Raw genomic sequence first — 72089 nt, 5'->3', positions numbered from 1 at the left:
AACATAAAGCATTTTCATTAATACTAATAGTTTTGATACATGAAAATTTTCCAGAAGGCATACAGTACAATGAAGTAACATAAAATCCGGCAACATGACGACCCTATAAGTAGTGTGATCACTTAAAGATAGAGTCGATAGTACATTGCATAGATCACATAGACATAATACTAACGATAGATATGGCTGGTCCTAGTCATGGTGGGATGTGACAGGGGGTGGTGCTGAGGAAGTGGATGCTCCCTAAAGGCGAGAAACCTATCGCTCCGTGTCTCAAAGTCGAGCCTCCCACCTCACCTGCCTCATTTGGAATTCCCGGATAACCTCTCGCATATCCTGCTCTGCCCGTGCAACTCTTGCTCGCATCTGGTGCATCTGGTCGGCGGTGCTCTGAGCCAGATCGCCAGTATCCCTCAATCGTCTCACCACGACTGTAAGTGCTCAATTAGCCGGTCCTTCCTCCCTCAAGTCATAGAACTCACGTGCCATGCCAAACGGGGGCTGTTGTCCCTATTTCCTGCTCCACCTCCAAATGTCGATGCCCCAAGGAGGTGTAGGGCCACTCGGGTCCATTCGGTGAGCCGACACCCTCACTGGGTATGGTGGGTTGATGACTACGGACTCTACGTCCGAATCATCACCGCTGTCGTTGCCAGACTCTTCTTCTCCATCTTCTGCCACGGGTTCCGCAGGTCCCTCTTCAATTTCTTCTTCCTCAGGGTCCTTTTCAGGTTCCTTTTCGGATTCCTCTAGCCATCCGTTATTTCCCTGATTGGGAAAGTAGGGATCCCCAGGGTGGTGGAAACCAACCATTACTGATTGCACGAGAGTGAATAAATAAATCACATTTTGGTTATCCCTATAGTACGTTTTTAGTTATTTCAGTTTTGGGTTTGCTAGGGTTATTGGAGAATGAGGTAGGATTTTGGATTCATTTCCCACTATGATTACTCCCAAAACACAAGTTGGTCATATTCTGAATAAATATAGTTGATCCGGCTATACTTATCCCTAATATGACTACATAACTGCCCAGGTTTAATCATAGTGTTCAATTTCCTCCCGAAGCTTTTAATAAATATTGTTAGGTTATTATCCTATTATACGCACCTAAGTGTGAAAATTTTATTTTATTTAGAGTTATTTAGTCCCATTGTGTTTATAGTTTCATATCATGTATGGTTAGATATGCTAGTTGACTATAAACATTGCTCTGATACCAACCTATCAAACCCCCGAACCAAACGGCAGAAACGTCCGAGGGCTCGTGCGACTAACAATTCAATAATCATCACATTGAATATACATGAAACATAACACATTCATCACCAACATTACATATAACAACCAACATTGTTCACATCAAGTACATTGTTAAAAATACATAAGTTCAGATTATTAAAAGTACGATAAGTGATGTTACATAAAACAAAACCATACACACTTGCAAATCTTCCAGCTTAATGATTACATGAGAATACAAGTTATTTTGAAAATGGTCAACATATATAATGTTGGTGAGTTCATAAGTTAGTTTGAGTAAAAGTCATTGTATCTTTCGTATAAACCCAGAAAATCCGATATTTTCTGTAAAAGGTCTGAAAATGATGTGAAAATCATGTATAAATGCTTGTGTGAATTTCATAGTTGTGATATATATATATATATATATATATATATATATATATATATATATATATATATATATATATATATATATATATATATATATATATATATATATATATATATATATATATATATATATATATATATATATATGGATGTAGTTTAGATTTCATGTATTGTAAGGAAGTGATAATTGTATATGAATATTTCCCCCAGAAAATCCAATATTTTCTGATTTATAATAATGTCGAGGTTCTTGTATCGTTAAATAAGTTATTTTGTAATGACACAACCGAAGGGTTAGTCTCCACAATGTTAAATTTGGTACTGAATCTCTATATGAGCCGTTATAATCATACATGATAATGACTAGGTTGCATGTCTTGATATTTTTCCAAATGCCGGTATTTGCTCAAGGTTTTGTCGCCCTAGACTGGCTAGTCTACCTGTAGCGAACAACTAAGGCGTGGGGGGTCATCCCGTATAGATCTATACACAAACTCTCGCTCTCCCTCCAGGAGACTCTGATTATAACTACAAGCTACGACTGTACACTCAAGGTTCCAACCGACACGTCTCACTAGATTCTCAACCTTTTGCAATATGTTTAATGTTTACATGTATGTTATGCGTTATCCATCCAAGGTATATTTATAAGTATACAAAGTTCAATAGTTATGTGAAGGTATAATTACAATTTACTAAGCATGTGAATCTCAGTCCAAGCCCAATTAGAATGTAAATGGGTCACAAAGGCCCAAAAACATGTAAGTGGGAAATTTGGGCCTAATAGGCACGTAAATGGACCACAAAGGCCCAATAAACATGTGACCCATAACTCAGGCCCAAATTAACATGTAAATGGGTCGCAAGGCCCAATAAACGTGTCATGGAAGATATTGAGATCAACATACACCTGAATGGGCCCTTATGGCCCATTTGCCACGTAAGATGAATATAGGCCCAATAAAATTGTTAATAGTGTATTCCGTCCATTCATATTGTTTCGTTGTTTATTTTAGCTCGTGGTTTACCAAACTTATTATAAAAGGTCTCATTTTTCATAAAACAACATTTTTGGTCAAAAGCCTCAATTTTTCAATTAAGGCCCAAAGTTTTGTAAAAACGACACTTTAGTCCATAATTTGTAAAAATTTGAATTTTTGTCCCAATTGTCTAGAAAATCACGGCTTTAGTCCAAAAATATATATTTTGACATTTAAGACCTAGTTTGCATGAAAGTGCATTTTCATCCCTTTGTTTGTAAAAAATTACACTTTCGGCCCAATTTTGGTTAAGGTTACAATTTTTATCCAATTTGAAAATAAATGTTATTTTCACCCCTAAATTTGGTTTATTTACATTTATGACTTAAATTTTGCTCAAATAACATTTTTAATTCCAAAAACTTCATTTTTTTCGCAAATTTGGGCCAAAAACCGTGAGGCCCAAATGTTTGGCCCATTAAGCTCAAATTTGCAATTTTTGCCTTCTTTAAAGTATGTTTAACATAAAAATCCCTTTGTATACATGTAGGACCTGCTTGGTCCCTATAAAAACATAAATATCGCTTTTTACCCTTATCTTTTGTTTTCTTGACAATTTTGACCCTTAACCAAGTTTTGCATTAAATTTTTGTATCTTAAATATATAACACTTTTTAACTAGATAGTTTGATGTATAAGGTGTCTTAGTCATGGATATTAACTCTATTTTACTTAAGAAGTCGTGATTTGCCAAGATGTAACATATTTTTACAACATAGAATAAGAAATCACACAAGACATGCATATAACACATAGATCTACACATTTTACATGCATTCTCCTCCAAAAATCATGTAAAAACCAAAAACAAGGGGTTACGAACTCACCTTTGCTTGATGTTTCGGTTTTGAAGATAGTATGGAAAGGATTTTTGGTACGAGCAACACCTTGAAGTGGATCTCGAACTTATGAAGCGTCTAAGGTGTGATCATGGAATAAAACTATGTAAGAAAGAGTTTTTCATGTTAAGATGAAAGAAGATACTTGTGTTTGACAAAAACTTACCAAAGATTGGAATGACTTGATGAAGATCCTTAGAACTGTAGCTAATTTTCGAGATCTTGGGGAAAGGAGAAGATTCTTTGAGAGTGTTTGAGAGAGTTTGATGTAGTGTGAGTATGTGTGGTTACCTTCGGCCATGAGTAGAAGAAGAGAGGGGAGAGAAGGATGAGGTGACTTTGCACGGAAATATAAGATAGCTTGCCTTGTTACATGGTGAGTAATATCTTGGTGGCACCTCCAAAGTCAACTCCCCTTCCATTTCATCATTCATTTTTTATGGTGTTGGGCCGAGGGTTTTTGGGCTTGGAGAAAGGGTGGAGTAGTTTGGGCCTTGACTTGCCTTTACTCAAAATCATGAGGCCCAATGATTACTTTTCAGCCCTATGGGCTCATTAGATAGCTCATGTCCCATTTTGAAAGAAAACGCAGTTTATGGCCCATTAGGGAAAATTAATTCATTAATGGCCCAATAAGGCCCATTAAGGGTAAACTAATTTATTTTGGACCCAAAATACTAAGTTTTATGGAAGTGGGTCCAATTAGAATCCAAATAGGGTTTCCAAGCCCAAAATGGTTGAATTGGATGCTTAATCGCCCATTAGGCCCAATAAGGAAATCCTAGTCCAATATGGACTTAATCCATGGTTTTTAGGGCTTCAGACTCTTTGATGAACATGAATGGTGAATCTAAATGACCATTGAGTGAGATTTACTTAGAGTATATGTTTTACAATAGTTGAATGGTTACAAAGGAATATAATTTCGTAGCTAAAATGCTAGTTTTGACATGGTCTCCTTGGACTATTGTTTTTTCCATGGTCCAATGTCTACCCAAACCATTTCGGAACTGCAGATTTGTCTCGTGATTTCTTTGAAATGTATCATCATTTTATAGCTTTGTGATGAATAGGTTGAACCTTTTGAACGAATGTTCAAGACTATCACCATGGAGAGTTTTAATGTTGTTGAACTCATTAAGTGTAGTGGTGAGTTTCTTGTCTCTAGCTTGTTCAAACCCTTGATAAAGATTTTTTAGTGCATCTCAGATCTCCTTGGCAGATTTGCAGTTGATGATGACGTCAAATTTGTCTGGAGCAACACTACATGAGATTTCAAAGAAGGCTATTGCATCCTTATCCATTTTGTCAAGATCATCATTGGTTGGTCGATTCATAGCTGCCTGAGCTCCACCAAGACATGCCTGAGTACCATCTGCTTGAGCAGGAGTGAGAACAGGAACATGGGGTCCTTCTTCCATAGATCTCCATACGTCTCTACCAAGCCTCTTAAGATACCTTTCCATTGTTTGAGACCAATGGTGATATTCACTTGCAACAAGTATTGGAGCTCTGTTCGAGCCTCCAATACTGTTAGAAATGTTTAATGATAAAGCTTGTGCCATATTTCCTTTGTTTTTTTTAAGAATGAGCTTCAGTGGTAAAGAAGGCTATCTAAAATCAGAGTTTTGCATATAAATCAACCACTATGGCTCTGATACCAATTGCTAAGAGAAAAACTTTGAAGAGCACTTGAACAAACGTTAGTACAAGATAATAAGTTTCGGAATAAGTTAATCTCAATGATCTTGTTAGCTCAACAATAATAAGTTAGAAATGTTAGATTGCAGAAATGTAAAGGAAATATGAACGATAGTAAATTATATCAAGTAGACACCAAGTTGATTCATAACTAGGATTGCATGCAAACACGAGTTAAAAAATGTGATCAACTTAAAGTGAAGATGGACTTTGGAATATCAGTTAAGATAGAATGTAGATGAATGATCTTTGTATTTTGATAATAGTTTAGAAAGATCGTGAAAGGTGTGTTGTTCATCAAGTGGGATCCTCTATTTATAGAGTCTGGAAAAGTTACATTTGAAATAAACAAATGCTATTCTACTGACTTCAGTGACCTTGCAAGGTTCACTGGACAAAACTAATCAAACACTCTAAGTCAGTAAAGTAACTTGAAGGTCTTTATCATTAATCTCTGCGGTAGTTGGTGTGGTTGCGGTTGAGGTTCACAAAAAGGCTTTCTCAAACTTCGGTGTTCAACTTCTTCTTCGGTAGCAGCTACAATCCAGACTACGGTTCCTTAGCTAATCAGCCTCACATTTTGTAATAACAATTAAGCTGGTCAAAATTCAACAATCAACGTTCAACAAAAGTCAATAGACAATCAAGTCAATGCTCTCCATGATGTGGAGACATCTTGTCCACGTCGTGGGGATGCCATGACAAGATGGTCGCGATGCTGAGTGTCATCATGTTATAGCCACTGGCAGATTGCTATATTCTCATTGAGAGGTTAATCCTTTAAGCCACTCTTTCATACTTTCCTAGATTCCTTCTAACAACCATTTACATCATAAAAATCATATCATTATGGACATGGATATCCAATGCATTTCCTTTCCAAACTAGGTCACTAATGAAAGAAATGAGTTCCAAAACTCTTGCTTGAGACCGAGGACTAAATAGATCATTAGATCTGGAACATATAAACATAAAGGGACATCAAGGATCCATAAAGTTTCCAACTTTATGGAATCCATTCACTCAAACCACCTAGAATCATTAAGAACAATCTTATAAGTCTATTTCTATAATACTAGCACATAAAGATAGAAACTTAGGGACTTACAAAAGTCTGTAAGATGTGCAAGAAGGTGGTGACGAGGTTTGCTTGTTGGATCTTTGCTCAAAGGGAACCTTCTTCATCTTTAAGTTGAAATTCAATGCTTAACATTTAAGAACACCATAACCACAAAATAGTCAAATGGGGCTAGGCTTTTCAAGATAAAAGGGTAGAGGTTGAAGAGAATGACCTAACCCTAAATTTAACGTCCTTAAATATGAAGAAAACCCTAAAAATCATGGGCTTGGGCTGTACCAGCAACCACATCATGGCATCCCTCTTGCCACGTTGTGGCGGCCATCAAATAATGTGTTTCCTGAAATTGCAATGCTATGTCGTCGAATATCATTCACCACAATGTGGCACATGGTTTTTCCCAAAAATCTTACTTTGATCCCTTCTTGTCCACAATGATTCTGTTCTAGAAAATATGTGTATAATTCTACCTCACTTAAATTAAATTTATCATTGGAATTGCTTCATACAACTACCTCTTATATCCATCATGATCCTCTCATGGGTCCTTGCGATCCCACTATAATTGCATTGGTCGACAATACTCCCTTACTATGGTTTTCAGTTTCTACCTCAAGGACCTGTAGAATAAAGAAAAGTCTATATTAGACTAGACACCTAATAGTCGATACCTCAACTACCATAACACTAGATCGATGCCCTAACCAGACGACCATTTTCTAAACTATTGCCAGTAAATCTTCTAATGAAAACATGTGCCCAACGGAGAAATGACCATTAACTTCATTGCTAGAAAGTAACTCCCTAACCATAATTCGAAGACACAAAGGTCTTGCCCGAGACTATGGTGAACAATTCCATCCTATAATTAACCATGCTAACTAAAAATCCACAAATTGGATCTAACCAAAATCTTCCCAGCCTTGCGCTGTCCTACATATAAACCAAATTACGGAACCCACAGCCGACCACCGTCATTGATGACCTCACATACAAATGCACTAGAAAAAACTTGAATGGAAACCAATCAAACATAAACTAAACTAGGCTATATACCCACTTGGCTTTAGCAGCCATGTTCCGCCAACTACTAACAACTCCCAAGCCTACCCCGAATCTGCCAACCATTAATAACTCATGGAAATACACCCAATCCGTCACCCATTAACCAATCTCGAGGTCATTCAGGATTCGTCACCCACTAAGGACGCTTGTATTACCTCTGATTTGTCACCCACTAACGACTCTAAGGCTTACTCCCAATCCGTTACCCACTAACGACTTATGAGCTTACTCATTATCTATTGACCACTAACGACCCCACTCAGCCTAACATAGGCCAATAGACCAAACATGCGATATCTAACCATCCCTATCAGGCCTTTAGATTGCGACTCGGACCCCCAAGTCCCAATCATAGAAGAAAAGATAATGAAATCCTCATTTCTACACTCGGCCTAAGCTTTTAACACCCTAGGACCCATAAGCACGATGACATCCGATAGGAATTTCTCTAATTGGAAATGACCCCTAGGTAGAACCTTGAAGATTAAGCAGTTGCGCGAAAGTCTTGAACTTGAGCACTTTGGCCAAAAACTACACCATGGTACGAAATTCTCTTGCTACGAAAACTCCACTCTTCCCCGCTTAGGATATACAAATCATCCAAACACGGCCAACCCAAAACCAAAGCTCCAACCTGTCACACCCCCAAACCAGACGGCGGAAACATCCGGGGGTGGAGGACTTCATTTGTAGTATCACAACACATGCATCATAGTAATCAAATTACAAACAACCATTATATTTAAAAGTATAAGTATTTACATGTGTTCAATCATTATATATTGAAAACAAAATAGTTATACAAAATAAGAAGATATGACTTATAATAGCTCCATATTCTCAAAAATCTCGGTGAGTACCTGTTATTATTTCCCTAAGAATACAAGTAATTTGAAAAGAGAGTATCAACAAAAAGTTGAGTGAGTACATAAGTCTTTATGTTTGAAAGGGTGTCTTTGTATCTTAAATATGAAAACTATTCCAGAAAATCCTGTATTTTCTGTTGTATATGAAAAGTAGTTTTATTCCCATAAACTGTTCTGTTTTGTAAACCAATGTTCTGTATTTGTAAAGCTTGTAACTGAGAGTGTTCCTGACTTCACCAGCTGTTATCGAAAATTGTAATATACCATTATACTTTGTATTTTGTATACTGGTACTTTGAAGATGTACTTACGTTTAGTTTTTTCTACACTAACGTGTTGTTAATATCTTTTTAATGAGTTATTATAACCATACTAAGACATGATCGCCTGAAAAAAACGCTTTGTGGGCGTTTAAAATGTTGATAACAATTGCAACTCATTGGCATGTATGCCTGATTGTAGCTAGCAGCCTGAGTGTGGGGTTATCAATCCCGATATATATCTACACTCAACTTGTTTCGATCCCAGGGCTGGAGATTCTGGTTATAATGTTAGGGCTTTACCTTGGTTGTCTAAAATGAATTAAACAACCTAAATTGAATGTCTCATAAAAAGCATATAAACGTTACATGTATATTAGTTATGAAAACCCAATCATTCTGAAATAAATGATTGATAGTATGTTCTTGAATTAGTATTACGAACATGTATTTGACAAGTGTAAACCCTTGATTTGTTCTGAATCAAAACCCTTGTTTCTTGTAAAACAGTGTATTCTAGTATACTTGAATCATGAATTATGTTATATGTATCATAAATTATACCTATTTTAATTTATATGTACTTTATGAATTGGTAATTAACTATTTTTGCATGTAATCCTTTGCTCAACATGTTAAAAAGGGTAATTAAACTGATGAAATAACTTTTATATTTACATACATATACAATTATATATATATATATATATATATATATATATATATATATATATATATATATATATATATATATATATATAAGTAAAATTTAAACGGCCTTCGGACAAATAACCGGTACGATAAGTCCACATCCAAACAAGGGAAAGGTCCTAGAATGAGTTATTAGTCCTAAACCTTTTTAATATTATATATATATATATATATATATATATATATATATATATATATATATATATATATATATATATACAAATATGAATTTTTGGGAAAAATATAAGTTTATATAAGAGTTCAATATTTGGAGTACTTTTGATGCTTTAAAATTGTTTTATCGTGATTTGAAATCATTTATTTATAACACAAAGTTCTTGTGTTATACTTGTATTTCCCCCCTTAAAACAGTAGAAATTATAAATATACGGGGGTATGAACTCACTTGATGAGTGGTGATTTTGACAGCGTTTCGTTTCCCGAAAAGGAGTTTATTTAACGAAAATCGGCTCAAATCGGGCAGAGTTTCGACTGGAAAGAGGTTAACTTCTCAGGAATCTCGAGGCTTCGAGACTTGCTTAGGGTTTGAAATAGGATACCAGGGCTTTGGGGATTGTTAATATGCTTGTGGGGGTAGAAAGTGTGAAGAAAGATGAATTTTGAGGTGAAATATGTGTGAGATCCGAGAAGTCTCGCACCCTTTATATAGGGGTGTAAGGCTGCGGTCAGCAGCCACGCGTCGTCTGCAGCGAGGTCCACGAGTACGAAGTATGGAAGCGAGACAGCGAGGCGAGGGGTGTCGGATCGCTACTAGGCCGAACTTCGGTCCAATTAGAAGCTGCCACGAGGGTCCGAGGGGTGTCTCCTGCAAAGGTTGTCGGCAGCCTATTGGACCTCGGTCTCGGTCCAATCAAATGGTGACACGGCGAACTTCGGTCCATTCTGATGGTGACATGTGGAAGCTCGCATGCGAGGGTGACGTGGTCGGGTACTTTTCATGCGAAATTGTCCGGTTTTCAACATTTTCTCGGTTTTTGAAATAAAAACTTGTAAAATTCATAACATTGGATACGAACTCCGTTTTTGACGTTCTTTATATGCACGCGTATGTCAAATTATACTCTACGACTTTCGTTTAGACTTCGTCAACTAGTTTCGACTTTATTTTTAATATTATAATTTTTAATAGACTGGGACAGGAAAATCCGTTAAAAATTCATAACTTCTTCATCCGACGTCTGTTTTTGTCTATCTTTTTACCGTTGTACTACTAATGATGAGACCTTCAACTCTCGTTTAGGTTGTGTCGACTAAAAATTACTCGATCTTTATTTCAAGTTTTTAGTTGTACACTGCTATACTGAAACTTAGAAAAATCATAACTTCTTCATACGAAGTCAGATTTTGGTGTTCTTTTTATGAAAATTCTGGGTTTAACATAAACTACAACTTTTATTTAGATTCTTAAGGCTAAAAATCCTTTTATTGAAAACTCAGTTTTTATACTGAATAGTGTTTTGCCGGTTTTGTCGCGGATCCTCGATTCGTCATAACTTCTTCGTTATAACTCGGATTTTAATGTTCTTTGTGTTTTTGGAAACCTTGTTACAATCCCTATCACTTGGTTCTTCCCAATCAATATTGTTTAGTAATTTATTTTTGAGGATCAATTATGTAAATATACACAATATGCTAAAATTTCTCTTTATTATTTTAAAAAGAAGTACAAATTGACCTACAATATTACATAGGTTTGAAATAACGGTTTGTTACACAACCCGAACTAACTGGAGCACTACCTATACCTGACGTTAAGGAATAAATCGAAATGGAGTAAGATAGTCCTTCGAACCATTCAATTCAACCCTAAAACCTTCATCTAACAAGAACATGTAGAGGGATCAATTTGAAAGGTCTAAGTATATGTCACCCCAACATTGTGGTCTACTAAGAACATAGTATTGCCTCAATGAAAATGCATAAACAAAACCGTGATGATCCCAAAGAAAATCTTCCAAAAACAAAAATTAATACATAATTGCAAAATAAAATAATTTGGAAACTTACTTGCAGACAAAATAGTCGCCACCCATGGATGCTCTGCAACAATATGATGATCTCTTCCTTCAGCCCTCAGTACATCAGCCCTCCCCTAACGTCCATCTAGTGAAACATCCCAAAAATCATCACAAAAAATTTCATTTTTTATTTATTAAAATAACCATAGCTATCAAAATCATTTCATCCAAAAACATAAGTCATAGTATCAAATCAGAGTATCACATCAAAACATATATCAAACATAACAGAGTAAAAACATTCCAGGCTAAAATCATGGTGTGTGCACTGAAGTCATCCCGAGCTCTTCCTTTGCTACCGGAAGTACTTGAAACCAAAACTAAAACTGTAAGCACAAATCTTAATGAGTATCCCCAAACTACCACATACCATACACATAATCACATAATCACATAATAACAGAACATGGGCCTTGCGTGCTACATCGGGCCTCGCCCGGCATTGAGCAAAGCTCAATATACATCTAAACATATCAACAAGTACACATAAATAATTACATAGAATAAACATACAAACATTCCTCGGGCCCCGCCCTGCATCGGACCAAAATCCGGAAACATATAAACATTCATCAGGCATTGCCCGACATCGGATCGGGGTCATGTAGCATACAAAGCAGAAAAATGCAAGAATCACGAAAACATCAAGCATACAAAAATTCCTCGAGCCCCGCCCGTCATCGTATCAGAATCTGGAAACATATAAACCTACATCGGGCCTTGCCTGACATCGGACCTAAGCCCGAAACATACTAGACCACATATACGGGCTGACATTGGTACCTACAACCCATTCATACAAGAGCAAACTCACCTCACCATCGGTTGATAGCTGAAATGTCTCTGCCCAGAATAACCTCACCATCGGTTGATAGCTAAAGGCTCGACTCTGCTCAAGTCAAAGTTAAAGTCAAGTCAAAGTCAACGCCCTGAGTTGACTCAACTCGTCGAGTTCTCATGAATCACAGAATCATGAAATGACAATTTAACTTGTCGAGTTTTCCTCCAACTCGCCGAGTTCTTCATACTCAACAGAAACGGGACTCCAGAGTATAGCTCATCGATTTCCCTTGTGGACTCGCCGAGTTCCATGAATAGAATCGGGAATGTTCGACCAAAATCATCGAGTTCCTCTATGAACTCGTCGAGTCCCTTGCATTTCTAGTCTATTCAGCCCTTTCCTTAAATCTAAGGTTCCAGAATACAGATCCAAATTATTTATGTAACCTATTTCTATAAAGTTGACAAGTTGATGGCTTTGCATGACTCAAATGGACTCAATCTCGAGATATAGCAACCTACTTCCGTAGACATGGTCTTTTCTTGGCCAAGAACGAGGTTAAGACCCTTTTATGATTCTAAGGACCAAATATCACTAGAAATGGGAGTCCTTAACAAATGATTTATGAAGGGTATCATGTTTCCCACAATGGGGTCAAAAAGAACCATAAAGGAAAACTAAAAGGGATCGAAGCTGTGAATCATTAAGTTAAGGACTTTTTTTTACCTCCAATAGCAGCCAAAGACGGACGAGATCCCATATCTAATACTTCTCCTCAAGCTCAATGACCTTTATTCCTTCCAGCTCCTTCACCAAGCATAAATACACAGAAAATCCACTCAAAACTTCAAGTTTCTCACTAAGGAGCTCACAATGCGATTTCGGGTTTCAGGGGGGCTGATAAGAGGCTGAGGTAGAAGATTAAATCCTTTAAATAGGGTGCAAAATGATGGAATTTAGGGTTTCATTCTAGCGGATCTACTCGTTGAGTTGACGCCTCTCAACTCGTCGAGTAGATTACTTAAATTACGCGGTTCTGACAATCTCTACTCGACGAGTTTGGGGCTTCTAACTCATTGAGTTGCTCTGAAAAATAAATGAATAATTTATAATATAAATGCGTACCAGGAAACATGCAATACAATTTCCCCCCACTTGTCTTAGACTTCGTCCTCGAAGTTTGCTACCTCAAATAACTTTGGGTAATGCTCTCTCATCTCCTCCTCGGGCTCCCAGTTCCACTATGACCCTTTACGGTGCACCACTACACCTTCATTAACTGCACAACCTTGTTCCTCAAGGTTTTCATCTTGCGATCCAGAATCACCAATGGTCTCTACATGTAATTCAGGCTATCATCCACCTAGATATCCTCTAAAGGCACAACTGCAGAGTCATCCACCAAGCACTTCCGCAGCTGGGAGACATGAAAAGTGTTGTGGATATGACTGAACTCTATTGGAAGATCTAAATGATAGGCCATACGGTCCACCCGATCCGTAACTCTAAAAGGACCGATGTACCAAGGGCCCAGCTTGCTCCGCTTCCTAAACTGGATGATACCTTTCCAAGGTGACACCATCAGGAGGACCATATCCCATACCTGAAACTTTAGGGTCTGAATGACGCTTGTTGTCATAGCTGTTCTTTTGACTCTAAGTAGTCTGGAGCCTACTCCTGACTTGCTGGATCTTCTCCGTGGTCTTGAGTACCACCTCAGTACTCCCAATGACTCTCTAACCGACCTCTAGCATCGGACCGAAATACGGCATCGGGCCCTACCCAGCATTGAGCAAAGTTCGATATATATATATATATATATACACACACAAACATATCAACAAATACACATAAGTAATTACATAGCAAAAACATATAAAAATTCCTCAGGCCCCACCCGACATCAGACCGGAATCCTGAAACATATGAACATTCCTTGGGCATTTCCTAACATTAGGCCGGGGTCGAGTAGCATACAAAATAGACACATGCAAGAATCACGAAGACATCAAGTATAGAAACATTCCTCGGGCCCCACCCGGTATCGGATCGGAATCCAAAAACTTATAAACCTACATCGGGCCTTGCCCGACAACGAACCTAAGCCGGAAACATACTTGAATACATATACAAATCGACATTGTTGCCTTCGACCCATTCATATTGGAGGAAACTCACCTTACTTTCGGATGATAGATGAAACGTCTTTGGCTGGAATACGCTCTACTCGCTCCCTGAACCAAAGCAACCCGTTAGATACCATTCCTATTCATAACTCTTAAGGGTTAACTCTGTCATGTCAAAGTTAAAGTCAAGTCAAAGTCAACGGCGTGAGTTGACTCAACTCGTCGAGTTCTCCTGAATCACAAAATTGTGAAATCGTGATTTACCTCGTCGAGTTTTCCTTCAACTCGCCGAGTTCCTCCTACTCAACAGAAACGGGACTCCCGAGTATAGATTGTCAAGTTCCCTTGTGTACTCGACGAGTTCCATGAATAGAATCGGGAATGTTCGACCAAACTTGTAGAGTTCCTCTATGAACTCGTCGATTCCCTTGCATTTCTAGTCTATTAAGCCCTTTCCTCAGATCTAAAGTTCTAGAATACAGATCCAAATTGTTTCCATAACCTATTTTATAAGATTGACAACTTGATTGCTTTTCATGCCTCAAATGGACTCAATCTCGAGATATAGAAACCTACTTCCATAGACATAGTCTTTTCTTGGCCAAGAACATGTTTAAGACCCTTTTTATGATTCTAAGGACCAAATATCAGTAGAAATGGGAGTCCTTAACATATGATTTATGAAGGGTATCATGTTTCACACAATGGGATCAAAAAGACCCATAAAGCAAAATTAAATGGGATCGAAGTTGTGAATCATCAAGTTAAGGGCTTTTTTTTTTTACCTCAAATAGCTGCCAAAGATGGACGAGATCCCATATCTAATGCTTCTCCTGAAGCTCAATGAGTTTTAGTCCTTCCAACTCCTTCACCAAGCATAAAAACACAAAAAAAAAATCCACTCAAAACTTCAAGTTTCTTACCATGGAGCTCACAATGCAATTTAGGGTTTCAGGGGGGATGATAAGAGGCTGAGGTAAAAGATTAAATCCTTTAAATAGGGTGCAAAATGATGGAATTTAGGGTTTCATTCCAGCCGATCTACTTGTCAAGTTGAGGCCTCTCAACCCGTCGAGTATATTACTTAAATTACATGGTTCTGATAATCTCTATTCGACGAGTTTGGGGCTTCCAACTCGTCGATTTGCTATGAAAAAAAATGAATAATTTATAATTTAAATGCGTCCCAGGAAACATGTGTTACAATTTTCCCCCACTTGTCTTAGACATCATCCTCGAAGTCTGCTGCCTCAAATAACATCGGGTAATGCTCTCTCATCTCCTCCCCGGGCTCCGAGATCTACTCTGACCCATTGTGGTGCATCAATCTGATGGTGAAAAGTTATGCTGAAGTGAAGAAGAGTAGCCCTCTCGTTGTGAAACCTCTTCCAAAATCTGGAAGTCAAACGAACATCTCGGTTTGACACCACCGAGATCAGCAATCCATGACGTGCCACTACCTCACATACATAGATCCCGGCTGGCTTCTCAGCCGATATACTCTCCTGGATCGGGATGAAATGAGCACTCTTGGTCAACCGGTCCATGATGACCCATATTGAATCCACTCCACGTGTGGTCTTGGGAAGCTTTGTGATGAAATCCATTGTGATGTCCTTCCATTTCCACATGGGAATCTCCAACGGCTACATCTTGTTGTGCGGTCGCTGATGCTAGGCCTTGACTTTCCTAGAAGTCAAGCGACGCTCCGCGTACCAAGCTATGTCCTGCTTCATGTAGGGCTACCAATAATCAGGGCAAGGATCCTGGTACATCTTCATCGCCCAGGGATGGATGGAGAACCTTGACTTGTGGGCCTCATCCATCAGAACCTAGTGTACCCCGCCCCAGTAAGGAGCCCAGACCCACCGATTCAGGGTCAACAACCCATGGATGTAATAATCAAATGAGGCCACCTGACATACAATCCGCTCACACTTTTGGCGCTATTCCTTCATACTCCCAACCTGCGCCTCTCGGATCCATTCCAGCATCGGACCTAAATCCGACATCGGGCCCTGCATGGCATCGAGCAATGCTCAGTATACATACAATCATATCGAAAAATACACATAGATAATTACATAGCATAAACATATAAACATTACTCAGGCCCCGCCCGACATCGGACGAAATCTAGAAACATATAAACATTCCTCGGGAATTTCCTGGCATCGAACCCAGGTCCTGTAGCATACAAAACAGATACATGCAAGAATCACGAAAACATCATGTATACAAACATTCCCTGGGCCCAACCTGGTATCAGATCGGAATCTGGAAACATATAAACCTACATCGGGACTTGCCCGACATCGAACCTGAGTCGAGAACATACTAGCATACATATACGGGTCGACATTGGTGCCTTCGACCCATTCATAAAGGAGGAAACTCACCTCACTGTCGGATGATAGCTGAAACATCTGTGCCCGATATCAGCTTTACTCACTCCCTAAACCAAAACAACCCCTTAGATACCATTCCTACTCACAACTCTTAAGGGTCAACTTTGGTCAAGTCAAAGTCAAAGTCAAAGTCATGTCAAAGTCAACTCCCTGAGTTGAGTCAACTCGTCGAGTTTACCCTTCAACTCATCAAGTTCCCACGAATCACATAATTTTGGAATCGTGATTGAACTTGTCGAATTTTCCTCCCACTCGTCGATTTCCTCCTACTCAATAGAAACGAGACTCCTGAGTACAGCTCGTCGAGTTCCCTTGTGGACTCGCCGAGTTCCATGAAAAGAATCGCGAATGTTCGACCAAAGTAGACGAGTTCCTCTATGAACTCACCAAGTCCCTTGCATTTCTAGTTTATTCAGCCCTTTCCTAAGATCTAAGGTTCCATAATACATATCCATATTGTTTCCATAACCCATTTTCTGTAAAGTTGACAACTTGATGGCTTTACATGCCTCAAATGGACCCAATCTCTAGATATGGCAACCTACTTCCATGGACATGGTCTTTTGTTGGCCAAGAATGGGTTTAAGACCGTTTATATGACTCTAAGGACCAAATATCACTATAAATGGGAGTCCTTAACATATGATTTATGACTGGTATCATATTTCCCACAATGGGGCCAAAAAGACCCATAAAGCAAAACTAAAAGGGATCTAAGCTATGAATCATCAAGATAAGGACTTTTTACCTCAAAAAGCTGCCAAAGATGTATGAGATCCCAAATCTAATGCTTCTCCTCAAGCTCAATGACTTTTAGTCCTTCCAACTCCTTCACCAAGCATAAATACACACACACACACATAATCCACTCAAAACTTCAAGTTTCTCACTAAGGAGCTCACAATCCGATTTAGGGTTTTAGTGGGGCTGAGGTAAAAGACTAAATCCTTTAAATAGGGTGCAAAACCATGGAATTTAGGGTTTCATTCCAGCCGATCTACTCGTCGATTTGAGGCCTCTCAACTCGTCGAGTAGATTACTTAAATTACACGGTTCTGACAATCTCTACTCGATGAGTGTGGGGATTCCAACTCATCGAGTTGCTCTAAAAAATGAATAATTTAAATGCATACCAGGAAACGGGTGTTACATCTAGCATCTGCCATGCTAAAGATGTAGGGTTCTATAATTCAACCAAAATAAGAAGGGGACAATGGGCCTTGATGTGGCGTACCTGATTGCAATAGAAACAAACTCTCGTATTCTGCGTGCAATCCCCGCCAAAATATCCCTCCTTGCCACATCTGCACCATGAAAAAGGTCGACACCTTCCATCATGAAAATTCGTACACTTACGATGCCCGTAAATCTTCTGCTCTACTGCTCATGATCTCGAGTTGGAAGACTTAAACCGCTTGGTTGCCAGCTATGACTGCACTAAAAATGGCCTCTCCTCCTTCGTCAGGGTTTCTACCTTAATGTCTCTTCTCCTGGAATTCAACTGCATGCTTATCCAAAGTCTGGTACTGTTGAGTCGACATGAACTCTCAAATCTCATTCTTGAGCATGCTAACGTATCCCGACATAGGCACAAAAGGCTCTCTCTGTAAACACCTTGGTGATCTCCATCACTGATTTTGATGTTTGCTTGAGAGAAAGACACTCCTATGTCGTTCGCTCTCTCTCCACATGTAAAACATACTCCTCTCAAATCATCTCCAAAAACCGCTCCCAAGTCAGTACAACTCGCTCTATATGTGAAAAGGTCTAGGTCACAAACTCCTACCAATCTTTCGCTCCCCAGCAAATAAGATTCAGAGCATACTTTTAGATATCCATCTTAAAGCGAGCATATGTAGAAACGAGCATATGTAGAAACGAGCATGTGTAGAAGCATCCCTCTACATTAGATATCCATCTTAATGCGATAATCAGGTCCTTTTCCCCTCTGAACTCCGAAGGCTTCATATTACTAAACTCTTGGGACTGCATCATCCCACTTCTCTAAAGTCCTGCAACGGCAACGACTTCAATGGCTGTGGCAGCAACTTTGTAACATCTATTTTCGAGAATGGATTGGTTGAGGTCTTGGAGGAAGCCAAGGTTAGGTTTTTAGGGAAAAACCTTATGCCATGATGTGGCATGTCAATTGTATGTATCGGGTATCGGGTGTATGCCATTATGTGGCTAGAGGAAGGCTAAGACGTGGCATCTATTGCTGCCGAAGGCCATGATCTTTTAGTGTTTATTACATAATTAAGCCCATAAAATCAAGTTTTAAGTCATCCTTTTCATACTTCATCCCTTCCAAATGCAACCCTAGCCTCCACGCATGATTAAAGGCTTGATTTCTTGATTTAGAGCTTACTCTTTGGAATTTGGGTGACGCTTAAGGAAAAAAGAAGTACATATTGGTGAAAGGAATCAAGGAGTAAACTGGTATCCACTATCTTCTTCAGGATTCTTATTTATTGAAGGTATAAATCTCTTATATTGACATATTTTCTTGGTGCAAGTTTGAGTCATTATTTTTAAGATTTTGGTCCCTTCCTTGCATGCACTTGCCGTTTGAAGAACTCCAGTTCTGGTTCTGGATTTTCTAGTTCATTATACTTCCATTGAAAAAGAAAAAAGGTCCGTTGTTGGCGCATCTTATGTTCATGCTCAAGTTATAGCCTCAATAAGGACTTAATGTACATATGCTTGTAGATCTAGCCTTTAAATGGGGTCCTAATGGATAAAATTGGAAACATTATCCATTAAGTCATTGAAAAGCATTAGATCTAAAGTCTTGGGCTTAAATCTGTAAGGATTAAGCACTTAATAAAGAATTTGGGATTTCTCCAAATGCCACGACGTGGCTAGTGGCTTGCCAGTTCATGGTGGTTCTCTAATGATCGATTGTTTTGTCCTTATTGTCCATGACATGGCTAAGAGCTTGCCACGATGTGGGGTCGTTGACCCTTTGGCCATTGAATTTTTGACCAATTTGAATTTGGGTCAAACTTGAAGGAATTGGGTTATTTCTTAAGGTTCTGACTATGTTTGTTACAATTTGCGGGATCGATCAGTTTAGGGAGTGAGTGTGTTGTTGTGTTTCCTTAGGTCTTCGATACATGTGAGTTTCCTCACTATACTATGTATTACAATGTATATCCTTGTATGCTAGGATATATGAGCAATGGTGTGATGGTTAGAGTAGCAGTAGAATGGTGATCGTCTTAGTGCAATACCCTAGGGGTTGTATGTAGTCACATAGGATATCTTGAGAACTCTTGATATAGGCGTTTTTTTTTCATCTTCCTTGCTTTGTTGAAGCTCAAGAATGTGTCTATCTCACATGTGGTTACATATAGTTATGCTTTCCTTAGAGATCTGCAGTAGTGGCATAGTGTACTGTATGAGGCCTGGTATGCTATAGTAAGCTGTTAGAGAGGTAGACTAGGATATATAGTTGCATGTCCTTATGTGTTCATCTGATTGATTGTTTGTTTCATATGTCAACATATTTAGGTGGGTGGGTTGAGGCGATCCTACTTTATGCTGTAGGCCAACAAACTCGGGTAGGCCAGCTGTGTGATGTAGGCTAGTGCTGGATCAGTTTCTTGGTAAAACAGAAAGCGGTACAAACGAATATAGACCTTACGAGGCAGCGTGTCAGACTGTTGGCTTAGGAGCAATCCAGGCATGTTGCATGCCTTTCTAGGCGGGCCAGACATAAGGAAGGATCATAAATGTTCATGAATTCAATGTATATTATGGTGTGTGGTATTTTATGGGAACTCACTAAGTTTTGGACTACATTTGTGGATTAAATGTTTTTCAGGTACCAATGGTGGTTGTGGGAAGGCGAAGGCATGGCTATACAAATTCATCAGAAACCATGGAGATTTCGTTATTGTTATATTACTCTGATTTTTAAACAAATGTATTTTTGAACAAATGGTTTTCTTAACTGGGATCTTATAAATATGAACTTTTACCATAATTAAAAATGAAAATTTTATTCTGAAAATGAGACGTTACAAGTTGGTATCAGAGCCTTGGTTTGAGGGACTTGGAGGAACACTTGTGCGAATCCATACTCAAACTAAGATCCGAGATTTTTCACAAAATGTTTTTGAAGAAGAAATTTTAATAAAATGGTTGGTTTAGAGACATGGGTGTGGTCTCTTGTCACGTTCTTGTTTAATTGTTGGCTTGGGATCGTGAACATGGACCTTTGACTCGACCTCGGTTTTACAAGTAGATATGATGTGTACAGTCAACCAGAGCCTGAACTATGAAGTGATACTCAAAATACCCATACGTGTTATATATGTTGAATTTTAACTTGCTAATATGTGAATTGTTAGAAATACATGTTAGTGGATAGATTATGGATTCCTTCAATAATTGTATGATAATACTGCCTGATTTCTATGATGCCTTATGGCTTAGGGAATTTCTTGTTAAATGTTATTTTATTATGTGTATAGCTAAGTATACATTGTATACTCGGTTTGGATTAGATAGCCTTAGAATTATTGACATAGCCTTATTTCACGTTCCTTGTTTGGTTGTCTGCTTAGGGTAGATTTCAATTATTCGACAGCGTATCTGATCTTGTATTATGTACAACTAGCATGCACAAGGAAACTAGTAGTGCGGAAGTGTGATTAAGGCGAATCCTTGGAGGAGTGCATAGGAATTTAGTTACATCCCTTAGGAGTATGTGGGTGTCAATATACATAGGGTGGTCTAGTATAGTAACTTAGGTCCTTAATATGAATTCCAGATCGACTACAGATAGGTATGGAAGGTAGTATGGGCCTATACTACTGAAAGTAAGGATCTGTATGAGGGATAGAAGGAATCTCGATGCTACTAAGGAAGTAATAGGTAAAGGCGTAGTGTGTTAAGAATTTTGTGTTAGTGTTTGACCTTTCCATTGTGTGTTTCAGTATCAAGGCTATCAGAGGTTCAAGATCAGGTATTGGTTGCACCAAGAGGACGGGCCCGAATGATGAGGAGATATGTGGGATCATTGTTGCTGAGGTGGCCGTGGAGATCAAGGAGGCGATTCCAGAGTTGTTTGGTTTGGTTAAAACCATGTTTATTGAGGAGTATGATGGGTGCTATGCCACCGTCACACAAGATTCCATAATCGTAGCCATTGCAGCCATCGCTGCAGCAAGACTTTAAAGAGGCAGGACGATACAGTACCGGGAGTTCTATAATACGAAGCCTCTAGACTTCATAGGTGACAAGGACCAGATTATTTATTTGAGATGGATATCTAATGTTGAAGGATGTTTCTACACATATTTGTGCCCTAAGGACCAGAAAGTGAAATTTTTTGTCGAATTTTCTTCGCAGGGGTATGAAGGATTGGTTGGGGTTTTTGACCCACATATTTTCACATACAGAGCAAGCCATAGTGAATTGGGAGCAGTTTGTGGATATATTCCATACGGAGTATGTTCCACTTATGGAGATAGAGCGCTCGCACAAGAGTACCTGTCACTCAAGCAGATGACTGAGTCGACGACGACGATCCCTAAAATGTTCAAAGAGAAATCCCTTTTTTTTCCTGCAGTATGTCACTTCAGAGCAGGTGCATATTTCACGATACTTGAGTGTGCTAAAGATATAGATATTCGAGTTCGTGTCAAGTCATCCGTATAGGACCTTGTCTAGTCGGTTCACAGGAGTGATCAGTGCAGGGAATAAGCGTGTTGCTATGTTTTCTTAGGGCTTCGATTAGGTGATTTTCCTCACTATACTATGTATTATAGTGTGTATCCATATATGTTAGGATATAGGAGTAATGTTGTGCTAGTTAGAGTACCAATAGGATGGTGATCGTCTAGTGGAGTTCCCTAGGGATTGTATGTAGTCATGTAGGATAGCCTGAGAACTCTTGAACCTGGCTTTTTTGTTTGTTCCTTGTTTGGTTGTGGCTCTAGCATGGGATCTCCTGTTCGAATGTCTATCTCACCTCTGCTTACATATAGTAATGTATTCCTTAAGACATATACCAATAGGGGCATAATGTACTGTATGAGTCCTGGTATATAGTATTGATTTGTTAGATAGGTAGACCAGGGTAGATAGTTGTTTGTACTTTTGTGCTTATTTGATTGCTTATTTTTTTTTTCATATGTCGACATATTAAGGTGGGGTGGGTTGATGCGGTCCTGCTTTATCTTGTAGGACAACATACCTAGTCGGGCCAGCAGTGTGTTTTAGGACAATGGTGGATCAGATGTTTTTTTTTCTGAAAGAGAGAGTAGTCTATGCGACTGTAGGCCTTACGAGGCGGTCCAGTAAGACTATAGGCTTAGGAGCGGTCTAGGCATCTTGTAGGCATTGCGAGGTGAGCCATAAAAATTAAAGGATCATGTGTGTGCATGTGTTGAATATATATTGTGGTGTATGGTATTTTAGGGGAACTTACTAAGCTATGGCAGATAGTTGTACATTAAATGGTTTTTTTGGTACGAGTAGTGATCGTGGGAATGCGATGGTGACTTTACTTATTCATTAGCAGCCATGGAGATTCCACGTTTTTTATAGTACTCTGATTTTTAAACAAATATATTTTGGAATAAATGGTTTTCGTAACTGGGATCTTATAAATGTGAGGTTTTACCTTAATTAAAAATGAATTTTTATTGTGAAAATGGGACGTTACTAATAGCCTGTGTAACGGAGGCATAATGTCTGTCAAGGGATTAACCATGGTGAGACCTTCACACCAGTAGCTAAGATTAAATCCATTAGGATAATGCTTGCCATAGCTTCCTTTCACGATTACGAGGTATGGCAAATGAATGTTAAAACTGCTTTCCTAAATAGGAAGTTAACTAAGGATGTCTATATGAGTTATCCATAAAATTTTGTGCATGCCAAATTTCATGATAGGTTGTGTAAGCTTGAGAAATCCATCTATTGATCGAAACAAGCATCTCGCAACTAGAATCTTTGTTGCCATGAGAAAGTCAAAGAGTTTCGATTCTCTAGAAGTGAAGACGAGTCATGTGTATATGTCAAAGCTAGTGAGAGTGTAGTGACATTCCTAGTATTGTGTGTATATGACATACTACTTATAGGAAACAATATTCCAACTTTGCAAGAATTAAAATCTTTGCTTTAGAAATGTTTTGCTATGAAGGAACTAGGGGAAGAGACATACATTCTTGGGAAAAGGATTTACAGGGATAAAAAAACAACTTATTGGACTAAGCCAGAGTACATACTTGGGTAAAATATTGAAACGTTTTTAGTATGGAAAATTCCAAGATAGGGGATTTACTCATTCATCATACTGATGTGTCTTATGCTTTGAGCATGGTTAGTTGGTTTTAGGATAATCCTAGAAAAGCCCATTAGATAGCAGTCCAGAATATTTTAAAGTATTTGCGAAGAAACAAAGAAATGTTCTTAGTTCTTGGTGGCAATGATACTTTGATAGTGGCAAGTTATAGTGACGACAAATTTTTTACATACATAGATAACTTTTGTTCGCAAACTAGCTGGGTAATACTATTGAATGGTGGAGTAGTGACATGGAAGAGTTCCAAGCATAAAACATTGGTTGATTCTACCTATGAATCAGAGTACATAGTAGTGACTGAAGCATCGAAGGAAGCAGCTTGGTTGAAGAATTTCATCGGGAATCTTGGGGTCGTGTCGACTATTGAGGAACAAATGGATCTCTTTTGTGATAGCAAAGGCGTAATGATATGTGCATATCTATACGTATAATTTTACCTCATATCTTAATATTTATAGTTATTTTTATGCCCTTTATAGAACCAAAGGTACTTAATCTATTGTATTTTGTGTTGTTGGGGTAAACCACATGCTTGGAGCGAAAAGGAAGCTAGGAATTTGGATTAATTCTTAAAATGAATACTCTCCCTGTCGTGGTGACATTCCCACGACATGGTGTTTTGGACTGTCCTGACGGATCTAGAAGACTTGCTTAATACAGGGTAACCATGAAGACCACGACGTGGTGTGCATATCTATACATATAATTTTACACAATATCTTAATATTTATATTTATTTTTATGACCTTTATAAAACAAAAGGTACTTAATCTGTTATATATTGTGTTGTAGGGGTAAACGACATGCTTAGAGCAAAACAGAAGCTGGAAGCTAGGAATTTGGATCAGGTCTTAAAATGATGAAAATATACTCTCCACGTCGTAGTGACATTCCGACGATGTCGTGTTATGGACTGTCCAGATGGATCTTGATGACTTGTTGAATACGGGGTAACCATGAAGACCACAACGTGGTGGACTTACCATGTTGTGGTGATCTGTTTTCCGAAAATTATAAATAGAAGTCATTCTCCTCCGAAATTGGAACTTTATCTGGAAGCTACTGTCGATTTTTGAAGGCCAAGTATCCACTTTGAAGCTTGGACGTTACAGAAGTCGATCATAGCTTGGAATCCAGAGCATTAAGGTAATATAACTTTCTATTATGATTTTCTAATTTAGTTTAATCATGTTTATTATGATGAATTTCTTTTTCCTGAGTTTGATTGCTGAAATCATGGGCTAAAACCCTATGAATTTCGTTTAGTGAAGGTTGCTTGACTTTTTATGGCTTGATTTCTGGTTAGAGTTAAGTCTAGTTGGTTATTTATTACTTTAGCGTATTAAGGAACCTTCTGTGCTTACGAGAACTACTTTTTCTATTTATTGTTGAGTTTAATTAAGTTTGCATGACCATCACACTTGATTAAACTTGAATCTTATGATCTTTGTGAATTGCAAAATTGTAGGACTAGAGTTTTGACGAAAACCTAGGGTTAAATAGAAAAGTGGGTAACTAATCGTAAGAGCTAATATATGACGACCAATTATATATTGAATTGAAATAATAAACCCAATTAATCAATTCATTATAAGTCTAATTTAACTCGAATTGGACACTAGTAAACTTGTTAGTTTATCTGCCTGATCATCATATGAATGAGCTTGTTTGCTAAAGAATTAGGATTAGTGAACATTAACCTAGTCATCTTAGAATTCGGTAACCAGCGAAACATAAACCCTATGCACTTCCATAAATAAACCATAAAAGCAAGTAAATCAAAGCTAAACAAAAGTCTCTTAATTACCTTGATTTAAATTGTCTTTTATGTTTCTTGCTTTTAGTTTTAATATTTGTTTCATTAGTTGATAGTTAGTTAGTTTGGTTAATTAAGTTTTTGTTGTAACAATGAACTTAAGATCGATAGACTCTAAGCAGTATAATGAATCAAACAATAAGAACAAAGATCAAAGATGTACCGAATGCTTAATATTATCAAAGCTTTAGAAGAGTTCAACATGAACTTTTCTGTAAAATCTAAGTGGGCAATCCAAAACGATTAACCTTAAAGCAATACATGCATGCACTATAAATAGTCTAACCCTAGCATCATAATGACGGATGGATAGGCCCAATCCGTTAATAAAGACTAAATATGTACATAATAAATTTGACACAATACATTAAATAACCCAACAATCTCCCCCTTTGTGTCAAATAAGGAGTAGAGATTCTTTAGTATAGTTATGTTTTCTGAACGTTGAACAACTTGGTCATCAAACTCAGAAGTGTGTTTCGAATGAAAATGAAACTTCCCAAAAATACAGTCGAAAATTTTAATTTTAAACTATAAAATAAAGCCATAATAATCCAAATCATCTCATAAGACAAAAGTAGAGTATCTCAAAATATCATAACATCTGTCAACGACATCAGAGTATAAAAATCCCAGACTGAACATATCGTATGTGCACTGCAATCATCTCAAGCTCTACCCCTTCCAACCAGTATTACCTGAACCAAAAACTGAAAACTATAAGCACGAAGCTTAGTGATTCTCCCCAAACTACCACATACCATACAAATAATCATGCTACTAGGAGATACGGGCCTCGCCCACACTCAAGGAGATATGGGCCCTGCCCACACTCAACTAACTATGAGATACGGGCCCCGCCCACACTCGGCTAACAATGAGATACGGGCCCCGCCCACACTCAACTACTAGACATGCATACAAGTAGCACACAGACAACAAGTATAATCTAATATATCAATCATACCTATATTTATACTTAGATAATGTTATGAGATACGGGCCCTGCCCAAACTGGACTATTTATCAGATACGGGCCTCGCCCATACTTAGCTACTAATTGAAATATATATACAGGCCAGCCTTGGTGCCTTCGACCTGTTCAACCAGGAGGAAAACTCACCTCCAAAGCTGGCTTCTGAATCTCTATTTAAGGAATCTCTATCGACTACTCCTGCGACTCCTCGGCTATCATTATCACAATGACACTTTGTCAAAATCCAATAATCCTCCTTTTAGTAAAATGACTATTTTACCCCCTTGATCCAATTTGAAGCATAATCTAGGCCCAATTCCATCTAATCTTTCCAAGCCCACTAATGGCCCTCTAAAGGCCCACCAATGTCCCAATTTTCTAAATATGGCCCAACTCCTTAAATGGGCCTTTCCCAAAGCCAAAATATGTCCTTTACCTAATAACTGACACCTCATGGCCCAATAAGGCCCAAAAGCTAATGAGTCCATAGTTTGGCGCAAACCGAGGCCTAAGAGTTGTGAAGTCCAAACTCAGCGAGTACACAGGGCGTACTCGTCGGTACGCTAAGCGTGTAGGTTGTATGCTTGTACCCTGCACATACTGGCTTATATGCCCAGCGTACAACCCTATTAAGCCATATTCTTCAAAAGTGCTTAATTCTTCAAGACCTTACGTCTAAACTATAGATGTGAGTCCAATAACATGTCTTAACTCATAAAGTTGATTGCTTGGTGGCTTGCAACCCACCAAATGAGCCCAAACTTGGAATATAGCAACAAACTTCCATGGAATGACCCAAAACTCATGCATGGTCACAAATGGACCTTAAAGATCGAAAGTTTACTACTTTTGGGGCTCATATATCACTAAGTGTCGCAACCCTTGGCCTAGAAATGAATTTGAGTCATAAAGATCCATTCTTGGGACTAAAAAGATCCAAAACATCACTAAACTAGATCTAAGCATACTTGAGGAAAGTTGTGAACTTTATACCTTCAAAGAGTCCCAAATGATGATGCTATCCAGGATCTATGAGCTCAAGGTACTCAAGTTACTCTTTACTAGCTTCTCATTCCTTCTTTCAAGCTTCAAAGCTCCAAAACAAGCTTCACAAGGCCAAACACACACGAGACTGAGAAAATGGAGGCTATCTAGGGTTTCTGAGGTTGAGAGGCGGGTAAAGAGGCTAGGGTTTAAGTGATAATGTTGTATTTTTATGGCTTAAAACCTAAAAATTAGGGTTTGGAATCTGCTCATGTACGCTGCGCATACTCCTTGGTACGTTACGCGTACGTGCATGCGCCCACCCATATCTAATGCTCCTCTAAGCCCCGTCTATGCCAAGGCTACGCCTAGCGTACGTCTTCTGGGCAGCCCACTCACTAATGGTCCACTCAATAATCCATCTATTAAATACTTAGCCCAACAATTAATTAAAGAAATATTAAATAATTATTACCTCAAGTAACAGATGTTACAACTCCCCCCCCCCACTTGAATCAGAATTCATCCTTGAAGTCCGTTACATCTAGAAATAACTCTGGGTAGTGCTTCCTCATCTCCTCCTTGGGCTCCTTGGTCCACTCCGAGCCCTTGCGATGCTGCCACTACACCTTCACCAGCTCAACCCTCTTGTTCCTCAGCTCCTTCATCTTCCTATCAAGAATAGCTACTGGTCTCTCGATGTAGTTCAGACTGTCATCAACATGTATATCCTCTAAAGGCACAACTGCGGAGTCATCCAGTAAGCACTTCTACAACTTGGAAACATGAAAAGTACTATGGATCTGACTGACCAATGATGGAAGATCCAGTTGATACGCGACATTGCTCCCCCGGGCTATAAACCTGAAAGGACCGATGTACCTAGGGCCTAGCTTACTCCACTTCCTGAACCAGATGCCAGCTTTCCAAAGTGATACCTTCAGGAGAACCATGTAGCCCACCTGAAAATCCAAATCTGAAAGGCGCTTGTCGGCATAGCTTTTCTACCGACTCTGAGCAGTCTAAAGCCTACTCCATACCTGTTGGATCCTCTCAATGGTCTTGAGTACTACCTCAGTACTCCCCATGACCCTCTAACCGACCTCGCCCCAACAGATGAGGGTCCTACAGTTTATCCCATAAAGCATCTCGAAGGGAGGTTGATCTATGATAGTGTGGTAGCTATTGTTATACGAAAATTCTGCTAACGGAAGATACATATCCCAACTGCCACCTAAATCCAATACACATATGTGTAGCATGTCCTCGAGAGTCTGAATTGTCCTCTCGCTCTGCCCATCCGTCTTAGGGTGGAAAGAGATGCTGAAGTGAAGACGAGTACATATCTTATTGTGAAACCGTTTCCAAAATCGGGAAGTGAAACGAACATCTCGGTCTGACACCACCGATTCAAGCACTCCATGTTGTGCCAGTATCTCTTGCACATAGATCTCAGTTGATATACTCTCCTGGATTGGGATAAAATGAGCATTCTTGGTTAACCGATCCAAGATTACCCATATTGAATCCACTCCATGTGCGGTCCTGGGAAGCTTGGTGATGAAACCCATGGTGATGTCTTCCCATTTCCACACGAGAAGATCCAATGGCTGCATCTTGTTGTGAGGTCACTGGTGCTTGGATTTGACCTTCATTCAGGTCAAGAAACGCTCCACATACCATGCTACGTCCGGCTACATGCAGGGCCACCAGTAATAAAGGCAAAGATCCCGGTACATCTTCGTCGCCCTGGGATGGATGGAGAACCTCGACTTTTGGTCCTCATCCATCAAAAATTGTCGTACTTCGCCCCAGTACGGAACCCAGACCCTCCCATGCAAGGTCAAAAGCCCCCGGCTGTCATAGTCAAATGAGGCCACCTGGCCTATTATCCTCTCACACTTCCGGAGCTCCTGCTTCATAACCTCGACCTGCGCCTCTCGGATCTGCTCCGGTAGAGGAGTAATCATTGTCATCCTCAGATATATGTCTCGAATCGGAGCCGCTGCCGCCTTGCGGCTAAGAGCATCTGGCACGACATTGGCCTTGCCCAGGTGGTAAAGGATCTCACAGTCATAATCCTTCACCACATCTAACCACTGACGCTACCTCATGTTCAGATTCAGCTGATCCATGACGTATCAAAAAATCTTGTGGTCCATGTAAATAGTACAACAAACACCATAGAGGTAATGTCGCCAAATCTTGAGGGCGAAAACCACAGCCCTAGCTCCAAATCATGTGTCGGGTAGTTTGCCTCGTGAGGCTTCAACTGCCTCGAAGCGTATGCTATCACATGACCCCGTTGCATCAGTACCGCACCCATGCCCGTGATTGAAGTGTCACAGTAAACCATGAAGTCATCGACGACCTACGGCAAAGTCAGAATCAGTGCCTCACATTACCGCTGTCTGAGAGTCTGGAAGGCTGCCTGCTGATCAGGCCCCAACGGAATGTCACCGACTTCTTGTTCAGTCAGGTCAAAGGAATAGCTGTCTTGGTGAAATTCTAGATGAATCTCCGGTAATATCCTGTTAGACCAAGGAAAATCTGAATCTCAATTGGATACCTCAGAACCTCCTACTGCATCACGGCCTCTATCTTGGCCGGATCGACCAGAATACCCTTCTGGTTGATAGGATGCCCCAAAAACTGCACCTCGCGCAATTAGAACTCACACTTGGAGAACTTAGCGAAAATTCTCTCCATCTTCAGCGTCTCCAGCACCTCGCTAAGGTGCTCCTCATGTTGCTCTTGAGTCTTGGAATAAACAAAGATGTCATTAATGAAGACTATCACTGACCGGTCCAACATCGGCCTACACACGTAGTTCACGAGATCCATTAACATGGCTGGAGCATTGGTGGCTTGTTAATTTTCAAATCTGAAAAAATTGATTTTTTGGCCTCTGATTGATGAACTCACCGACTCCAATGCCTGACTCGACGAGTCCAGTTCATGTACTCGTCGAGTAGATGCTTCTGATGGCAGATTTTCATGATTTTTGGCTTGTTTTGGATTAGGATCATTACCACAAAATTTTTAGTTCATAAAATTTGATTTTGTTGGTATGGTAATGATTATACTCATCTAATGAAAAGATAATTGTCAAAGTTTTTAGATAATTGTTGGTTATATGATAAACAAAGTTACCTGTAAATTGTTGATATGAATTATCTTGCCTTATGAGTTAAATTACATCAATCCTATGTTATATGATAATTTTATTTGTTAAAATAGATCTAAATGTTTTTAATGACTTCTATAACTTGTCCTCAAGTTATGGAACAAGAAAGGTCTCATCCATTAAATGACATTAAACTCATAAGTTATGGAAATGAAAAGGTTTTCAAGAGTTACAAAACTTACCCTCAAGTTTTGTTATTTGAAAGTCTCAAATTATGAAAACATTAACTCTAGTAATTGAAAAGTTTCAAAAGATGCATCTTTTGGGTTTATAACTTAAAAATTAATTAAATAGTTTTAATTTTGAATTTTTAATAACCAAGATGCTTTGACTAGTTCAATTACACCTTATGGAATTTATTAAATTAATTAAAGTGTTTAATTAAATGAGAAGATTAATAAATCCATAATAACATGGTTTAAGTTTAGTTAAATTAAGAGTATAATTTATTAATATAATTAAACCATCTAGTATTTCAAAAGTTTAAAATACACCCTTATACTATTATAATGTTAAAAGTTTAATGATTATATATATGTATAAGACAAGTCAGTCTTACCGTTAGTAGCCTCATTCACGAAGCCGATCTATAAGGGGGTATAAGGTTATTGCCTATAAAATGGTGGTCTAATGGGTTTCCACTCTCACCCACCACTTCCTTGACTGGTGGAGGGTCGTTAGCCGAACGGGTAGGATAAGACTTTAATCCGCATTAAAAGTATAATGAAAATACCAAGTAGCTAAAAATTTATAATTTCACAATCTTAGTTACTTAGTAAATATTTGAATATGCTGCTAACCCATGAAATTGCGCTTTGCACCTTGTTAAGTTGTTAGTGGAGCGTGTGTGGTTAACCGGCACACTAACCTGGGACTGACAGTGTGTGGAAAAGGGTAGCTTGATGTTAATCATAGATCAATGGAGTGTGTGTGGTTAACCGACACATTGATTAGGTGATATGTAACATTGAGTGCACCAAGCACATTTGCATGTTTATTTACACCTTGTTTGTAATCCTTGGCATCCCAGTCATAAACATGAAAGGCACAATTGAGATTTAAACATGCGTTGAAAAGTTCAATGAATCTCAAAGATTTAGGGATTTCAATTCATTTAAAACTTAATAATCAATTTCGTTTTTCATGGTGGAAATTGGTAAATCGTCATTTACCTCCCTTCAAATATTTTACAATTCGATTACGAAATCCCTCTTCCGAATTCTAGAATATTGTGTTAGATCCTAGCCTTAATATTTCATTTGGGTGTTATATTAAGGAATTAAATCAACTAACTTGAATTTCTCCCGTTATAGATGTCTAGGTCAGACAACTATGGTCTTCCCAAATCTTATGGAAAAAACTTTCCTCATGAAGATGATATTTCACAAGACAATCAAGGTGAAAGATTAATCCCTTCTTCGTGTTGTAGTGGAACTTCACTTCCTCTACCTCCTCTAATAGTTCTCCCTAACCCACAAGTTCAACGATTTGAAAAGTTCAACGTCACTCAAACCCTATTGGCAAGCCAACACCAATATGGAAGGTTTGTGTGTGCACATGTCTTGGAGATGAAGTCACATATTGACAGGCTGGGAATGTTAGGAGTCGGTGTGCCAAGGAAGTTAGCTATTGACTTAGTTCTTCAGTCACTTCCCGAGTCATATGGTCAGTTTGTTAAAGACTACTATATGACAGACCGCGACGTGACCCTTATTGATCTTACCTATTTGCTAATTGATGCTGAATCAACAATGATTTGGCGCACTGGTAATGCAAATTTGATTGGAAGATCTACTTCCCAAAATTCCATGGACATTGACAATGGAGACACTGGAAGTCCAAAAAATATTTCTCCTTCCAAGGGAAATGGAAAGGCTAAGTCTGAGATTGTCCCGTGTACCATTCCCAAAGAGTCCATATGTTTCTATAGCCAAGAGAAGGGGAATTGGTTATGAAGCTGCCGTATCTACCTGGAGGATCATAAGGATGGTAAGGTCAAAAGTTTGACTCTGCTTCAGGTAAGTCCACTATCTAACTCTATTAAGTTCCTGTTTCTAGATTCTTAATATGTGATGTGATAAGATTACATTTTGATGGATTTTGATAGCATGGTTCGATGATCGGATTTTTGAGTTGATGCTATGAGTTATGATAGATTGCTTAGGAATATTTAGAAACCTGGTTTTCATATGTACTTGCATTGTAAGGAAAGGTTTTCCGCACTTTATAAATAAAGAGAAATTTTGATTGGTTTCCTTGCAATGGAATTTGTGAAAATTGATGTTTATATGTTTCTATTTTAGCAATATGGATATGATTCTTTCATTTGTGGTAGTGTCTAAATTTACTAAATAAGGAAAGATTCTCATCACCCAAGTTTCAATTGTCCATAAACTTAGAATCGTGCAACTTGTATTGTGTGATGGATAAGAACCTTCGTCTTTGGGAAATTAAGACTAATTCCTTGTTCACATGCATATGTGAGTCAAGTAAAGGACTAGGGGATCAGGTACACTGGGTTGTGCGTTGGTCAGGTCCACTACAAAGAACAATAGGACTATTCGTTATGCTTTACTAAAGTTTAGTAAATATGGTTATGCTTACAAGTTTAAGTGTAATTCTGAATCATTGAAAAAGTTTCAATGTATAGCAGAACGAATAAAAGAAATCAAATTAGGCAGAAAGATAAAAGTTTCTCCAATCTGAAAGGAAAGGAGAGTAATATAGTATTGTGTTTTATGATCATCTTAATGATTATGAAAACCATATCACAATTGATCCTCTAAGGACACCTTAGTTCACTTGTATGGATAAGAAGAGGAATCGTGAATTGTTGAAATGGTTAAATCAAGAAGATAAATCATACTTCGTTCCAAAATCAAGTCTTAGAGTCATACTCCAAGATTGTGCCTTGAGTGACATAATCATAAGAAGGTTTATAACACACTCATCAAATGTGGAATAGAAAAGAAGTTTGCTTACTCCTGTCAATTTGAAATTGGTAAATTGTGATGTCTTGGATAAGACAAAGACCAATGAAGACCAACTATGTAAAGTGGTTTGTCTTGATAAGAAACCACACTAACTCTTGAATATTTTTTTGTTAAGTAACGTTTCTTGACAAAGAGAGTCTTATATGTCAAGAGGTTAGTGGGAATCTTAAAGATCTTGAAAAACTTCACGAACTAATCAAGAGTAGACCTATTGTTAATCACTAACATACGACTTGAGGTTTGTAACCTATCGTGTTGACATATTCTTGTTTTTGTGCCTATTATAGTTACAGTTGACTATGCATGAGAGTTCTTTGAGTGCTCAATTGAAGAAGTTTAGTCCATATTATTTTGGGATTTGTTACTAACCTTGTCTTGTGATTATGGTTATGAAAAAGCCACATGGATAGGAACATGTACACCATAAAATCTAAGTGTCATAAGGTTTCTCTCCAATTCATGAAAATGATTGTGAGGAAACACTTTCACTAAGTAGGTTTTAAGGAGATAGCAATTGTGATATTTGCATTCTCAAGTTCGATTATGATTACGACATCCCTCTTCATACTTTGAATTATGAGAAATGGCAAATAGTTTGAACATTCAGAACTTATTGTTGTGAGTTATGAATTATTTAGACACACATATGAGATTTATAATAAAAGGTGTATAAGCATAGATAAATGCTTATCGAAGCATCTCGTATCAGAAATCTGAACTTTGGTGAAAAGGTCGATAAAGTATTGATTTCTAGAAGTCCAGATGATTTTTGAGTACATGTCAAAGATAGTAGGAGCATAAGTGTTATGACGGTAAAAATATAATTATCATGATAGTGGGAGCATGATTATTATGTGAAGTGTTGCAAGTTAGCAATATTAATTATAGAAAACACAGGTTTCAATTCACAAAGTTGAAGGGTTTGAAAAGTTGTTTTGCTATAATTAATGGAGAAGAACTTATACTTCATTTCAAATCTAAAAGATTAGATTATTAGATTTTAATCAAATTTAGTCAAGGACATATATGAATGTTATGTTGAAAAGATTCGACATAAGGAAATTCTACATATAGAAATGTTATGAATCATGTCCCATATGCTTCGGGTATAGGATCGATTGCATATGCTATAATATTTATGTGTTTTGAATTTTCCAAATGCCTAGGGAATTAAGATGGGAAAGGACTAGAACTGGATATGACTAAAGTTATTAAACAACTGTCAAGGATGATCTGAGGTTCGCTAAGGATTGGTTGCTTAAAGGTGGTTGGAAGTATAGTAATGAATGGACCATATTGATATAATTTTGAATAGATAGGATTCTATTAAGAATGGATAGTCATATGGCAAAAGTTTCCATAATCGGAGTTGCATATCAAGAATCTATGTGTATGTTAGAAAATTTTATGCAAGAAGGATGTTCAAAGGAATTGTGCTTTGAATATGAGACATCATATCTATGGAATTGTCTTGTAACAGTCTCCAATGGAAAGTTTTGTAATTGGAAAAGTCACTGTGACTTGTGTGCATAGTCATTAAAAAAGTATCATTGCATATAAGCTAAGAATCTAATAGATTACAGTAAGTGGCAAGGACTTGGTATTCTTACACTTACGATAAGGATATGGAATTGTGAAATGAGTATCGTTGGAAATGTTTACAATTGATGTATTTCAAAAAGTAAGGACCATACATAAACATAGTGTGCATGCTTGGAGTATGGGATAACTATTATATTAATTCAAGTATTTAGTCGATAAATCGAAACATTATACAATGAATAATGTGTAATCAATGTGGTGATTAAATAAAAGGTTTTATTTATATTCAAATTTTTTGAGACCATATTGGATTCGATTATTCTTGTGTTTCACTTTGCATATTTTGATTTCCTGAGTAACTAGGTTATTCAAACTATCCACAGTCGATCATACTTTTGAAGTAGGTATTGAGGCAAGACTGTCATGAATCTGTCTGTAGATTGTCTAAAGTGTTTTATACATAGCACAAGTTTGCTGCAGTGTTCATGAGTACTTCTGGAAGAAGATTCGAGTATTGGATTAAACCCACACTCATCTGAATCACTTCATGTATTTTATCACGAGTGATTATGAGACGATAATATCTTATATTCTTGAAACCAATACATGTAAGTTGTAGTTTATAAGTCGGTTTCACATTGACATATGTAAACGCACCAGTAACTTGGTGTCATAAAACATATTGTTGTGTGTAATTTGATGAGTATGTACAAGCAAGCATTTGATTCGAACTTTATTCATTCCTTTTACCCAATGTGGGATAAAAGCGATATTTGTGGGCCACTCAATGATTTAGTGATGACAACCCCAAGCGCTTGGTCAAGCCTAGACTGATTTGATTTGTTTAATTAGTCGGTCGTCATAAATCGGAAATCGGGAAACAACACATGAATAGAGAGAATGATTATAATCAATGTCTTATTTCATATGATATCTAGAATAGAGGAATATATGATCCCTTATCTAATGGACGCGTCATCGACTAGGTCAGCGTTCGATAGCGGCTTTTCAGAGCTGCGATTGCTAGTCGGGATTTTGGAGTCGTACTTGCAATAATAGTTATTAGACTTATCGAAGTAGGAGACTATTGGATTAGGTTTCTAAGCCTATAACTATAATCGGTATGTACTTGACCCGAGAGTAGCATGGTCCATTGGGGATGCCTTCACCAGAACAATCTGATATGATGAATATTTGAGAAATAGGCTATTTATGATTTACTAATATATTATAAGTATAATATATTATTTAAGAAATCATAATATTTAATTAGTATTGATCAAGAATTAATTTAGTGATCAAAAGAGACTAATTAAATTAATGGGGACTGATTATGTAAATCAGTTATATATATTGTTTGGGCTATTGATCCATGATGGGCTAAGTTTATGTAAGTATCCATGAAGAGTTGTCCCACATGAGATATGGATCATAACCCAATTGTATGGATTAGGGTTTACCCATGACTCTTCGAATCCTACACTATATAAATGTTACCCCTTAGCCAAAATCGACACTTATGCATTCTAATAGAATTATAACGGATTTGCATGTGTCTAGCCTCTCTCTCAAAGTCTTCCTTTGTTCATGGTGTTAGTGAACCATTTAATGCATCACACTTGAGGTGCTAAGCTCTTGAAAGGCCAAAACTACCAGCTACAATAAAGAGGTATTATTCTAACTTGTTTTATGATTCATGTACCAAAAATTATATGCTAGTTGTAGGCTTCATGCTTTGGAAATTCTATGGCATTTATAACTAGAGAAAACTTAGATCCAAAGATATTAGGGTTTTATGTGCACCATAGGAGTGTTATAGTACACAAAACCCAACAATAAAGTGACTTGGTAAAGTCAAGTCAATCCTTGAGGAAAGTACGAATAGATGTGGAAGGTAGTATGGGCCTGTACTACTCGAAGTAGAGGATCCGTACTCGATTCAAGGAGAGCTGTGATGAAACCAGGAAGCTTGTGGAGTTTTAGATCCCTCGATGTATATATATTTTGATGCGTATTTTGATGGTTTATATGATCTAGTTTTAGTAAAGTAACACTACGAGGTAGACCTTTTGGCAGTTCTGGTGTTGGTGAGGGTCGGGCTCAGGTTCTGGAGCTGGGTAGTTAGATGATAATACTAGGGAGTTCATTTGTCTTAGATTATGTGTTGCATTCTCGAGAAGACTCCTGTGATCTTTGGTATGGTCAAGGAGGGTATCCTAGAGATTCTGGATGAGCGGTTTAGCACCTTTTGCTCTGAGATGGTGGCCTTGGCGGGGGCACATTCATTGACCTTCAATGATTTCTGGGCATGTGGAGCTTCAGAATATCATGGGGAAAAGGACTCGATAGCGAGAAGGAGGTGGTTAGCAGATGTTGCAAATGCCTTCCGCATCAGTAGTTGCACCGAGGGGGCAAAGGTCAGACTTGCCTCCTGTCTTTTGAAGGATAGGGCACGAGATTGCTAGGAGGAGGTCGGGCACGTAGTGGGTGATGATGTTGTTGATTTAGTGACCTGCGATGATTGTTTGACCAGGTTCAGGGTTGAGTTCGCAACGGTGATTAAGACGCAACAGTTGGCGAGAGATTTTCAAGATCTCTGCTAGACTACTGAGACGGTGGCTGAGATCACAACTATGTTTCGAGAGAGGGCACTTTTGGTTCCATAGTATGTGGCGGATGAGGAGATGAAGACGGCTAGGTATAATGAGATGTTGAGGAGGGATATTTGGCGGTTTGTGAGCCGATCTAGCTGCAAGACGTTGCAGGATATGATAGCAAGGGATAGAGAGAAAGAGAGAGAGAGAGAGAGAGAGAGAGAGAGAGAGAGAGAGAGAGAGAGAGAGAGAGAAAGAGCGATTGATCTTGAGATGGAGAGGTCGAGGAAGTCGTATGAGGTACTATTATCAAGCGGTTCGGGCAAAACTCCCAAGGTTATTGACACGAGGGGGAAGGGCCAGCAGTGCAGAGGCCGCTATGGCAGGTGCAGCATGTCACACGATGGGGCGTGCAGGGTGGGTGGTTCTGGATGCTTCAAGTGTGGTTGGAATGGTCTTATTAGCAGGGATTATACTGCTACCACCACCATCACCCCGAAATCTGACCTGATTCGCTTTCATTGCAATCAGAGGGGACACAAGAAGACCCATTGTCCAAATTTGGCTGCAACAGGATCGGTGTTAGCACCCGCTCCTACAACTCTTCGGATTATTGGTAGCCACTAGAGCCGGGCAGATGCACCTGTGGTGAAGAGCAGGGATTTTCAGTTGACAGTCAAGGAGGCTCGTGTGGCACCAGATGTGATGACGAGTATGTATCTTTTTCTTATGTCTTTATTTATGTTGAATTGTTGCTTAGGATCGTTCCTCGTGGACAGTATTTCTGCTTTGGTATTGTTTGATTCAGGTACTACCTAATCATTTGTATTGCTTATGCTTAGAAAGAGGTTTGTTGGAGCTCAGGGGGAGCTGGATTGTCCATTCGATGTCGAGATCGCAGATGATAGATCTGTTTGGGTTGCGAGTGTTCATTGGAGTTGTACCCTTTAGTTATTCAGCGAGCAATATCTAGTTAATTTGTTTCCTATTCCTTTGTGTGGGAACAAGGTTATTGTGGGTATGGATTGGTTGAGCCCGAACGAGGCAGTGATCAATTGTGAGCAACAGTTAGTTCAGGTTCGGACCCCAAGTGGAGGAGAGTCAGTGGTTCATGGTGAGAGATCTTAGTGTGGGCCGATTTGGTGTTCAGCAGCGAGGGTCAGATGCTATCTTCAGCAGGGTTGTTCCGGTTATGTTACATATGTTATGGATACTCGGGATAAGGGTAAGGCGACCGTGGATGATTTGCCGATTGTGTAGGATTACTCGGATATGTTCCTGGGGGATTTTTCCTAGGGTGCCTCTGGAAAGGAAGGTCGAGTTTAGGATTGATCTAGTTCCTAGTGCGGTTTGGATAGCTAAAGCACCGTATCAATTGGCTCCTCCTGAGATGCAAGAGTTGTCTACACAGCTACATGAGCTGTTAGACAAGGGGTTCATTCGAACGAGAAGTTCACCTTGGGGAGCACCGATCTTGTTTATGAAGAAGAATGATGGGTCTCATCGCATGTGCATTGACTACCGGGAGCTAATTAAGGTAACAGTGAAGAACCGTTATCCACTCCCGAGGGTTGATGATCTTTTTGACCTGCTTCAGGGTGCATTTTGGTTCTCTAAGATTGATTTTTGATCGGGTTATCATCATATACGGGTCAGGGATGAGAATGTGCAAAAGACAGCTTTCCAGACTTGTTATGGTCATTACGAGCTCATGGTGATGCCTTTTGGGCTCACCAATGCTCCAACCATATTCATGGATCTCATGAACCGCATGTGCATACCGATGTTGGATCGGTCTGTGATTGTATTCATTGATGATATTTTGGTTTATTCCAAGACTCAGGAGTAGCACGATGAGCACTTGAGAGAAGTGTTGGAGACTTTGAGGAAGGAGAGACTAATCAAAAAGTTCTCCAAGTGTGAGTTCTGGTTACACGAGGTGCATTTTATGGGGCACCTTGTCAACCAAAATGGTATTATGGTCGATCCGACCAAGGTTGAGGGCGTGATGCAGTGGGAGGTTCTGAGGTCTCCGTCTAAGATTCATCGTTTTCTGGGTTTGGCGGGTTATTATCGAAGATTCATCTAGGATTTGTCCAAGATAGTTGTTCCATTGACCCGACTAGCAAAGAAGACGATTACATTTCACCGGGGGCCTGAGCAGAAGACAACTTTTGAGACCTTGAGACAATGGTTGTGATAGGAACCTATTCTAACCTTGCCAGAGGGTATTGTGGATTTTGTGTTTTATTGTGATTCGTCAATCACATGATTAGGGGCAGTGTTGATGCAGAATGGTCACGTGATCGCTTATGCTTTGAGGCAGTTGAAACCTTGTGAGGTGAATTATCCAAAGCATGATTAGGAGTTGGGGGCCATGGTTTTCGCTCTCAAGATTTGGCGGCATTACCTCTATGGGGTTCGTTGTACTATTTACATGGATCATAAGAGCCTGAGGTATTTGATGGATCAGTCGAATCTGAATATGAGGCAACACGGGTGGTTGGATGTGGTGAAGGATGGTGGTTGTGAGATACTTTACCACCCGAGGAAGGCCAATGTGGTGGCCGATGCTCTCATCCTTAAGGCGGTCGTAGCTCCGATCAGAGGTATATGTTTGATGATGACCGTTATTACTCCGTTGTTGGAGTGGATTCGTGAGGCTCAGATTGAGGGTATGAAGGAGGAGCACCGAAAGAGTGAGTGAATCGTGGGTCAGGTGGCGTCCTTCGATTATGATAGTCGTAGATTGTTGACTCTACATCGGCGGGTTTAAGTTTCGTATGGGGGTGGTGCATGTCAGGTTATAATGGAGGAGGCACACAAATCTAGGTTCTCCATTCATCCCAGGGCAACGAAGATGTGTAGGTATCTTCGTCGTGATTTTTGATGGCCCTGCATGAAGCGGGATGTGGTTTGGTATGTGGAGCGGTGCTTGACTAGTGGGAAAGTCAAGGTCGAGCATCAACAACTTCATAGAAAGATGCAGTCGTTGGAGATTCCGTTATGTGAATGGGAAGATATTACCATGGATTTTATCACGAAGCTACCCCAGACAACACACAGAGTGGATTCGCTTTGGTTCATCATTGATCGTTTCACCAAGAGCACGCATTTCATACCGATTCAGGAGAGTATTTCTACTAAAAAGTTGGCTGAGATTTATATCAGGGAGGTTGTGGCATGTCATTGGGTACCGGTATCGGTGGTTTCTGATAAAGATGTCTCGTTTACTTCCAGGTTCTGGAGAAGGTTGCATGAAGAGTTAGGCACTCATCTCCATTTCAGCACAACATTCTATCTATAGACTGATGGTCAGAGTGAGCTGATTATTCAGACCCTTGAGGATATCCTTGCAAGATGCTCTATGGGAGAAAGTGTAGGATCCCAATCCGTTAGGGTGAGGTCGGTCAACGGGTTATGTGAAGTACCGAGGTGGTACTCAAGACCACTAAGCTGATTCAGTAGGTTCATAGTAGGCTCCAAACAGCTCAGAGTCGGCAGAAGAGTTATACCGACAAGCGCCAATCCGATTTAGAGTTCTATGTAGTAGATAGGGTTCTTATGAAGGTGTCACCATGGAAAGGTGTCATCTGGTTCAGGAAGTGGGGCAAGCTGGGCCCCAAGTATATTGGTCCTTTCAAGGTTTTAGCTCGGGTGGTTCGGGTTGCTTAACGCTTGGATCTTCAAGATGAGCTCAGTCAGATTCATAGCATGTTCCATGTCTCTTAGCTGCGAAACTACTTAGTGGATAATTACGCAGTAGTACCATTAGAGGATATTCAGGTGGATGATTGCCTGAATTATATTAAGAGACCTAGGGTGATTCTTGATCAAAAGACGAAAACCTTAAGGAACAAGGTTCTCGAGTTGGTGAAGGTGCAATGGCCGCACCTCAAGGGTTTGGAGTGGACTTGGATGCCCGAAGATGAGATGAGGGAGCACTATCCATAGTTATTCGGGGCAGCGGACTTCGAGGACGAGGTTTGATTCAAGTGGGGGAGAATTTTAACACTTCAATTTGGGGTATGTTCCTTTTAGCTCTTTTATATTGAATTATTACATTTTGGTCCCTAGAGTAGTTCACAGGTTGTACCACTGGGTATGCTTAGCGTACAAGCTGAGAAACCAGTATGAGGGGCATACCATATGGTACACTTCATGTACTAACGTGGAGCTATATTGGAGATGCAATGCCTCGTATGTTGGGCTTACGAGGGTTATGGTTAGCGTACTCGAAGGTTAATGAAACGTTAATTTTAGGGTGTTGTACCATATAAAAAGACCTTTAGTCATTAGGTTTGGCCTCTTTACCGGCCTCGATTTCCCCAAAACCCTAAAATCGACCTTTATCCTCCATTGTTGTGTTTTTGAGCTCTTGAGAAGAAGGTGGTGCTTGCTTTACTCATTTTGAAGAGATTGAAGATGGTGGAAGGTTCATAGCTTGGTGGGAAACTTTGAGATCTAGAATCATCACTCATTTTGCAAGTCTTTTGAGGTATGAAGTTCATACCTTGGCTTTTGAATGCTTAGATCTCTTTATGTCTTGATTGTTATGCTTTTGGTCCCTTTTTGGGTTGGTTGATGAGTTGAGATGTTTTTGGGGCTTGTCCTTTTAGATCTGAGCATGTTATGAGGTTCTTAAGCATAAAGGTTCAAGCTTTATGGGATTTATGGTTACATGCATGCATTAATTCACCTATTAAGTTCTTCTTAGCTTTAAAAGCTTCGTTAATCCATGCATGCACATAAATTTAGCAACTTTACATTATAAATCAGCTCAAGAAAGTCAGATCTAGGGTTTGGAGTAAAGACTTTATGGATTAAAAGTTGTAAATGAGATTTGGTTGAATGGGTGAGTACGTTGGGCATAAAGGCTCGTATGCGCCGCGTACAAGCCCTACAGCGTGTACGCTTAGCGTACAAGTTGAGTACGCCCTCGCATACTCAGCCAATTGGGCTTCACAATTGGATCTTCAGTTTGGGCCATTCTTTTGGGCTTAGATGTTTAGGGGTTGTTGGGCATTTGATTTCTTGTGATTTTGCGATGGGAATATGTTGGACCTTGGATTAAGGCCCATGGAAGGGACTTGGGCCCAATTTGGAAAATTGGTTCATGTTTGGGCCTTGTATGATTATTTTCATTATTGGGCCATGATAAGATTTTGAATGGGTCAAACTTTGACCAAGTGTTCCTTATATCCAATTGAATCGCTAAATACTAAATCTGTCAATATTAATGAAAAAGTCAAATAAGATGATGACAAGATTTTGAATGGGTCAAAGTTTAACCAAGTGTTCTTCATGTACATTTGAATCGGTCTAATATGGTGTACACGTTATAAAGCATTTCATATAAACTGGAAGAGGTGCATTGATCTAGCATTCGTCTATCATGAATGCCTTGCCATTGACCGCAAAACCTTGGTTCTCTCTCATGCTCACTACCTCCTCCTTTGGTTTTTCTTTCTATTAAAATCGAATAAGCTAAAAATGTCTTACGTTTAATCCTAGACCAGGTATAAGAAATCCTCTATCTGTTCATCATTTTGTTTAACAAATTTTTTATGTCATTTTGTTGATCCGCACCCGTCGCTTTGTGCGGGTAAACGGCTAGTGTGTGTGTGTGTGTGTATTGTGTATATATATATATATAGTAACGCATACTATAGTGACGGGACACACCCGAATCGAGGACCCAAGGAACACAACAAGAGATTCACTGTTTACATTGATCACTCCTACAAACCAACTAGCACCAAACAAATATAGATCCTTAATCAATAATGGAATTCCTTCATGTTTGACCCACGAGTCCTTCTAATACACAATCACATCACAAAAATCATTGCTTAAGACCAAGGAATTCATAGATCATTAGATCTGGAACATATAACCATAAAATGGACATCAAGGATCCATAAAGTTGCCAGCTTTATGGAATCCAATCACTCGAACCACCTTGAATCATGAGGAATGAGCTTCTAAGTCTAGATCTAGAATAATAGCACATAAAGATAGAAACTTGGGGACTTACAAAAGTAGAGAAGTTGTGCAAGAAGGTGGTGACGACGTTTTCTTATTGGATATTTCCTTAAAAGGGAACCTTCTTCTTTTTCAAGTTACAATCCACTACTTAACACTTCAATAACACCACAACCATACTAAGAACACTCATATAGGCCTAGGGTTTTCGAGATAAGAGGGTGTAGGCTGAAGAGAATGACCTAACCCTAAAGTCAAGGTCCTTAATTATGGAGAAACCCCTATATATCATGGGCTTGGGCTACACCAGCTATCACGTCGTGGTATCCCTCTTATTACATTGTGGCGGCCATCAAAATACGTGTTTCTTGAAATTGCAATGCTACATCGTGGCACATGGTTTTTCCTAAAGACCTTACTTTTGATACCCTCCAGTCCACAACTGTTCTATTCTAGAAAACGGGTGTTACATTTTCCTTTGATATGAAAACCTTTTTTCCATACATTGGATCAACCAAATTAGCATTGACTATCTAACCCGACCTGTAGATGGAGATCGACTCCTCACCAACAAAAAAATCTTTTACCTATTGAAACAATAGCAATCTAGTTGATACCCACTAGACTATTTACCCCGAGTTTGACTTACCAATTTTATTGGACCCAGACACACACCAACCTATCGAAGAACTCGCCAAAAAGATGCAAGAAATCGTCAATGTAGTCTAATCTGTATAGGATCCAAGAGCCAAATATGAACAATTGTAATTCTATGGCAACATCTTCAACCCCTTAAAGACGAATTCACACCTAATGAAAACAATATTGTATGATGTGTTTCTCAAGTGTGGTTACGAGCATATCTCAATTCCAACAATAAAAATGTGAAATTTGATGTTGATTCTGATTCTATACTTACCAAAGGTTTAGCAACTTTATTGGTTTACAGTCTATCTGGTCACCCATTGCAAGAAATATTGAGCGTTTCTATAACATCTATTTTTCAAAATAGATCGGTTGAGGGTTTAAAATGATCAAAGGTAAGGTTTTTCGGAAAAAGAACCTTGTGTCACGACGTGATGAAGGGAGCATCACGACGTGACATGCTAATCGGATGAACGCGTATCCGGGATGATTGTCACGATGTGACAAAAGGAAGGTCACAACGTAACATCAGCTGTAACCCAAGCCATGATCTTTTTGGGTTTCTTCCATATTTAAGCCCTTAAACTCAAGGTTTAAGGCATTCTCTTTAGCCACCAGCCCTTTCAATGAAACCCTAGCCTCCATTGTTGAGTTCTTGAGCTTTTGGTGGTGTTTTGGTGTCTTGAAGAAGAAGGCAGTATCCTTGGTGCATACATCTAGCTTTCAAGTCTCATCATTATATTCTAGAAATTTCTTCGGAGCATTGAGAGTATTCAAGCTCCAAACTTTATGATTCCTTGTTTCTAGATCTAGATTTTTATGCACTATTCTCCATGCTTAGACTAGTGGGAGTGTTGGGATTCCATAAAGTTGGAAACTTTATGGGTCATTAGATTCCTTTTGTGGTTACATGTGCTAGATCTAATGTTTGCTAGAGAATTTTGAGCTCATGCATGAGGTTTTGACATTTTATTCATCATTTGTGACCTAACTTAAGCTCAAGACTTGCATAGAGTTTTAAACTCATGCATGCATATCTGTAAAGCAACAATTTTTATGGATATTTGGGTGTAAGGAAGCCTCTGTGTAACATCCCAAAATCTCAAGTATTGCTAAGTTGCATTTTGGGGGTGTTTTAAAGGGGAGACTCGGCGAGTTGGAGCCAGACTCGCCGAGTAGGGTCGCAGACTTGGTCGCGGGTTCGCGACTGCACTCGACGAGTCCAGATATAGACTCGGCGAGTCGACGCTGTTCAGCGGAAACCCTAGCCGTTCAGTTTTGGATCGTATTTAATGCTCTTTTAGGCCGTCATTTTCAGTCTTTAGTCGATTGAGAGGAACCCTAAACGGCTGTGGGCATCTAGAGCAAGAGTGGAGGATATTAGGGCTTGAAGGAAATTGTTGGGCAAGGAGGAGAGGGGTTAGGCTAAAGGAACAGCAAGGGATTCGAGTTCTGCGGTTTGGAGACACAGAGAGGACATATTCCAGGTAATATTTCAGATTCCCTTCTGTTGTTTGATGTGCTTATAAATTTAGGGTTTATGGAACCCATTTGGAGTCTAGATGGATTGTGGTGTTGTTATTCAACGTTCATAACCTTGTAGTAGGACCCTTAGAGGTCCAGAAGGTCCCATGTTTGTATATTCGAGTATATCTGTATCCCAGGAAGCAGTTCGATCGACTGCATGGCGTAGACTCGCCGAGTCGGATGATCAGACTTAGATGATATGAGTGCTAATGAGTTATGTAATGTTATAGGAGGGTTGTAGCTCGTTGGTTTGTGCACGAGTGATTTCAGGAGTTGCTAGCTTTCAGCATTTACGAGGTGAGTCTTCTCACTATACTGTACCCGGAAGGGTTTGACTGTGTGACCGGAAGGTCGGATATGATATGTGATATGTATGCTATATGTGGTAAGTTAATTGTTATATGTGCTATGTATGTTATGGGCCGGAAGGCGATTATATTATGGGCCGGAAGGCGATTATATTATGGGCCGGAAGGCAATATGTTATGGGCCGGAAGGCGATATGATGTGTGATGGACCGGAAGGTCGGCGTGGGTAAGGCCGGAAGGTTTACCCAGCAGGGACGGAAGTCCCCTGAGACACATGGACCGGAAGGTCGGGCCTGGAAAGGCGTAATTGTGTAAGGTGTATATTGGGGAACTCACTAAGCTTCGTGCTTACAGTATTTATGTTATGTTGTTTCAGGTTCTTTCAGTAACGCGGAATGGCATCGGCTCGATTGTACACACCGAGGAAAGAGTTGTATTTTGAAGGATCCTGGTTGTCTATTCAAATGGAAATGGAACTATGTTTTGTAATTCGAATATGAATAAGATTTTAAACAAGTGTTTTAATATTAAATTGATTATTTAAAAGAAAAATTCTGCTTTGAAAATCACGGTGTTACAAATTGGTATCAGAGCCTTGGTTTGAGGGATTCGGACGCGCCTACGGGTGAGTCTGGACTCAAACTGAGGAATTAAGAAAAGGTTTTCAAATAAATAGTTTTCTAAAAGTGAATAAGAGTTCAAAGAGAAAGCAAGAAAGAGCAGTGTGTACAATCAGCCAGAGCCAAACGGTGATTTCCCAAAATACCCTTACTTTTGTATTATGAAATATCTATTATGCACTTTATGAGACATTATTGCATGCTAGAGACAGGCTAGGTATTTCACATCTTAGGACTAGAGTGGCCTGATTTGTGATGCCTTAGTCTAGGGTTTGCTGTTATATGTGCGTTATGCTTTTGTGTGTATGTGATGAGTGAGAGTATCTAGTTAGAACGCACAAGGGGTAAAGCTACGGGGTACAGAGGTACTTCCGAGGATGAGCCGAGAAGGTGGAGCTACCACAGGAGGGGAGTCCTATGTATGCTTCAATGCTCGAATGCTGCTTGCTTTGTGCTTTGTGGAGTTAGCAATGATGGGAGTCAGCTACTAAGTGAGTATGACGATACTCAGGAGGTAGAGGGCTGGCATCATTAGGAACTCTTCAGCAGCTGATGGCAAAGAAGTGGGAGGATAGCGGAAGGGACTAGGGAGTAAACCTAGCCAGATGAGTGCGCTGGTAGAGTAGAGGATTTCGCTGGAAAGCGAGCACGCGCGATGAGATGGGTGAAAGAGCAGGTTTATCAGCTACTTAGGAACTCTGGGATGGTCCGTGTGGAAAGTATGGGTAGATGTGGCAGGTAGTATGGGCCCGTACTACTGAAAGCAGAGGACCCATACTTGATACAGGGGGCATTCTGAAGGTCCTAAGGAACAGATTGAGGAGTGATGTTATGGTTCGAATACCATACATCGGAGCGGATACAGAGTGATGTTATGGTCAGGGCACCATACATCGGAACAGATTGAGATAGATGTTGTGGTTCGAGAGCTATACATTGGAGCAGATTGAGGAGTGGTGCTATGGTTCAGGTACCATACACCGAAGCATGTTGAGAAGGGATGTCATGGGATGAGTACCATGGTTCGTAGTGGATGATGCTTGTGGCTATCTTGTTATCCGGTTATCGATCGGACGAGCACGAGCGAGCGGGATGCGAAGATTCGCGAGATCCTGCGTGATGAGGTTGCTGCATTGTTGCGGGCTGAGTCGCCAGAATTGTTTGGGTCGATCAGGACCACTATGATTGAAGTAGTTTGATGAGCGATATGCGGCTTTCGCAGAGACGGCTGCCGCGGCGATTACAGCGGCTGTAGCAACGGCAAAGAAAGGGGCTAGTCGGGGTTTTCAGTATCGGGACTTCTATTATGCGAAGCCTCCCACATTCGATGGAGTTCAGGACTCGATTGTTGCTATGAGATGGTTATCAGACATGGAGGGGTGTTTCTCCACGAGTTTATGCCCTGCTGATCAGAGGGTGGGGTGTGCTCTGAACCTATTGAGGCTCGGGGCGAAGAATTGGTGGAGATTGACCACGAGGTCATTTTCCGATGCGCAGAGGGCTGCGGTTTCATGGGATCAATTCAGAGGGATGTTCAGTACTCGCTATGTTCCGCGGGATGAAAAGGAGAAATTGGCTCGGAAGTTCCTTAAGCTGAAGCAGGATTTGGAGTCGGTGACTGAGAGCACCGGGATGTTTATTGAGAGGGCGATGTTTTGCCCTGAGTTCGCTTCGGAGCAGGCTCAGATGTCCCGATATCCGAGTATGCTCAAGGGGGGGGGGGGGGTATCAGACAGTTCGTGTCTGCGCAGAGGCGCGAGACCGTGTTGGTATCGCAGGAGGCCGCCATGTGGCGTGAGTTAGAGGTTGAGTTGCAGTTGCGTGAGATGAGGCAGGCCCCGATGCAGTCGCAGTCGGCGCCGAAACGGTCCATGACCGTAGACGTTAGAATGGGGGATCGGAGCGGTCACACTTGTGGGAAGTGTGAGAGAGATGGCACCGGAGCTTGTTGGCCCAGTGGTGCATGCCGCAAGTGCGGAAAGGAGGGGCACGGTGCACGGGATTGTCGGCAGTCAGTGCCAATTCGGGATTTCAGGATTTGTTATCAGTGTCGGCAGGTTGGACATTTGAGGGTCAACCGTCCACAGTTTCCTGCAGGACCGGTGCAGGCTCTAGCATCGGCCACCTTGAGGAGTTCAGGAGGAGGACAGGATGGAGCAGAGCCCAAGGGCTCAGGGTCGTGCTTATCGGCTTGCGGCAGAGGGAGACGGAGCAGTGCCGGAGGCAGCTGCGGGTATGATGCTCTCTTGATGTCTTGACTAGCTTGCGTTGATTGTGGCGTGTTGTTTGTGCTGGTGTCTGGTGTGGATTTCGATGCGGTATTCGTTGTTTCGCGGGTTTGGCATGGTTATGGATTGGTGCTTCAGGTTTTCGCTTGGCATTCGTTGTTCCCTGATGGTTTAGTATGATTATAGTTTGGTGTTTTGGTGCCGGTAGCCTTGTGTGGTTTTCGATGCGATATTCAACCTTTGGCAGGTTGTGGGTTTGGTTATGGGTTATTGCTTGGGAATTCCGTTGGTCATCGTTCGTGAGGGTTGATAGTGGAGATGCGGCACTGGGTTGAATGTCGGGTAGCATCTGCAGTTGTGAAGTGGATAATTGAAAGATCGGATTCTTTTGAGCGGATTGATCAGGGAGGAGATGTGTTTTGCTGAGGGTTGCTTACGCTTGTGGGAAGCAGTCAGTGGGTAAATGTTCTCTTTGTGCAGGATGGTTCTGAAAGGTCGTTAATGACGATCGGTGGCAGTTAGTCAGTGCTTTAGTGGGGGAGAATTGTAAAATTCTCCGGGAGATCGATGAGTATGTGAGGGTGCTTAGCTGTTGGGATTCAGCAGTGTCTGTCAGCGCAAAGTATAGGCCGACGAGAGCGAGTGTTGGGTATGCGGGGCGAGATACAGACCTAGGGCATTTGATTGTGGAGGCCTGAGAGGAGGCCGGGATCAAGCTTGAGTAAGTAATCGGAATTTTGCGATCAGAGTATTGGTACGTTTGAGGTACGTGATGGGTTGTACTGCATTAATCCCACGGGATTATGTTGTGCATGTTTCTAGAGCTGGAACCGGAAGGTTCCCAGAGTTAGAACCTGAGGGTTCGCAGAGTTTGGGTGTACGGACCCACAGAGATATAGCCTCGAGTGGCTAGTATGTGTTATGAGAGTCGGTCCAGTCATACTGGAGACTCTGTTGGTATTGCTGGATTAGTTTGAGATTTGCGGATCGCGTATGTTGCAGTGTGATTGCATTGGAAGGTCTGGCCCCGGGTTATTGATCTTGTTTAGCGGAGGCAGTGATTTTGACGAGTGGAGAGAGTGTATGGGATTGAGAGCCCCTGCAATGAGAACCAGAGTATGTGAATAGCAGTTACGCAAAAAGGGTGGTGTCGCTTGGGGCGAGCACCGTGGCACCGGTTGGAGTGGCATTATGTTCAAGAGGGTTCCGTGGAAAAGGAAAAGAGGAGGGTATGTAACTCCGAAGGGGGCGCAAGTTCACGAAAGTGAAAGCTGCAGAGCAGAGTTATGGTTAGCGTATTTCGAGTATGGTTTTGAGCATCGTGTTCGCGGCAGTGGAGTAGGAACCCATCCGGTTGGGATGTCTGTTGAGGCTCAGAAGGGATGCATGGAGAGAGAAAATTTTAAATTCTCAGTGTGAATCTGATCAGAGTGTAGGGTGGATGTAGTGGTTCATCTTGGGAGATGTTCGAGGATATCATCAGTGTATCGGGTCTTTCCACCTGCGGGTGTTGGGACTAGTTCAGTATGTGTATGTAGTGGCAAGGGGAGAACTTGTGAGAGTTGCTCTGAGAGTGAGAATGGATCTCTCAGTCGGTCCGGAATGGACAAAGTGGGCTTTGGATTGGGGATCCGGTAGTTCATGGTTTCCTAACCCTTATTGGTCAAGTGATTGTTGGGATTCAGAACAGATTCAGCAGATGAGACAGAGGTTGTTGACCGCCCAGAGCCAACAGGAAAGTTATGCGGACAGACGCCGGTCCGAGCTTGAGTTTCAGGTCGATGACTTAGTACTCCTGAAGGCCTCTCTTTGGAGAGGAGTGATTCGATTCAAGAAGAGGGGCAAGTTGGGGCCCCGGTACATTGGGCCTTTTCATGTGATTGCGGGGGTAGGCCGGGTGGCCTAACGGTTGGAGTTGCCCATGGATTTGAGACAAATCCATGATATTTCTTTTCATGTGTCGCAATTGAGGAAGTATGTAGCCGATGAGTCGGCAGTGTTTCCATTAGAAGACATTCAGGTGGATGCAAGCCTGAATTGTACCGAGAAGCCAGTAGTCATCAGAGAACGGAAGATCGAGGTTCTGAGGAGCAAGGGGATACCTCTGGTGTTAGTTCAGTGGCAGCGCCGGAGGGGATCGGAAATGAACTGTGGTCTGGAACGTGATAGGTGGGGGCAGCATCCGGAGCTAATTTCAGAGTGAGACTTCGAGGGCGAAGTCTGATTCTAGTGGGGGAGAGTTGTAACATCCCAAAATCTCAAGTATTGCTAAGTTGCATTTTGGGGGTGTTTTAAAGGGGAGACTCGGCGAGTTGGAGCCAGACTCGCCGAGTAGGGTCGCAGACTTGGTCGCGGGTTCGCGACTGGACTCGACGAGTCCAGATATAGACTCGGCGAGTCGACGCTGTTCAGCGGAAACCCTAGCCGTTCAGTTTTGGATCGTATTTAATGCTCTTTTAGGCCGTCTGTAACATCCCGAAATATCAAGAGTAGAGTTGAAGGGCTAAAAGAGTAAGTTGTGAAAGAGTGACTCGGCGAGTCCATGGATGGACTCGGCGAGTAGAGTCGCGACTGGGTCGCGTGCTAAGTAGCCGACTCGGCGAGTCAGTGAGGAGGACTCGACGAGTAGGCGCTGATTGGAGAAAACCCTAATTCTCGGGGTTGAGCCCTATATAAAGAACATTATGTTTTCCTCCCAGCCTCCTTATCACCCCTTGAGCCCCAGAAAACCCTAAATCGCGGAGAAGCACCATTGTTGAGTGGATTGGAGCTTGGAGAAGTAATTGTTGAAGGAATTTTAGGAGATTGAAGGCTTGGAGCAAGGGGCTTTGCTTGGATTCGAATTACATTGCAGTTGGGGCATCTCTTGGAGGTAATATCTCGTTCTTGGGCTGTTATTATGTGTTTCTTCATTTTGGGGTTTGTGGGAACTTGTCTATGGATGTAATGGGAAGTCTAGAGGTTAGATCTGAGGTTGCTACCTCAGATCTAGAAGGGAGAAGAATCAGAGAGCATGAAAGTCCCTGTGTTGGAGTGTTTAGTGAAGCTTTCATGTCCCAAACCCTAGCCCAATGTGCAAATGGCCTAGATCTCTTTGGATTCACGTAAAGTTTGCCACTTTACGTGATGGATGAGTGGTAGGAGGCTAGATCTATGTTTTGGAGCAATTGCATGGCCTGGAATGCTTCCGAATGGATTCAGACCGGTGGTACTCGGCGAGTCACATGGGTGAACTCGACGAGTTGGATGAAGATGGCCTGGAACTCGGCGAGTTGTATGAACAACTCGACGAGTAGGTTGATGATAGTCCTGGACTCGGCGAGTCTGTTCTTGGACTCGGCGAGTCTTGTCGAAGAGTCCCGATATTCCCTGGTTGAGTCGGGAATCGGTGAGTCAAGGGATGACTCGGTGAGTTGTGTGCGAGTGGACTCAGAATTGTTGGACTCGGCGAGTCTCGGAGTGACTCGGCGAGTTAGGTCGCGGATTGAGTAAAGTTCTGATTATAGAAACTCGGCGAGTCATAGAGTTGACTCGGCGAGTAGGGTCAGTCAGGGGTTGACTTTGACTGAGGACTTTGACCTTGACCAAGGGTTGACCGTTAACTTTTAGGGTTTGGTCAGCAATGTGGCCTTTGGGCCAAGAGAGGGGTAAAATAGTCTTTTACCCTTATGAGGGTGCATTGAGAGGATTGATTCTAGTCTCGAGAGTTATAGTCATGAGAGTTTTGCCTTACGTGTTAGGCAGTGGCGAGTTCGAGATCCGAGTATGGAGATATCTGCTTTTTGCTTGCCAGGTGAGTTTTCTCACTATACTTTACCTTGAGTAGGTAACCAGAGTTATGTGACAGAGTATTTGTATGCTATGTATGTTATGTGTTGTACTGCATTATTTCTATGTGAATTATGTTGTGCATGGTTGCAGAGTTGGAACCAAAGGGTTCCTAGAGTTAGAACCGGAAGGTTCACAGAGTTAGAACCTGAGGGTTCACAGAGTTTGGGTGCACGGACCCATAGAGTTATAGCCTCGAGTGGCTTATATGTGTTATGTGTGTGGTATTTTGGGGAACTCACTAAGCTTCGTGCTTACAGTGTTTTGTGTTATGTTGTTTTCAGGTTTTCTTTCAGTATCACGGTACGGCACCGGCTTGATTGTACACACCAGAGCAAGAGTCATATTTTGGAGGATCCTGGTTTTCTATGCAAGTGAAAATGGAACTATGTTTTGTAATTTGATTATGAATGAGATTTTTAACAAGTGTTCTAAGAATAAAATGATTATTTAAAATGAAAGAATTGTCTTGAAATTTACGGTGTTACAAGTTGGTATCAGAGCCTTGGTTTGAGGGATTCGGATGCGCCTTCGGGTAAATCTGGACTCAAACTGAGGAAGTAAGAAAAGTTTTTAAAGAAATAATTTTTTTAAAAAAAGTGAATGAGAGTCAAAGAGAAAGCAAGAAAGAGCAGTGTGTACAATCAGCCAGAGCCCGAACGGTGATTTCCCAAAATACCCTTACTTTTGTGTTATGAGATATTTATGATGCACTTTATGAGATATTATTGCATGCTAGAGACAGGCTAGGTATTCCATATATTAGGACTAGAGTGGCCTGATTTGTGATGCCTTAGCCTAGGAATTGCTGTGATATGCGATGTGCTTTTGAGTATGTGATGAGTGAGAATATTTGTTTGGAATCCTTTAGGGGATTTGAGTAGAGGAGTAATCTAGGGGAGATACCTAGATGAGTAATGTGGTATTTGGAGAAAGAATAGTTAGAGCCCGCGAGGGGAAGAGTTGCAGAGTTCGGTGGTACTTCCGAGGATGAGCAGAGCAAGCGGAGTTATCACCCAGAGTGAGTCATATATATTCTTCGATGCTCGAATGCTGCTTGCTTCGTGCTTTGTGGAACTCTCGATGATGGGAGCCAGCTACCAAGCGAATATGACGATATTCAGGAGGTAGATGGCTGGCATCATTAGGAGCTCTTCAGCAGCTGATGGCAGAGAAGTGTGGGAATCTGAGAAGAGCCTAGGGAGTAACCTTAGCCAGATGAGTGCACTGGCAGGGTAGAGAATTTCGCTGGGGAGCGAGCGCGAGATGGGATTGGTGAAAGAGCAGGTAGAGCAGCTACTTAGGAGCTTTGGGATGGTCCGTGCGGAAAGTATGGGTAGATGTGGCAGGTAGTATGGGCCCGTACTACTGAAAGCAGAGGACCCATACTTGATACAGGGAGTATTCTGAAGATTCTAATGAGCGTATTAAGGAGTGATGTATGGTTCGAGTACCATACATCAGAGCAGATTGAGGAGTGATGTTATGGTTCGAGCACCATACATTGGAGCGGATTGAAGAGTGATGTTATGGTTGAGTACCATACATTGGAGCAGATTGAGGAGTGATGTTATGGTTCGAGTATCATACATCGGAGCAAATGGAGGAGTGATGCTATGGTTCGGGTACCATACACCGGAGCATATTGAGAAGAGATGTCATGGGATGAGTACCATGGTTCGTAGTGAATGATGCTTGTGATTCTCTGGTTATCCGATCACGATTGATGAGGTAGAGATTGGACGCTATGGGTTTTAGGCCTGTAGGCCATGATTGAATTTGGAAAGGCGTCCCTCGAGAGGGAAGGCGAGAGCCTATCAGAGTATTTTGGTAAGGAGTTAGAGGGAGAGGAGAATTTCGGTCTGAGTTGGGCAATCAGTCGATAGAGGAGAGGTCACCTTCTATGAGAGTGGTGCTATTTATGTTCGTGTGCGGAACATGAAAGGCCTGATGTTTTAGTTTTGGGTTTGGGGGTAAACCCTGCAGGTCGTTATTGATGATGATTTCTTCCAGAGTATCAGGTAGCATGTGTGCCGCGAGGCAGTGATTCGTCATGAGCAGATAGTCAGTTGGGACTGAGATAGTCGAGGACCACACTACACCTATTTGAGTATAGTAGGATGTATTATAGTGGTATCAGTGGGGAGTTCAGTCGAGTTTAGCAGTGCAGAGAGTTTTCTATCTATGTGGGGTGTTGAATATGGGAGTGGGTCCCTGTTCTTGGGATGATCCCGGTGTTGGAGCGATGTTTGATGAGTTGAGGTGAGGGGTGCAATGATTTTGTGGTTCGGTCTATGAGCCAGAGATGTTATTGAGCAGTTGAGTTGTTTGGTACTTGATTGGTACGAGATTTGGAACGACTAGAGGCAGTCGTGGCGAAGAGTTCTTGAGGAGTTCATCTGAGGATCAGAGTTATGAGATCGATTAATTTCCTTAAAGGGGATTATCGGGTGTTGCGTAGCACTTTCCAGGGGCAGGTGCGATTTCGCTGGTGAAAAATAGTTGTGGGTTGGTTGCGTGCTAATTGGTGATGGTTCGAACCCTAAGTGGGGGAGAACCGGGTACAGTATGTAAGAAAGCAGAGATTTGTCAAGAGCAGTTATAAGTGGAGTATAGAGATCTGCTGTAAGAAATCATGAGACCAGAGATGTCGGTGATCGAGGAAAGAGGTCAGAGTGAGTTAATGCGGGAAGTACTTGTTGAGAATGATGAATGTCTCCACGGCAGGTGTTTGGTGGTCAGTGTTGTTGCAAGTAGATAGAGAATGATTGGGCAGCCAACTCCCGGGTCAGTATGTGTATCCTTGTTTGGATTTTGAGCGATAGAAAATGGGTTCGGAGAATTATCAGCGTATTTAGTAGCGTTAGCGTTTTCTTGTATTCCAATTGAGAAATTGGATACACCGAGGTTGCAATTTGGAAAAAAAAAAATGCAGATCTAATTATGGGGTTCAGAGGAAATGTATTATTGTGTCTATATGATGCTTGGGGCAGGAGATCAGTGGTTGTGGCAGGATCTTGTGATGTTCTGTTGGGGTATTCCGAGATATCTGGGTATGATATCTTTATTTCGGAGTTACTCGTGAATCTTGAATTGAATCGACTTGTGGTATATCAGGTATCTATGGATCTAGTGGGAGCCCTTCGAGTATGGGCATCCAGGGAGATTATTTGAGAGAGTGGATTTTCGCAAGGGTGGGCATTTGTTATGTTGATTGCCTCCAGAGTCTGTGATGGATATTCGAGTCGAGTATGGGTAGCCGTTGATGATAGTCTTCGGAGCACGAGCTAGTGGAGTCAGAGGGTGTTGTGATACTGCGGGGAGCCGTAGTACTCACTAGTCAGAGGGTGTTGTGATACTGCGGGGAGCCGTAGTACTCACTATTCTGAGGGTGTTGTGATACTGCGGGGGGGCCGCAGTACTCACTAGATGGCAAGAGAATGTGATGATGGAATGTTTTCCAAACAATGTATGATGTGGAAGAGTTTTGGGTTTGAGTAGCCCTAGTATTGACTTTTTGGAGCCTGGATGTTGAATCGGGGGCGAGACTGGGGTCTCCGTCTCTGTCGGGAGATGCAGTGAGATGCGCAAGGGATATGCACAGCAGAAACCAGAGATCAGAGTTGAGACGATCCTTGGTTGGACCGTATTTTCTCGCATGAGGAAAAGAGGATTTCGTGACTTGCGTGTCACTGGGCAGTGATAGTGGTCACGGGGAAAAGGTTAGTGAGATGTTTGGATCATGTTATGGGAGACCTTTGGAGGCTCAGCTGTGGAGTCAAAAGCTGACTTGGTGCTCAGTCTCGAAGAGGGATATGAGAAATGAGCTAGAGCTTATCAGGAGGTTGTCTGAGGACACTTCAGAGCGAGTGAGCGATTCAGACGCTCGAAGTCATGCTTCGGGCATGTGTATTAGATTTCGGAGGAAGCTGCGGCACGTAATTATCCTTGGTCGAGTTGTCCTATATTAACAGCCGTCATTAGTGCATTGGTATGCCGCCCTTTGAGCTGTTGTATAGGAGGAGGTGTCGGACCCTCATTTGCTGAGGAGAGGTAACGCATGGACCCGAGAGTCCTTGCGAGCAGATCCAGAGCATGTGCGATACATGGAGTAGTGGCAAGGTTGTCAAGTGGATTTCCCTAGGTAAGGGCAGAGAAAGGTATGTAACCCCGGGGGGGGAAGTATTGGTTCACGGAAGTGAAGGTAGTAGTGCGAATGGATGATTTAGAGTATGAGGGTTGAATGCGGTGTCTGTTACAGTGGTATGGAATGACATCATGATGGGATGTCTGTTGAGGACGCGGGAGGGATTCCGCAGGTGTAGAGCCAGGAGGCTCGGAAGGGATCCAGGGAGAGAATCCTGGACTCTCAGTGTGATTCTGATCAGGGTATTGGGTATGTATCAGTGGTTCATCCTGGGAGGATGTTTGAGGATATCATCAGTGTATCGAGTTTTTCTAACCTGAGGGTGTTGGAGCTAGTTCAGCATGTGTATGTGATTGCAAGAGGAGAACTCGTGAGAGTTGTTCTGAGAGTGAGAATGGGTCTCTCAGTCGTTCCGGAATGGATAAGTGGGATTCGGATCGGGGATCCGATGGTTTATGGCTTTCCAGCCCTTATGGGTCGATCGGTTGTTGATATTTGGAGCAGTGATACATCTCGGGTAATTCTCGATTGTTGAGTGTGATTATCAGAGGGTACAGCCGGTGCCTGGTTTGAGACGGTGGTCAGGACACCGCAAGGAAAGAGGAAGTGAGTTCGAGTTCGATGGTTATGCTTTGATGAACCTGGTCCAGTTAGGGCCAGGTGGCGCGCCGTGGGAGTATTTTGGAGTTGAGTTGCCATAGGCTTCGAGGACGAAGCATAATTTAAGTGGGGGAGAATTGTAACATCCCGAAATATCAAGAGTAGAGTTGAAGGGCTAAAAGAGTAAGTTGTGAAAGAGTGACTCGGCGAGTCCATGGATGGACTCGGCGAGTAGAGTCGCGACTGGGTCGCGTGCTAAGTAGCCGACTCGGCGAGTCAGTGAGGAGGACTCGACGAGTAGGCGCTGATTGGAGAAAACCCTAATTCTCGGGGTTGAGCCCTATATAAAGAACATTATGTTTTCCTCCCAGCCTCCTTATCACCCCTTGAGCCCCAGAAAACCCTAAATCGCGGAGAAGCACCATTGTTGAGTGGATTGGAGCTTGGAGAAGTAATTGTTGAAGGAATTTTGGGAGATTGAAGGCTTGGAGCAAGGGGCTTTGCTTGGATTCGAATTACATTGCAGTTGGGGCATCTCTTGGAGGTAATATCTCGTTCTTGGGCTGTTATTATGTGTTTCTTCATTTTGGGGTTTGTGGGAACTTGTCTATGGATGTAATGGGAAGTCTAGAGGTTAGATCTGAGGTTGCTACCTCAGATCTAGAAGGGAGAAGAATCAGAGAGAATGAAAGTCCCTGTGTTGGAGTGTTTAGTGAAGCTTTCATGTCCCAAACCCTAGCCCAATGTGCAAATGGCCTAGATCTCTTTGGATTCACGTAAAGTTTGCCACTTTACGTGATGGATGAGTGGTAGGAGGCTAGATCTATGTTTTGGAGCAATTGCATGGCCTGGAATGCTTCCGAATGGATTCAGACCGGTGGTACTCGGCGAGTCACATGGGTGAACTCGACGAGTTGGATGAAGATGGCCTGGAACTCGGCGAGTTGTATGAACAACTCGACGAGTAGGTTGATGATAGTCCTGGACTCGGCGAGTCTGTTCTTGGACTCGGCGAGTCTTGTCGAAGGGTCCCGATATTCCCTGGTTGAGTCGGGAATCGGTGAGTCAAGGGATGACTCGGTGAGTTGTGTGCGAGTGGACTCAGAATTGTTGGACTCGGCGAGTCTCGGAGTGACTCGGCGAGTTAGGTCGCGGATTGAGTAAAGTTCTGATTATAGAAACTCGGCGAGTCATAGAGTTGACTCGGCGAGTAGGGTCAGTCAGGGGTTGACTTTGACTGAGGACTTTGACCTTGACCAAGGGTTGACCGTTAACTTTTAGGGTTTGGTCAGCAATGTGGCCTTTGGGCCAAGAGAGGGGTAAAATAGTCTTTTACCCTTATGAGGGTGCATTGAGAGGATTGATTCTAGTCTCGAGAGTTATAGTCATGAGAGTTTTGCCTTACGTGTTAGGCAGTGGCGAGTTCGAGATCCGAGTATGGAGATATCTGCTTTTTGCTTGCCAGGTGAGTTTTCTCACTATACTTTACCTTGAGTAGGTAACCAGAGTTATGTGACAGAGTATTTGTATGCTATGTATGTTATGTGTTGTACTGCATTATTTCTATGTGAATTATGCTGTGCATGGTTGCAGAGTTGGAACCAAAGGGTTCCTAGAGTTAGAACCGGAAGGTTCACAGAGTTAGAACCTGAGGGTTCACAGAGTTTGGGTGCACGGACCCATAGAGTTATAGCCTCGAGTGGCTTATATGTGTTATGTGTGTGGTATTTTGGGGAACTCACTAAGCTTCGTGCTTACAGTGTTTTGTGTTATGTTGTTTTCAGGTTTTCTTTCAGTATCACGGTACGGCACCGGCTTGATTGTACACACCAGAGCAAGAGTCATATTTTGGAGGATCCTGGTTTTCTATGCAAGTGAAAATGGAACTATGTTTTGTAATTTGATTATGAATGAGATTTTTAACAAGTGTTCTAAGAATAAAATGATTATTTAAAATGAAAGAATTGTCTTGAAATTTACGGTGTTACACCGTCATTTTCAGTCTTTAGTCGATTGAGAGGAACCCTAAACGGCTGTGGGCATCTAGAGCAAGAGTGGAGGATATTAGGGCTTGAAGGAAATTGTTGGGCAAGGAGGAGAGGGGTTAGGCTAAAGGAACAGCAAGGGATTCGAGTTCTGCGGTTTGGAGACACAGAGAGGACATATTCCAGGTAATATTTCAGATTCCCTTCTGTTGTTTGATGTGCTTATAAATTTAGGGTTTATGGAACCCATTTGGAGTCTAGATGGATTGTGGTGTTGTTATTCAACGTTCATAACCTTGTAGTAGGACCCTTAGAGGTCCAGAAGGTCCCATGTTTGTATATTCGAGTATATCTGTATCCCAGGAAGCAGTTCGATCGACTGCATGGCGTAGACTCGCCGAGTCGGATGATCAGACTTAGATGATATGAGTGCTAATGAGTTATGTAATGTTATAGGAGGGTTGTAGCTCGTTGGTTTGTGCACGAGTGATTTCAGGAGTTGCTAGCTTTCAGCATTTACGAGGTGAGTCTTCTCACTATACTGTACCCGGAAGGGTTTGACTGTGTGACCGGAAGGTCGGATATGATATGTGATATGTATGCTATATGTGGTAAGTTAATTGTTATATGTGCTATGTATGTTATGGGCCGGAAGGCGATTATATTATGGGCCGGAAGGCGATTATATTATGGGCCGGAAGGCAATATGTTATGGGCCGGAAGGCGATATGATGTGTGATGGACCGGAAGGTCGGCGTGGGTAAGGCCGGAAGGTTTACCCAGCAGGGACGGAAGTCCCCTGAGACACATGGACCGGAAGGTCGGGCCTGGAAAGGCGTAATTGTGTAAGGTGTATATTGGGGAACTCACTAAGCTTCGTGCTTACAGTATTTATGTTATGTTGTTTCAGGTTCTTTCAGTAACGCGGAATGGCATCGGCTCGATTGTACACACCGAGGAAAGAGTTGTATTTTGAAGGATCCTGGTTGTCTATTCAAATGGAAATGGAACTATGTTTTGTAATTCGAATATGAATAAGATTTTAAACAAGTGTTTTAATATTAAATTGATTATTTAAAAGAAAAATTCTGCTTTGAAAATCACGGTGTTACACTCTGGAGGACATGAGTGTGTAGTTTAATAGATTAAGGGCTTAGTCCATTAAGTTGTCAATAATTAGTTCCCATAAGATAACGATATGTATGTTACGTCATGACGATTAAGGCCCTCATGAATGTTTTGTCCGAATATTCCATGACGTGATCAAGAGTCCTCCATGTCGTGGTGAAGGTTGAATGTTGACTTTTGTTAACTGTTGACTTTATGACCAGTTTGACCTTGCGTCAAACTTAAAGGACTAGGTTATTGATTAAGGTTCAACCTTAGTTTGGTACTAATCGGTTCATGGGGGCGATTAGTGCATGGGGTGAGCGTATTACTGTGTTTCCTTTGGTCTTCGATTCGGGTGAGTTTCCTCACTATACAATGTACTATAGTTTATATCCTTGTATGTGAGGATATAGGAGTAGTGATATGTTGGTTAGAGTAACAGTAGGGTGGTGATCGTCTAGAGGACGCCTTAGGGGTTGTATGTAGTCCAATAGGATAGCTTGAGAACTCTTGATGTAGGCTTTTTTGCCTGCTCCCTTTTTTAGTTGTGGCTGTAGAGTAGGATCACCTGTTCAAATGTCTATCTCACCTCTGGTTTCATATAGCTATACATTTCTTGGAGATCTGCTAATAATGACATAATGTGTTGTGTGAGCCCTGATATGCAGTAGTGGGTTGTTAGTCAGGTGGACTAGGGTAGATAGTTTCCTGAATTTATGTGTTTACTTGATTGCTTGTTGTTTCATATGTCGACATATTGTGGTGGGGTGGGTTGAGGTGGTGTTGCTTTGTGTTGTAGGCCAACATACCCGGGCAGGCCAGTGATTGATCAGTTGTATGTTGAGGGAGAGTGGTCTACCTGCACTTTAGGCCTTGCAAGGAATGACAATCATATTGTAGGCTCAAGAGCGGTATGTGCATGAATTGTATGTATATTGTTGTATGTGGTATTTTGTGGGAACTCACTAAGCTTTGGCTTAAAGTTGCAGATTAAATGATTTTAGGAACCACTAGTGATTATGGGAAGGCAAATACATGATTGTACACACACATCAGCAATAGTGGAGACTCAATATTATTTATATTACTCTAATTTTCAAACAACTTAATTTTTAGGGGAAAAAAAGGGTTTTCTAACTTGGGTTTTATGGAAATGATGATGTTACCTTAATTAAAAATGATCAATTTTGTTGTGAAAATGGGATGTTACCGTTTTCCCATATTTCATTGTTCATTTGGGTTTGCAATAGAGTTGGGCATGTTCTAGGAACAATGGGTTTTTGAATATGTTGAAATTATTGTAGGATAGGCCTTCACTTTATATGTAGAGGCTAAGAAAGGAATTGAATCATCTATTCAGATTCAAACCCTCATTAAATATTGTTTCTGATTCAAAAGTTAAGAAACCTGTTAAAAATTCGAATATTGATGGCGATGTAAAATTGAGAACCCTAATGATGTTTTGTAGAGTGGATGACAATGGATTTTAGAAATTTAAAGAAATCTTAAACAAATTGAATTGGAGATCAAAGATCTATCCTGTGAGCATGGTGGGCATGGAGGGGTGAGAGGCATTAATGGGAGACTCATTTTAATTTGAAAGTGGCTTCAAAGGATTTTAGAAATTTAAAGAGGGATCTTAAGAGTTTTTTTTTTTTTTTTTTTTTTTTGATAAATTACTATGACTATAAAATATAAAAGCCTATTAAAAAAGTTTAAAAAGTAAATTTGATTAAATATGGGATTTTAAAATTTTAAAAGAAAAAAAATATAATATTTAGATTATAGAATAAATACAATATTTTAAAATTTTATAAGAATATATACGAAATTCTTAGAATTAAACCAAGAGACTGAATGTAACATTGCACTAATGGATGATTAGTTTATAAGCTTTTTTGATCTAATTGTGTGGGTTTAAAATCATGCGCACATGAATGAGTGAATGACCACATGATAAACTTTCACCATAAGATCCCACATGCCCGCCATGTTCAGTTAAACGCTCTCTTCGTTTTGTAATTTTTTTAATATAACTTTTTATTTACTTTTTTCTTTTGTAAGCACATATGGTGCCATCAAAGTTTTGAGATGGGACAGCTCATATTTTGGTCCATATAAAGGATTTTTGATAAGACAGCTCGAATATTGTCCATGTTATCATTCTATAACTTTCAAGTAATAATTTAATACAATGAAAATATTAAAATAGCCAGGTTTAATTTTTTTACTTTTACTAACACAAAAATAAAAATAAAAAATTAGTAAATTCTATAAATAACCACGAATTTCGTAGAGCCATGTGGAATGGGATACCTTACCAGAAAATAATTAATAAAATTCAATGTTCTAAGCATTTTGGAGTGAGGTAAGGTCTCTTATGTCGTAGTGCCCTCTTAGAAAATTTACATTCTTAATGCGGAATTAGGGATTTCATAAGTTAGGTTAGTATTTCATAGGTGAGATTGAGAAATTGGTGTATGTACTATGAAAATGATGTATGAAGAATTGCACTTCGAAATTTCTTTCCCAATGATTATTAATCTATCTAACCACCTATAAAATATTCTTATTAATATCATTAAAGATAGGGTTGTATACGTTTTTTTTAATAACAAGTATTTTAAACAAAATGAGTTCATCATATTTCGTTGTCGTTCGCATTGGAAGGTTCATGACAGACGATCAATAATAAAACTAAATATCATAGGTCAAAGGGGAAAGCTATGATGCGTCTTTACCTATGTATGTATATTTGATTGTTGTACTCGGTTCTGTGTTGTACTCGGTTCTATTAAAGATAGGTTCAAAAGATAGTTATACTATAAGTTTGTTTTTCAAACATCCTAATTTGCAGTATGTTATACAAATAATTGATGATAATGATATCAATAACCTAAATGTTGATGTTAATGGTACATCAAAACAATTATGTGTGTATGGTAGACGGTTATGGTGCCTATATACAAAATTATAATGTGTTAAATTAAGCAGTTGTAGGTAGATACTCTGATTTTGTAAGTGGGTTTGGTGCAAACCCATCTAGTGAAGAGGGTCAGGTGATAATTGATCCAGTAAAAACATAATTATAACCTATTTAGTATGTGTCCTTAGAAAATTATACATACATATATGATCATAATGTTTTTACATGTGAGGATACTTATACCGGCAAATACTTCCCCATGCTAATGATATAAGTTTAGTTCCTTACAGGGAGCCGGTAGAACATTGTTTAGGTATATTTGACCTTGAAAAATGTTATTTAGAGTATGCCTCATCCAACACCTTGTCCAAAACTCGTTTGTAACCCTACTCCATCATACACCCAAAAGCCAACAACAACAAATCAAATACCTGCAAACATTTAAAATCAAGAAAGATATTCAATTCACTCTTAGGTTGAAAGGTATTGAAGAGGGTTTTCAGTACATGATGGATATCTCTAAAAATATTGAGGAAAAATGTGTAGTTAGTAGGTATATTTGGGCTACCTTACTTAAGTTTGTTGAACTGTCCCAAGTGCATAAATTTATGGATGAATAAACTTGTTCAAGAACATATTTGCACCTAAATATGTGTCATGTGACAAAATGGTTTCTGGTCATTTACTAGAAAGACGATTTATCAAATAATCATAATAGAGTTTATCAGGGAACAAAATCACATGATTTCAACGCGAGGTACAAAAATGATATTTCATATAAAAAATCTTGAAGTGAAAAGTGTTATATTCTAAAACTTTTGAAGCGGGCCAAGAAGGTTCGTTTGTTACAATTTGGAGAAGGCGAATCCTTGCAGCATGACCTATATTTGGGCGGACGATAAAGATAAATTTGAGTACTTTTTCCCTACAACTAGTTTCATGGTAGGTGTTATTTATATTTCCATATATGTGTGTATATTTTCACAATTTGTTAACCTTGCATCAATACTTTTATTTGCTTTTGTTTCGTAATTAATATAGTAGAACAATCATAATAGATGATGCCCATCTTAAGGGTGATTTCAAGGTTATCGTGTAAATCATAGTTCATATGGATAGGAACATTAAAATCATGTTGGCTGCATATGGAATATCCTCGGAAGTAAGTATGAGTTCATTTATATGGTTCCTATATAAACCGCATGCATATATTAGAGACTTAGATAAATTAAATTTTTTATCTTATATGAAACCATACATTGTGGTATCACTTTCAATTGTTTTCTTGAATTTCCATTATGGAATTTGTGGGCACAATCTTTTTATTAAATTTATAAGTTAAGTGTAACACGCCGTTATTTAATACAATGAATATAATTAAATGTAGACATTATATGTTGCTTTAATGTCTTGTAAAATGGAAGCAAGTCCATATATTTCAGACATACATGATCAATTATTTGAGGTTTACACAAAGATAAACAACCATAGACAATAGTACATGTATTAAAAAATACCCACAAAAAAATAATTAGTTCCAATGTTTTGCCATGCTAAAACATATGATCTAAGTCTTTTCCAAAAGAAACAACCTTTGTAAAGTGCCTAGCTAACTCATTTCAACTTCTCATCTAGAACACATGTCTATAAAAAGTGATACGTGACACAACACTGTCTGGTATGTACACAAAATGCTATTTCAAAATATCAATACAAATTCCCAACAAACAATTAAAAAAACCAAGCTAAAACTTGCAATTCCCTTAAAATGCAGGAAACGAGTCAATTTTGATTATGTGGTCCGCACAATGGGTCTATATGTACCTTAAAGGTAACTATGTTTCGTTTATCAATCATGTATTTCACCTCCAAGGTTTATACCTTATCTTAAGCTTGTTCCCAATGTATACCCTATTGTTCCTAAACGTTTCCCACATCGAGATATGTCACTACTTCATGAACGGAGGTACCATCCCAATAATGTGTTACAATGTCTCGACAAATCGACAATCTATGGTGATAGTTCATATGAAGTAACATATTCTACATAAAAGACAATATAATCCTACTGGTTTCATGGAATTTAACACATACCAATTCTAAAATACATAAATAACATTTCAAAAAATATTACATGTATCATCTTGGACAAACATCACCATGTACTAACTTTAATAGTTAGGTAGGTCTAACTACAATGCTCCACTATCCCCCTCACTCTTGGTCAGCTTTGCACTTCATTCATGTAACGTCCGAAAATACTAGCAAAAAGTTTCATTTTCAAAACAACATGATTTTAGCAACGAAAGACTTATAATAGTTTGAATCAAATAAACAAGTTAAAGCCACCAAGGATCATCTTGCAAGTTGTAGAAAGATTTAAATACAACCAAAGAAGAATAACAACAAATAACAACCATTGTAGTTCTTTGGATCCTCTTGGGAGACTTGGAACCCAATGAAGAATGATGAACTTTAGAGACACCCACAAGAAGCCATTGATGTAGATGCTAGTATAAAAATCTTAACTCTTAAGCTTAGAGTTCATAATCAAATTATGAACTTCAAGAGAGTATATAAGCAAGTAATATCTTCAATATATGAATCAAAACTAGAGAGAAAATGCACCCTTGTGTATGTTACAGTTTTGGCAAGAAAGTTTTGGAAGAAAGGTGAAAGCCTTTCTCTTAAAGTTCAACCTTTACCCAAATGACTTATTAACTTCAAACAAACCATGTCATAGGACATAGTGTTCCCCATGTTTGCAAGTCTTTCCATACTTTTCATTAAACAATTGAAAGCACCATGCCTCCCATTCTTTATAGCATTTTCGGCCATATGGCTAAAAAAGAAGACAAAACTTTTATATTTTATAAACTAAGTTTATAAAATATAAATTTTAACTTTTTGATAAATGACAAAAGAATTTATCTAGTCCAAAATGTTGTGCATGACTTATTAATTCATACCATATGAATTATGTAATGTTACTTGCTAATGAAAATTATTATTTCCTTGAAATAAATAATTTACAATTTAATTATAAGAGCTTATTGAATATTTACTAAAATAAATTTCTAATAAATAATCAATTATATGAAGTTGTTGTTAGTGTGACCCATTAGTATCATATGTTAATTAGCAATATCACGTTAATATGATTCTTGAGCATAATATATCTTTCAATCTTCCACTTGTGCAAGATTCATATTAGACTGGTATAGACAGTGGTGAACATCTAGCAACTTTTTACTGCCCCCATCAACAAACGACCTTTTTTCCATTTTATAAAAGCTTAATTCCCAAAAATCTCCAAGCTACAATTGGTGTATAAGGTAAGTTTATCAGGTATCCCTTTGTCACAGACATCATATTGAACATGAGAAACGGATCGTAATCAATCTCATTTGGTGTTCAACTTTTGGTAAGCCACCTTAGATGTCTAACTCTTAACACACAAGAGGAACAAATCCCATCTTGACTACACAAGCCTCTTGCATAGTTCATACCATACCTGTTAATGGCTTTTATAACTACCCAATTAAGAATCGATGTTTGAACATATCTAAGCACAATACTCCCAACACTTAAGTCCCAATATGTATATCAGGTGTTAAGGATACAAACATAGTACCTTTTAATCATGTATCATCCATGATAGCGATCCATAAGATGATCTTGGTGTGGGTCAGTTCAATACTAGTTCTCTAACAAGTACATGTGAAACTTGGTTACAACCCATATCCTACCTTCATCTAGTGAAAGTCAACCATTCCAATTCATATTAGTCTTATTTCATAATTGCTCCCACAATTATAACCAACTATGAACTTTTAGAATAATAAGATTATTCGTTGATTAAACATGTTATATAGAAGAAACAAGTAATGTTGTTATGTTCATATCCCAGTATATTAAAACTTTATATAATAGTTTTTTTCATAATGTTTCAATATCCACATACTAAATCCAAATCATGAATCCCATTTCTAGAACAATAAAGTCTTATGGATTAAGTGTGACCATTCATACTTACCTTAAAATAAGGACTTTATTAATGGGTCGACGAAACTTAATTTGTGTGAATTTTGTGAATACTATCATCTCCATATTTGACTTTACTCTTGGTATAGTCAAATATCTTGGACTATATGATTTGTGCTCTTTTGTGACATATAGTCTCTTAGCTTGATTAAGTATACTCTCGAAGTTACAAAGATTTCTATGTGATCCTTGAATGGAAGAGATCAACATATTTTTTCAATGAACTCATTCATCCAATCATATTAGATTTCAACTTATAAATTAGTGTATTACTATATTGTAATATATATATTGTGTCAATTTATTTTGGTTATGTAGCTCTTTACATGAAGATTTTATTCCAAACTAATTATGTTATATATATTCTCTTAGTTCTTCTAAAGTACTCTTAGAATGTTCCAATAGTAATCTGGTGACTTAACCATGTATTCAATTGAGATATTATGATATGCTCATAGCATGATCATATATGCGGGTTTATGCATAATATGGTGTAAGTGATGGATTCATTTCCCAAGCAAATTGAATATAAATCATTTTAGTTAGTTCAAGTCTATGAGCTAGGTGATTTTGAGACTACCGCAAAACTTAGTGCCCTACGATAATACCAATATTCCTCCAAAGGAATTTTGTATCTTGATCCCTTTCAAGATATTATCCATATATGCATAAATATTTAAAACTTTTAACATTCATTTTATCTATCTCTATAGAGTTTACATTCCAAGAATGTTTCTTGTCCTTCCTAAGTATTTCATTTTAGAAACTCATTCCATGTTAAAATGAAAAGGCCTGGCATAGTCAAAATGTAATTTATCATGATTCAATGTGTCTCGCTCATACAGGATTAGGATTGTCACTATGCTCTCACTAGTTCTTAGTAAACACACATGTTCGATTCATTTTGATATAAAAGCATACCTTGTGTTTTCATATTATAATGATGATTACACCATTGAGATGTTTGATTTATATCCACAAGTGGATCTCAAGCTTTATACATTTTGTTACGATAACATGGATTAAGAAAACCTCCAGGCTAATCTATATAGATATCTTCTAGTAGATATCTATTAAGAAAAGTGGTCTTTCTTGAAATCTATTTGCTATGTCTCATATTGAGAATATGAATTTATAGTAAATAATATCCTTATTGATCTAACCATAGCTACTTGTGAAAAAGGTTTGATCGTAGTATATTTCATGAGTATGATAAAATCCTTTTATAAGAATTCTTACTTTAAATGAATATAGTTATCCATGTAATACATTCTTTCTAGAAGAATCACTTACTCCATCTAACCTTGCTATAGAGAGAAAGTTCAACCAAGACCATACTTGATTATCATACATGGATTACATCTCATGTTCATGACTTTAATCCATTAATGAAATTCGAGATCCAACATAACATCTTGGTATTTTATGGATTTGCTAGAAATCATCAATAAAAGTTAGCCAATGAGAGATTCCACATGTCTCAAGTCATAGATGATCCAAACCACTAATGCAAACAATTTGTGTTTGTGAATATCTATTATTAAGGTTTAACAATCCTTGTTAAATCTAGTGCCAACTATAACTACATCAGGTTATGCTTCGTGAGCTGCTTCAAGTTCCATGTGCCTCTCACTTGCTTTGTCATTAGAAGCTTGTATATAAAAATCTAAGCCACATTTATAGTATTATATAAATATATATCTAGTAGATTTTAGGTTCAAAAGCTTTAGTCTAACATTGGCTTTAAATCCATAAAACATTTAATAAGATAGGGATGGAGCCTTTCCATACAAAATATTATGAAGATTATGTTATATCTACTAGTTAGTTTATGTTTGTACTCAAGATACAATTGATAGTGTTCTAGGTGTTATCCCAAGGCAATAAAAAAGAGGACATTTACACCAATTATAAAGCAAATCATACCAAGTAGGATTTAATTCATCCTTTATTAACATTAAGGCCTTAGATAGTTCTTACCGGTTTATATTTCAACTTTATATTTGAAAACTTAAACAAAGTTTCACAATTATGCTTTACCATGTAAAATATAATTAAAACTATTATAGTTATTAATAAAGTTGATTTTGTATCTTGTGCAAAATCTTAGACATTTATTAGAAAGGAAGTATACACCATAGTGTATAGTTCCTTAATAATTTATTTTCCCTACTACTTAGTGAAAATATCATTAGGAATATTTTATATATAAATAAGATTTACATATGTCAAATAAACTACATTATTTGCCTTCAAATATCTCTTTCTTGAAGTTCAAATATGTGAATGTCATTTATATAATAAAGATAATAGTGTCAAAGATGAGTTTGATTTAAAATAAGTTTAAGTCAAAAGTATTTTGCATATAGAACTTGTTATATATAAAACATTGATATTTACTTAATAATTCTAATTAAGAGATCTAGTCTCATAAAAGAATTTTGTATCATTTTTGAATATGAAGGTGATCGTTATGAAAAACGATTTAAGTAAATAGTCAATCGTTCATAAATTAAACCGAGACATATATTTAGACAAGCTAAATCAAAACATACATTGTTCCAAAAAAAATATTGTTTAATACTACAGGTACATTATGTTCCTATAATAATTAATAAACGGAACTCGAAGAGTGTAGTTCCAACTTGATTGTGCTTAGCTGGTTACTCTTTTGTAAATATTTGCAAGCAATTTACAAATATTAGATTAACATTGAAGTACCAAGTACCTAAGTGTTATATGAAAAGTATGAGTTCTATCTAGTAGATACCTGAAGTACTAGTCTCTTCCAGACTTTCTTTCCAGATAAGAGGAGTAGTTCCTCATCTAGTGTCTAGTTTCTCCACAAAAGAAACAAGATCCATCTATGTGAGCCTTATTGGATTTCTTAGGCTTAAAGGTGTTCAGTCCATCAAAGTCTAGGATCCAAGTTGTAAAAAAAATGGTTAGGTATCCTATATCTCATCCATTTGAATTCAACCCAGTAGATATCGATTATCAGTTATATCTTACTATATAATTCCTAGATTTATAGGATCGCTAACAATAAATTTAATTAGACATGTTTGATCTCATCTATGCCACATAACTCTCTAGTTTAGGTATCCTCTATTACTAAAGATTTCCGATCAAATCATCCAATTTGAAAAGCATGTGTAATCTGTTGGATTAGTGTCTATGTCCATAACTATGCTGGTATGTACTTGACCCGATGGTGCATGGTTCTTTTGGGTTGCCTTCACCAAAGCAACTTGATATGATGAATTATGGAGAGAGAGGATTAATTATGATTTATTAATATATTATAAGAATAATATATTAAAGGAGAAATCATATTGTTTAATTAATATTAGTCAATAATTAATTAAGAATTAATTTTGTGGCTAAAAGAGATTAATTAAATTTAGTGGACTAGAACTATCAATTGTGTGATAGTTGAATACTGGACTAATGGACTTCATAGAGGATGGAGTGGATGAATTCTATGGGGAAACCCATTAGAAATCGTCCAAGGCCTCTAAGGAGGGAGTTCATGGGCTGCTTAGGGCCTAAGCAGTCAAAATTAGGGTTTCCTTATTAGATAACCCTAATAGCCTCACTATTTAAGGACCCCCATGGCACCAAAATCGTAAACAACTAATTCCTTAGGTTTTCTAGACGTTTTTGGGTGCCTCTCCTCTTCTCCTTCTTCATCCTCTTGCTCTTGGTGTTTGTGAGCCATTAGAGGAGTGACACTTGTGACTCTAAGCTTTCAGAAGCCATTACAAGGAGGATTTAAGATTGTTATTACTACATAACAATCAAGGTAAGATCTAAACCCTATTCTTATGTTAATAATGATTATCACATGCTAGATCTAGGGTTTAAAGTATTTGATGAATGCATGTACAATAAAGAAACCTAGATCCAAGCATTAGGGTTTGCATGAGCACATAGGATGTTCTTATGGCCAAAACCCTTCATAATCGTCCTATAACTTGGTTATAGTAATCGCAAATACACCCTGACCATCTAAAGATAACACTAACCAATTAGGTATCCTTTATCCCACTAGGGCATACAAGAGATGTACGAGTGCTTGTTGAGAGAAAAACTTTTAATACACAGTTGAAAAAACATTAGAACAAGTTGTATATGCAGAATAAGTTAATCTCAAAGGATCACAAAGCTCAACAAT

The 72089-nt window shown here is 39.5% G+C and overlaps 1 pseudogene; it reads left to right on the top strand.

Moving 5' to 3' along the window:
• The first annotated feature begins 38338 nt into the window (after window positions 1-38338).
• Window positions 38339-62755, top strand: LOC122194869 (sufE-like protein 1, chloroplastic/mitochondrial; annotated as a pseudogene).
• The last annotated feature ends 9334 nt before the right edge of the window (window positions 62756-72089 follow it).

This window comes from Lactuca sativa, chromosome 6 (assembly GCF_002870075.4).
Source record: "Lactuca sativa cultivar Salinas chromosome 6, Lsat_Salinas_v11, whole genome shotgun sequence".
NCBI classification, from domain to species: Eukaryota; Viridiplantae; Streptophyta; class Magnoliopsida; order Asterales; family Asteraceae; genus Lactuca; species Lactuca sativa.
The sequence above is the reverse complement of the archived record's forward strand: the minus strand, read 5'-3'. Positions and strand labels throughout refer to the sequence as shown.